This window comes from Onychostoma macrolepis, chromosome 11 (genome assembly GCF_012432095.1).
Source record: "Onychostoma macrolepis isolate SWU-2019 chromosome 11, ASM1243209v1, whole genome shotgun sequence".
Classification (NCBI taxonomy): Eukaryota; Metazoa; Chordata; class Actinopteri; order Cypriniformes; family Cyprinidae; genus Onychostoma; species Onychostoma macrolepis.
The window spans coordinates 11,773,278-11,845,366 of NC_081165.1; the positions used below are offsets into that span (position 1 = coordinate 11,773,278).

Below are 72,089 nucleotides of genomic sequence, written 5' to 3' on the forward strand. Positions count from 1 at the left end.
GCATCAGAACAAGAAAATGTGTTGCATAGTAGGAATGACTAGCTACAGTATTACAGAGCCTATTTGAAATGAGAACCTGCAGTGATTTCAACATGCTAGTCAATAACAACCATTGATTTACAAAGCGCTGTGTCTCTGAAATCACCCATCAATGTTAGACAGTTAAATGCAAAATGTGGTGGTTTATCTTTAGATTTAATAACCTATGTTATACATTAGCTTGAATAATAAGAAATTCTGTTTAACATCTGTTTAACATTGAGAGTTAATGCCATCATGCATCACCAATGGCATCTTAAACAGTTAATGATCAGTATGATGAGGCTACCTAAATAATGCATGTTTTTATACACGAGAGTGTACGCTGCTTGCGTCCAGTGGATATTCTCCAAAATGGAGCTACGCTGAACCAGAGGAGACGAATTGTTGAATAAAGTCGTTGCTTTGTTTTCTTTGCACAGAAAAAGTGTTCTTGTCGCTTCATTAAATTCAGATTGAACCACTGATGGCAGATGGACTATTCTGACGAAGCTTTTCATACTTTTATGGACCTTGACAGTGCAATTTACTATGCAGTCAATGGGACAGTCACAAGCCTCCCAGTTTTCATCCAAACTGTCTTAAATTGTGTTCCGAAGACGAACGAAGCTTTTACGGGTTTGGAACGATATGGGGGACTATATCGTGATTAATGACGAAATTTTCATTTTGGGGTGGAGTATCATTTTAAAGCACACTAAAAGCGTTATTCGAGGCTTAGTGTATCCCATCATGCATCATGTTTTGGAATAAATAGTGAGATTTTTGCCAAGATCTCGCGAGAGGTCACGGAAACCTTTCCAATGTAAGTTAAATATAAATATAATAATTATGTATCATTACATATAATTTGGTAGAAAAACAAAGTGTTGCACGTTTTATTGGTTTAGTGGGGAGTATTTATTTTGTATGACATTTGCCACTGCTTTTCATCACCTAATTAGAAGCACCGCAAATTAAATTGTGTCATGTTATAGGGACTAGGTCATGGACGGCACCTTTTTCTGCCCGAAACCGATTTGGTGCCTCCTCCTTCCTCACTACCCTCGATGGTGGGGTGGCCAGGGGATACGCGGGGTTGTGTCCGAGGAGCGCTTCCACCTGGAGGGGTAACCTGCGTCTGCCATCCAAGGCCTGTAAGTTATTGTCTGTTCTTACAGCCAAGGCTTAAGGAGCCGCTGGACAGGCTGCCTCCGCCCTGCACATCATGGCACTCCTGCAGGCATACCAGGGCAAGGCACTAAAGGAGTTGCACGAGGGTAATTCTGACCCAGGGCTGATGCAGGAGCTGTGCACAGCGACAGACCTCACCCTGAGAGCGACGAAAGTCATTGCGTTCCCTGGGTCAGGCGATGGTCTCGGATATGTGGGAGACTGACAAATATCGTTTTCTGGACTCCCCTATCTCCCAGGTCGGCTTATTCGGCAATGCAGTCGAGAGCTTTTCCCAACAGTTCTCGACAGCCCAGAAGCAGACGGGGGCTATTAAGCACGTCTTGCCCCGGCAGCCCGCTGCTGCTTTCACCCCGCCGCCGGCTGCAGCTGCACCACGGAGGGTGCAGCTTCCTCCGCCCCTGCTCAGCCTCAGCAGCAGCGTCCACCGAGGTCACAGCGGGGAGCTGGCCGCAGGGGTGCGGCACCGCCCCTCCAGGCCCCTGCCAAACCAGGTGGTAAGCATAAATGCAAGCGGCCCTGAGACGGGCAACCCAGAGATGGGCAACCCAGAGATGGAGGGGACAGCAGTCTTGCTGGTGAAGGACGCGATAGAGCCGGTCCCTCCAGCCGATATGAGGTTGGGGTTTTACAGCCCTTACTTCATTGTACCCAAGAAGGCAGTGGGTTACGACCAATCTTGGACCTGCAAGTTTTGAACCGGACCCTTCACAAGCTGCCGTTCAAAATGATGACTCAGAAATGCATTTTCGAATGCATCCGTCCCCAAGATTGGTTTGCGGCAATCGACCTGAAGGATGCATACTTTCATGTCTCAATTCTCCCTCGGCACAGGCCGTTTCTTCGCTTCGTGTTCGAGGGACAGGCACATCAGTACAAAGTCCTGCCCTTCGGGCTGTTCCTGTCGCCCTGCATATTTACGAAGATGGCGGAGGCATCCCTTGTTCCCATGAGTGAACAGGGCGTTCACATTCTCAACTATCTCAATGACTGGCTCATTTTGGCTCAGTCCCGGGAGCAGTTGTGCGAACACAGGGACATGGTGCTCAGTCATTGGAACTGCATTGGCGCATCAATTGCCTCGAGTTGCTTACAGTACATCTTGCGCTGAACCCGTTTCTCCAGACACGTCCCATTGCCAGCTGTTCCATTCCCTGACCGGGGGAACCCTCGGCACGGATGCACTGGCGCACAGCTGTACCCTCTTGGGATCTCCCTCTGGTGCTTACGGTATTGCAGAGGGCTCCCTTTGAGCCGTTGAAGTCTGCAGAGCTGAGAACTCTGTCGATAAAGACAGTGCTCTTAACTGCGCTGGCTTCCATCAAGAGGGTAGGGGACCTGCATACATTTTCGGTGAATCGTGCCTGGAATTCGTGCCGGCTAACTCTCACGTTATGTGCCCAAGGTTCCCACCACACCTTTCAGGGATCAGGTGGTGAACCTGCAAGTGCTCCCTTCGGAGGAGGCAGACCCAGCCCTAGCTTTGCTCTGTCCCGTTCGCACTTTGCACATATATGTGGACCGTATGCAGAGCTTTAGGACCTCAGAGCAGCTCTTCGTCTGTTATGGAGGCCAGCAGAAGGGAAAGGCTGTCTCCAAGCAGAGGTTGGCCCACTGGAAAGTGGATGCCATCGCCTTGACGTATCAAACCCAAGGCGTGCCTTGCCCCCTCGAGTTGAGAGCACACTCGACAAAGAGCGTTGCTTCCTCCTGGGCGTTGGCGCAAGGCGCCTCGCTGACAGATATATGTAGAGCTGTGGGCTGGGCGACACCAAACACGTTTGCTAGGTTCTATAGCCTTTATATAGATCCAGTGTCCTCTCGTGTACTTGCCTCGAGTAGCCAGTAAGGCCAGAGGAACTGCTTGGTGTCTCGCTTGCTGCGCCAGTCCCCTCCACGGACCGGATACGTGCACTTATTCTGCTTTTCAGTTCAGTTCCCCACAAGGCGAACTCTGTGGAGTTCCTCCATCAATAAGTTTATCTTGGTCTCATCAGACCACAGGACATGGTTCCAGTAATCCATGTCCTTAGTCTGCTTGCCTTCAGCAAACTGTTTGCGGGCTTTCTTGTGCATCATCTTTAGAAGAGGCTTCCTTCTGGGACAACAGCCATGCAGGCCAATTTGATGCAGTGTGCGGCGTATGGTCTGAGCACTGACAGGCTGACCCCCCACCCCTTCAACCTCTGCAGCAATGCTAGCAGCACTCATACATCTATTTCCCAAACACAACCTCTGGATATGACGCTGAGCACGTGCACTCAACTTCTTTGGTCGACCATGGCGAGTCCTGTTCTGAGTGGAACCTGTCCTGTTAAACCACTGTATGGTCTTGGCCACCGTGGTGCAGCTCAGTTTCAGGGTCTTGGCAATCTTCTTATAGCCTACGCCATCTTTATGTAGAGTAACAATTCTTTTATTCAGATCCTCAGAGAGTTCTTTGCCATGAGGTGCCATGTTGAACTTCCAGTGACCAGTATGAGAAGGTGAGAGCGATAACACCAAATTTAACACACCTGCTCCCCATTCACACCTGAGACCTTGTAACACTAACGAGTCACATGACACCGGGGAGAGAAAATGGCTAATTGGGCCCAATTTGGACATTTTCACTTAGGGGTGTACACACTTTTGTGGCCAGCAGTTTAGACATTAATGGCTGTGTGTTGAGTTATTTTGAGGGGACAGCAAATTTACACTGTTATACAAGCTGTACACTCACTACTTTACAGTGTAGCAAAGTGTCATTTCTTCAGTGTTGTCACATGAAAAGATATAATAAAATATTTACAAAAATGTGAGGGGTGTACTTGTGACGCGGTGGTCAAACTAAAGGTTGTCTTTTTTTTTAAGATAAAACCAATAACGATAACAAATAGCCGACTACACCACCTGGGTATCTACTGAGACCCAGGACTCAATTTAACTCAACTTTCACCCACTCACTTTTCCCTTGAGGGCTAGACATTCACAACATTGACACTCAAGGAGTATATCGAATTACAAAAGATTTTATTTTCATAAGAATGGACTAAAATATTATGAATGTCAAGGATGCAGCAAGATTGTTCAGTCTATAGGAGAACGTAGTAGGAAGCTTTATTTGGATGATAAATACAGCAAGAAATGGTCCTTGGGAGCAGTCCAATTCCCTTTGGGTCAGAGCAACAATCTTGTTTCAGTCCTGCAGTGCCAGGGCCATCCACAGAATCGTGTCAGCAGTAGACTAGAAACAGATAAGAAACAACTGCCAGTATCTCCAGTCCAATGTAAGCAATCCTGTCACCCAGTTACAATTCTCACTCATACACACGATAACCCCATCACAACACCACCACACAAACTCAATATCACAGCACTAACAAAAAGTAAATATAAATAAACAAAGAAGGGAAGTGCTTATTGGCTAGCACACTGGCAATTCATCATTTCAGTCTCTACGAGTAAAAATGGATAAAATGGCCCGCAATAGCGTTGGTTCAGTAATCTCAACCAATACAGCAGTTGCCGAAGTGTTACTCACAATATGACCGGGTAGCGATTTTCACTACCCAGTCCAGATGAATTCCAGCGTTGTAAATGGAATACTCTGCGAAGCCGTTGTGTTCACTGCACCTCGAATCACTCGCGTTCTCTGCACAGTCGTGAATGAAGTTACTCTGCGTCACCGTTGTGTTCACTGCACCTCGAATCACTCGCGCTCTCTCCAACGTCAGCACCGGCGTACCCCAGCTCTACCACCAAACGGACTGTTTCCGCCGTACCAGCACGTGACTGAGCGTCTTCCAATAGGACAACCACCCCATTACCATTTCCAAGCGTGCTCTTAAAGGGCAACAGTCTCCACCCTTTCCTTAATCAGCCTATCAGACTGGCATATGGAACAGTCTATCAAAAGAATGTCAAAAGAGCAAAATATGGCGATACACAAATACTGATAAATAAACCAAAACAGAAAATATCTACATCATAACACCTTCATATAAAACATTTCATCATCATAATACATACATATAAAACTTCAATAGTACTTTAAAACCCATCACATACTCACTTCTGTGAGATACTGTATGTTGTGATCCCCAAGGTGATCCTATGTGTTTATTTTTCCACGGTACAGTTCCCCTCTTGGTGAACCCGTGTCTTTCCCTTGGCAGACTCCACTCTGCTGTCCCTGCTGGTGTTGACTCCCTCCTAGCTGGGCCGGAGCCACCTCAGAGGCATTCCATATGTTGTACTGCCCTTGACGCCAGTCCGTATGTGTAATCTCCACATGATACCTCCCTGCGGGCAGGATGTGGATTCTGCAGCGTCCCTGGAAAGGGCATGCTTTCCCAGTGTTATCCGATAGTCTTACTGTATGGATAAAGAGGAGTAACAGTAATAGACTCTCTCCGCGTAAGCCCTGTCCTATCTTCCGCCCCAGTAGCTGCGGAGGGAATCATATGGCTTACTAGGGGCGCTGGAAGGGGCAGCATCCGTGGTGCTTTGGTAGGGTTACTACGTTACTCTGACTGAAAGGGAACTTCTCGGTTACGTATGTAACCCTCATTGCCTGAAAGGAGGGAACGGAGACGTCACGTTCCACTGTGTTTAGCTGTTGTGCAGTGTTTCTGTTTAATTTGTAAAAAAAAAAATTTAATTATAATAAAAAAGAAACATGAGTAAGTCACATTATTATAATTCTTTTTATTTGTATTAATAATTATTTATAATGTATGTACTTATGCAGGGGTGGTGGGGGGTCTCTCCCGGATTTTGGTACCCAAATGTTGACAGGTATGTTGGCATACCTACTGCAATAATGCAATAAACAGCTAGAAGTAACATGGCTGAGAGTGAGAGAACCGGTGTTGTCGCACATATTGGAAGCCAAACAAGTGGTACGAAACAGTGCAATGTTACAGAGCTCAATGGACCAAGCCACGTGACCGACTGGACAGGCGCGAGCTAATCACACCAACGTGGCACTAATCAATTAAAATACTAAAATACTAGCCAAGCACTATAATGACATGATATTCACAAAGCAGTCTGGAGTGAAACGGCAATTTGCTCAAAAATCATAAAATAAAAATATGACACTCACTTCTCCTGGAGGTGAAGCTGGATCACGAACAGTTGTCAAAGATCCATCTTTCAGGAACAACTTTTTAGCAAACCTGCCTTGAATTGTCCCTCATTCAGAAAACAGTCTGGAGTAAAATGATTTGTGCAAACAAACGCATTTAGGTAGATCGGGAGGCGCATTCCCTTTAAAACAAAAGTAATCCACTGCGTCTTCAGCGGCTCAGATGTCGGGAGTAAATGACAACTGCTAGATTTCATTATTACATCCAACAACAAAACACCTCAATTGCTTATTACACCCAAACATTAAATTCCTCCATCTTGTAAAAACACTGCCAAGTTTACCCTTGTTTTACCCTGTTGTCTGTCTCTGTGTATTTTGGCAAGTCTTCGAATTTCACTTGCAATTCTGTATCAGAATCTTCTGAATTTCTTTTCCACACCGGATAAACCCTCTTGCTCAGCCTGCTACAGTAGCCATGCCCCAAACTCTTGCTATTGGCTGCATGAATGTATGCAAATAAGTTAACAGGCAGGTAGGCTATCCTATCATTACATTAGGACTGAAAATGTTTCTGGAAAAAAATGCCAAAGCCTGGATTATTGTCGTTCATAGTTCTAAACCGAGCTTTCAACCCTGGTTAGAGGAACGTTTCACACATTAGAAGTGGGGTTAGCATCATTTTTTACCGAGGTATGAAACCCTGCTCCAGAGCAAATTTAGCACCGCTTTTGTGAAACGATGCTATGAGTGTTATAGCTAGATGCATAGCTTAGCAACAGACATCCAATGGCATGCATCGGAATCATGTTTGGTCATTTGGAGGAAAAATACATGAATTAAAGTGAAGATTAGACCTTTACAGTCCACCGATAAGAACATACTCACAATGCAATAATATAGGTGTTCTTAATGCTGCGTTTATCTAATTAATGACATTTACACAGCAAATATGCCAATAGTAACATTAACCAGGGGTTTAGGAATGTACAGTGTGAAACGTGATGCAAGATAACCCAGTAGCTATTCCGTTTGTATGGGGTTAACTATTTCAGCTGTGCAAGGCTTGGGAGAATGCAGCAAAATATCACTAAGCTAAAACACACTGTTTATATTTTCTCTCTTTCCTCCACTGCTCATAAGAGACCTCTTCAATCAAAAAATATTCTCTCCAGCATCTGATATGTAATTGAATTTTGGAGGTAAAAGATAAACTACGTGAGATTATGTTTTTGAAGGTGCACAGCTTGTTCATTCCTGGAAATAGTAATCTATGAAGTATATTTAAAAAACAAAAACAAAAAAAAAACATTGACGTCATTACAGAACTCATGCATAAAAGTATTCATGCTTATGAGAAGCATGCTGACGGGTTTATGTAATATAATTCTTGACTAGTACAGAACCAATAGTACCCATACAACTCTTCCAGCTTCAGTTTGATGCCCACAAGAGCCCTTATCTCCCTCTGCAAACCCACAGGGGTCAGGTGTGTGTGTGTGTTAGGGGTACTTGACAGGTGGCAGCGCAGCCAGCTCCCCATATTAAATATGGATGTGAATGTGAAGAGCGAACTTCTTGGTGTGATATTGCAGCAAACCCATCACATAGGCAAGAGTACCGCTGTTGTTTTCCCAGCAGTCATAGACTGTGTCAGTGGGGTCGAGAGAGAATATTGTTTATTGGAGCTTAAAAACAGCATGGCCTGTTTGAGGAAGGAACAACACTGACTTATTTTAAGATGATTAGAGCACACAGTAAACATCACACTATTCATAATCACATGTTTTTATGAGATTGTGCAGATTGTATTTGCAAAAGACAGTGGCTTCTTTAGATCTGTATAAACAAACACATTTTGGAAGAAAAAGAAAAGGCATTTTTTAGATATGACATTATTAAGTGAATAGTTCTAACGTCCCCATCCATTGCATGGAATTTAGACATAGACGTATATAGAATTTTCACATTTCTTCTTTTGTGTTCTGTGTTCTTGTGTTCTGGAATTACATTAAAATCAGTTGCTTGGACTCTCATTCCAACGGCACCCATTCACTGCAGAGGATCCATGGGTGAACAAGTGATGTAATACTACATTTCTCCAAATCTGTTGGCGATGAAGAAACAAAGTCATCTACATGGATGGCCTGAGGGTGAGTACATTTTCAGCAAATTTTCTTTATGGGCCCAACTATTCCTTTATGTTAGAGAATATCTGCTTGTCTAATGTCATTAGTTAATTGTCTAAACAAAGTGCTTTTGTGTTTAAAACTAAACCTTTAAAATTTATACAGCTGCTTTTTGTTTTATACTACTGTTTCCTGAAGAAAATTCAATAAACAGTTGTTAACAAAAAAACTAAACCTTTAAGACCTCTGTAGGTGTTGACATTGGAAGTTTGGTATTGGTAATGGTCAGAGGAAGTTTATCAGTTTGCAGCTATTTATATAGGCAACTGGAATGACTGGAATTCTGTTTTTAAGAACAGTAAAAACCCAGTTCTTTTAACCTTTCTAAGATGTTGAAGATTGGACAGATTACATAAACCTCAAGCCAGAAAACATATTTTCGGCCAGGTGGTTGTGCTGTACGCCCTTGTCTTATGTCCTTGTATTTATAACGCGATCCAGTGAATGGCTGCAGAATTAATTTGGCACAAATTATCAAGCCAAGCTGCATCTGCGAATAATTGATGATCGTGCTTTTCTCAGAACTTAACACTAATTAAATAAATAAATACATGGCAAAGAAATTTTGATTTGCTTTCAAATTATTTTTACAATCTTGCCTGTATATTATCTTAAACACTAATATGAATTAGTGTTATTCTCAGGTCATTTGTAGCCTACTTGCAGTGTTGCCATAGATGGTGGTGAATTGGAAATATCTCTCTGCTGGTTTCCTCTGCTCTCCCTTTTGACCTATACGAATCAAGTATTCCAGGGAACTGATTTAAGCAGAAATGTTGTATAAAAAGAAATAGAAATCATACAAACCGTAAAATATGCAGAAAATTGATAAGCATCCATAAAATATATTATATAACATTCTCGTGTATGTAAGTACAGTATTTACAGTGGGGCAAAAAAGTATTTAGTCAGCCACCAATTGTGCAAGTTCTCCCACTTAAAAAGATGAGAGAGGCCTGTAATTTTCATCATAGGTATACCTCAACTATGAGAGACAAAATTAGAAAAAAAAATCCAGAAAATCACATTGTAGGATTTTTAAAGAATTAATTGGTAAATTCCTCAGTAAAATAAGTATTTGGTCACCTACAAACAAGCAAGATTTCTGGCTCTCACAGACCTGTAACTTCTTCTTTAAGAGGCTCCTCTGTCCTCCACTCGTTACCTGTATTAATGGCATCTGTTTGAACTCGTTATCAGTATAAAAGACACCTGTCCACAACCTCAAACAGTCCAACTCCAAACTCCACCATGGCCAAGACCAAAGAGCTGTCAAAGGACACCAGAAACAAAATTGTAGACCTGCACCAGGCTGGGAAGACTGAATCTGCAATAGGTAAGCAGCTTGGTGTGAAGAAATCAACTGTGGGAGCAATTATTAGAAAATGGAAGACATACAAGACCACTGATAATCTCCCTCGATCTGGGGCTCCACGCAAGATCTCACCCCGTGGGGTCAAAATGATCCCAAAAATCCCAGAACCACACGGGGGGACCTAGTGAATGACCTGCAGAGAGATGGGACCAAAGTAACAAAGGCTACCATCAGTAACACACTCCGCCGCCAGGGACTCAAATCCTGCAGTGCCAGACGTGTCCCCCTGCTTAAGCCAGTACATGTCCGGGCCCGTCTGAAGTTTGCTAGAGAGCATTTGGATGATCCAGAAGAGGATTGGGAGAATGTCATATGGTCAGATGAAACCAAAATAGAACTTTTTGGTAAAAACTCAACTTGTCGTGTTTGGAGGAGAAAGAATGCTGAGTTGCATCCAAAGAACACCATACCTACTGTGAAGCATGGGGGTGGAAACATCATGCTTTGGGGCTGTTTTTCTGCAAAGGGACCAGGATGACTGATCCATGTAAACGAAAGAATGAATGGGGCCATGTATCGTGAGATTTTGAGTGAAAACCTCTTTCCATCAGCAAGGGCATTGAAGATGAAACGTGGCTGGGTCTTTCAGCATGACAATGATCCCAAACACACCGCCCGGGCAACGAAGGAGTGGCTTCGTAAGAAGCATTTCAAGGTCCTGGAGTGGCCTAGCCAGTCTCCAGATCTCAACCCCATCGAAAATCTTTGGAGTCCGTGTTGCCCAGCGACAGCCCCAAAACATTACTGCTCTAGAGGAGATCTGCATGGAGGAATGGGCCAAAATACCAGCAACAGTGTGTGAAGACTTACAGAAAACGTTTGACCTCTGTCATTGCCAACAAAGGGTATATAACAAAGTATTGAGATGAAATTTTGTTATTGACCAAATACTTATTTTACACCATAATTTGCAAATAAATTCTTTAAAAATCCTACAATGTGATTTTCTGGATTTTGTTTTTCTCATTTTGTCTCTCATAGTTGAGGTGAAAATGTATGATGAAAATTACAGGCCTCTCTCATCTTTTTAAGTGGGAGAACTTGCACAATTGGTGGCTGACTAAATACTTTTTTGCCCCACTGTATATTTATACAAATGTACTGAACAATGTGCACATCTATATGTCTAAGTCTTCTACTTGTCTACATCTATGACTAAGTCTTCTGCTTCTAGATATATACTACTTTTTGTCTTTTTTTCAATTCTACTCATTTAATTTTCTTCTTTTTTTTCTTGGATTGTATATGTATGTAAGCTACTGTAAACCATAACAAATTCCTTGTATGTTTGTGCAATAAAGTCAATTTGGCATATGGTTCTGATTCTGTAGGAAGAAACAAAAAGGAACAGACTGAATATGAATGTATGAGTGAATGACAACTTGATTTTATAAATGCATTGAGGAGACATCTCTTGAGATGTTTTAACCAGTTTAACCATGTTTATATTGTGTACTCGTTATATAGCATCACAAAACAATTATTTCCTTTGTATATTTACTGAAGCCAGATCTGTCAGATTTCAATCTGAAAAGAACCGAACTGCACTGATGACAGTGACAACAACTACAGTACCTGCGATATTTCACATTTCTATGTTATAAACACCCACACAAACACACATTAAAATTAAGACTCTTATTCCAAAACAACCCTTAGTAACCTCGAGAGATCTCCCCCTTTCCATCCACTGACACCAGATCCAGCAGACTGGCCAAGACAATGATTTCCTGTCACTCCAGCTCTTCATCACACCCTAAGAGAGGTGCTAATGCCCCTCTAGATACTGATAAATCTGAGACTGTGATGAGCTCTAATGTCTTATTTCATCTCCAGCAATGACTGCCAGCCAAAAGCTTAAAGACGCAGGATTTACCATATTTAAACTGATGGAAGCGAGTGCCTTATCTGGTGTTCCAAGACATTTTACGTTTTTTCTAATGTCTCTGCATTAAGAATGATATACAGTAGGGTTCAAAAGTCCACCAGATACTAAGAAATACAGAAATTCCTTACATAATATATGAAAATTACATACCCGTGTGAATAAATAATTTCACCATTTGCTACTAAATATTCATTGAGATTGATTTTGCCGATTAGATTTTGTTCCATTAATGCATTCATGTAATATTCAGTAGTCATGACAAGCTACATCAGTCATATTGCTGCTTGGTGGTTGTCTACCAAATTCATGAATGTAATGTCAGACTTGGTGCCCAGAATTGTTCAGAAATGCCTGTCAATTGTCTTGCTATATTTGGTTTTGGAGAGAAGAAAAAATGTTGTAAAATGATTATTTTAGGATTGAGAATAATAAGTTTATTTCTGCAATTCAAATGTGTGTAGATTCAAATTAGATTCTCTGTAGATGCGCTTTGGGAGGTCATGCCAATCACTCTCACACAACAGGGCTTGACAATCAGATTGTCTTCTCTATAGTGTCCTCATGCATTGCCAATACAATAACTGCTACCAATCTGTTTCTGAATCAGTTTTGTAATGTGATTAGCTGATGAATTTGACCATGTATGAGGTATGTTGAGCTATATGAATGTGCTCTAAATATTAATATTCAAAAAAGCACACTACCATACTATTATTATTTCTGTATTTGTCACGAATCCGGTCTATGAACTTCTGTTCACTCACAACCAGAGGTCATCCATTGCACTGATGACACACACACAGCTGATTGCACTGATTACACAGGTGATTCCCATCACATGCCTTACTTAAGCCATGGACTTCCTCAGTCAGATTGCCGAGTATTGTAAGCGCATATTGCTACCCTAGCTGATAGCTACTTTTCGGAGCCTATCTTAGTTGTCATAGTCATAGTCATAGTCATAGTCATAGTCATAGTCATAGTCATAGTTTTGCCTTGCCTTGCCTGTTTTCCTGTGTTTTGATTCTAGCCTGTGTACCTTGGATTAACAACTTGCTTGCTGTTTCGGACTGTGTTTGCTCCTCGTCTGGATTTTTGTTCGTGTTTAGGATTACCTCTTTTGTCAAGCCCTCTGGATATTGTTAGCCGTCGATCGACCACGCCCATTTTGGATTTTTCTCTTGCCTAGCCCTCATTATACCTGTTTGCCACTGTCAGTACCTTGCCTGTATTACGACCGTGTCTCTGAATAAAGCTCTGCAGATGGATTCGCACGCTTCCTCTGTTCCTCCCGTAACAGTATTATTTCTATTATTATTCTGTATACTGGGTAGAATATGACAGATTTTAAGTACCATGTCTCATAATTCAGTGTGTTTAACTTGACACTCTAATTTCAGTGGGCAGAATAAACATAGATAGATATATAGATAGATATACACTGAACAAAATTATAAACGCAACACTTTTGTTTTTGCGCCCAATTTTCATGAGCTGAACTCAATGATGTTCACAAAAGGCCTATTTCTCTCAAATATTGTTCACAAATCTGTCTAAATCTGTGTTAGTGAGCACTTCTCCTTTGCCGAGATACTCCGTCCACCTCACAGGTGTGGCATATCAAGATGCTGATTAGACAGCATGATTATTGCACAGGTGTGCCTTAGGCTGGCCACAATAAAAGGCCACTCTAAAATGTGCAGTTTTATCACACAGCCTCACAACCGCAGATCACGTGTAACCACACCAGCCCAGGACCTCCACATCCAGCATCTTCACCTCCAAGATCGTCTGAGACCAGCTACCCGGGCCGCTGCTGCAACAATCGGTTTGCATAACCAAAGAATTTCTGCACAAACTGTCAGAAACCATCTCAGGGAAGCTCATCTGCATGCTCGTCGTCCTCATCGGGGTCTCGACCTGACTGCAGTTCGTCATCTTAACCGACTTGAGTGGGCAAATGCTCACTTTCGATGGCGTCTGGCACTTTGGAGAGGTGTTCTCTTCATGGATGAATCCGGTTTTCACAGTACAGGGCAGATGGCAGACAGCGTGTATGGCGTCGTGTGGGTGAGCGGTTTGCTGATGTCAATGTTGTGGATCAAGTGGCCCATGTTGTCGGTGGGGTTATTGTATGGGCAGACGTATGTTATGGACAACGAACACAGGTGCATTTTATTGATGGCATTTTGAATGCACAGAGATACCGTGACGAGATCCTGACGCCCATTGTTGTGCCATTCTTCCACGACCATCACCTCATGTTGCAGCATGATGATGCACGGCCCCATGTTGCAAGGATCTGTACACAATTCCTGGAATCTGAAAACATCCCAGTTCATGTATGGCCAGCATACTCACCGTACATGTCACCCATTGAGCATGTTTGGGATGCTCTGGATCGGCGTATACGACAGCATGTTCCAGTTCCTGCCAATATCCAGCAACTTCGCACAGCCATTGAAGAGGAGTGGACCAACATTCCACAGGCCACAATCAACAACCTGATCAACTCTATGCGAAGGAGATGTGTTGCACTGCGTGAGGCAAATGGTGGTCACACCAGATACTGACTGGTTTTCGGACCCCCTCCCTAACATGAATAAGCAATGAACAACTGCATTTTCATTAACTAACATTAACAATAAATGCATTGCTCATTGTTTGTTCATGTTAGTTAATACATGAACTAATGTTAGCAAATGACACATTATTATATATATTCCCCTTCTATCTCCTCTAAGAGAAAAAATGTAATTATTGATAGCTTCCATTAAACATGCAGCATGCATCTACAGGAGGGAAGGTATTTATTTATTTTTTTTACTGGAGAGCTGACAGAAGCTCCAGCAGAGTGAGTCTTGGTTTTTTTCAGCCTTTACTTCTCCCAGCACCTGTAGAACTTTTGTTTTGGAGTTCAGTAATGAGTGAGTCAGAGCAACACTGCTGGAACGGATCCCTACGGATCATAACCCAAACCTGGACTTGTTTTCAAGCTCTCACACATGCCGGAACGTCTTTGATTCTCTCCTCCTGCCTCTCTGTCTTTCTCAGTTTGCTCTGGAGCTGTCTTTCTCTCGAACACAACAACCAAAACCAAATTTCTCTCTCTCCTCTTGTTTTTGACTCACTAGCCTCATCGATCTCTCTTTCTAACTCCAGAAACATAAATCTATCACGTCAGCTAATTTAATCAGAGTTGATTTCAATCTTGTACAATTAAAATTCATCATTAGAATGAAGTATGTATCATCACAGAAGCAAAGCATGTGACATTAATGACTCAAATTATGAGCTCTGTTACAAAACCTAGTGAGCTGCCTATCTAGAAAGTATTTTAAGGAGCTTACAACACTGCAAATAACATCACATTCTTAACTGAAATGAAGATTTACTCACCCTTATGCCATCCAAGATAGATTTGGAGAAATTTAGATTTACATCATTTGCTTACCAATGGTTCCAAACAGCTGTTAAAAACATCACAATAATCTGCATGACGCCAGTCGATTAATTAAAGTCTTGTAAAAGTGAAAAGCTGCATGATTGTAACAAACAAATCCATCATTATGTCATTATTATCATGTCTTTAGCTTCCAGATAAAATATGAGTCCTCTATCAATAATACTGCTTTCTCCAGTGAAATAATCTCATCTCTTGGATAGCCTGAGGGTAAATAAATTGTCTTCTTTTTTTTATTTTCTCTCAGTAAAAAGAGCAAAAATTCTTAATTTTTCAGAATGTTTTCAGAACAATATGTTAATGTTTGCAACGTTTAATGTCTGCATTTCCAAGAAAAACAAGGTTTTAAAACAGTTACATAACATTCAGAAATTTCAAAGCCAAATGGGAACATTCTTAGAATATTTTTGTTAACTGGGCAATTTTAATAGCAGTGGGCAATGCTAAAAGCATTCATTCAAAAAAAAAGAAAAGTAAGAAAAGAAAATAGGCAGCAACATTATATCAGTCTTTAATGCCACCTTAAAAGGTAAATAGCAAGGCAGTTCACTGGTTTTTGGAACAGAGCTGAAGTATGTGATTTGAATGTTGGTATCTCAGTAATTGACTATGTGTGTGTAGATCTAAATCTGAGCTGTTAGAACATGATGAAAGGGTTCAAGGCTGCAGGTTGTGACTATGCGGCGAGAGCAGCCTGTGTCTACAGCTCACTATTCATCTCTGCTCACCCAGTAGGAAATTCTCTTTCTCTCTCCCTCACTCACACACGCACACACACACACTTTTGACACTGGTGCAGATATGAGCTCACAATCAAAGGCTGCATCTTCTGGGAATTTACTTTGGTTCTTTTATCTTGTAACAGAGGAAGTGAGCGAGGGACATGGGAGGGAAAAACAACGTTATGTTTGTTTCCTCCTGTTTTATTTGTATTGGTTTCTGTTGTTGGAATAAGACTCACTACCTCTGAATACCCTTACAGTATAGTTCTTTGTGGCTTTTGTTGACTTGGATCTCTCTTTCTTTCTCTGCACGTCTCTGTCAGACAGACATTGTCGGCCAACGAGTTTTGTAATTCCACAGTCATTTCAGTATTGCAGGTTTTATAGTCTAAATATTCATAACATAAAATAATGAATGCATAGTGACTAGGAGTCATTTATTAAAACTGTCATACAGTAATAAGACATGAACACACTCAAAAAAAATCCATTTTACTTTAAAAACAAATACTGGAATTTAAATGCATAATTACATAAAGGAATCTTCTTTTTTTTCTCTCTTTTTTCCCCCCTATTTTCCATTTTGCAGCAAACAGTAAGAAAAAGTATCTCATTTAATATTTGCTCAATTATAAAAGGGCTTTTACTGACCCCTGGTGTTCATCTTCAGCTCAAGCTCAAAGGTACAGTTTGTGTTTTTATGATGTTAAAATCCTTATTTCTATCCCAGTTTAATATGCAGGGACAAATATAATGTCAATCACATCAGAGGTATATTTTACTTCAAAAAATCCTGCCCAAAAAAATTATGTACAATTTTAATATTTCAATAAAATGTCTTATATATATATATATATATATATATATATATATATATATATATATATATATACCTGTTGTCATTACATTAGAACAAAAACTGATTTTAATATTTTAATTTCCAAAAGTCCACCAAATACTAAAAAATACAGAACTTACATACATAATATATGAAAATGACATACCCATGTGAATAAATAATTTCATTACTTGCAACTAAATATTCATTGAGATTGATTTTGCTGATGATAATATGTTCCGTTAATGCATTCATGTATTATTCAGTATAATAAGCTACATCTTTCATATTGCTGGTTGGTGGTATTACCCAAGAATATTCAAGCACAGTAAAAGTAGTACCTTTGGCAAAATCTGATTTTATTTAGGGATGTGCGTCACAGATATCAAATTCTCACTCATTTCCACAGGCTCTATAACTGCAGCACAGTGATATATTCAGCTCAACACCTTTCAGCGCTGAGTCATCCCAAACATTATGCACTGAATCCCTTTTCTGTACAAGCATCTGATATAATCACAATACCAAGTATAGGCTCACTGATTACAAATATCTTGAAGTGGTGCAGACCAGGATTTTTCTGTATTTGATATTTATAATATATATATATAATAAAATACATAAATAAAATATACAACCTCTACAACTGAAATATATTCTAATGAGGGTAGTGCTTAAATGTGAAACATAAATGTGTGTTAACGCTCTCAGTGCTGTCACTGTTGACTTGATTTCAAAGTTATGCACAGGTATCTCACAAAACAGAAAACTTCATGAACAGTAGATTTCTACTGGGAGTTTAATGCTTTGTGTTGGAAAATACTGCACATACAGTACAAGGCCAGAAGTATAGTAACTAAAAGCGCAGCCATGAGACTCTATGGCAAGTATTGTGTCTGTTGTATGCAATATATAAAATGTCATATGAACTACATATGAATAACTCAACTCAAAAATGTTAGATTTGTATGTGGCATTCTGCCACATAATGGACTATGGACTTTGGAATGGAATGCTTGCTGAAAATTTGCTTACCCTTAAGACATCCAAGGTGCTGATGAGTTTATTTCTTCATCAGAATAGATTTGGAAAAATTAAGCAATCACTTGCTCACCAATGGATCCTCTACAGTGAATGGGTGCCGTCAGAATGAGAGCCCTAACAGCTGATAAAAACATCATAATAATCCACAAGTAATCCACATGACTCCAGTCCATGTTAACATCTTGTGAAGTGAAAAGCTGCATGCTTGTAAGAAATCTACCATTGTGTTTACAGTAGATGGTTGAGATGTTTTTATCAGCTGTTTTGTCTCATCTAAAACAGATGATAAAACAATCTCATCTACATCTTGAATGTCCTAAGGGTGAGTAAAGGGTAAACTATTTATTATAAAATAGTACTGTTGAAATAGCATTCTAGCATTTCAAACCTAGTCACTGTCGTGTCAACAAGGCCCCCATTTTAGTAAATATCGAAACTGTTGGCCAATCAGCTCGAGACTGAGCCTTCATCAGCGGCATCTGACGAATCAAATTCATCGGCAGAGTCTGTTAGGGCGGGGTAGGGGCGGGGCTGGTCCAGATTGACATACGTGACCTTCAGGCTGATGTAGTGCTCCCCCTCCAGGCTGGACAGAATACTCATCACAGCGGACACTAGTGTGGAGAAAGTTGGTCTCTTTTCAGGGTCAGGGTCCCAACACTGTAACATAATGGCGAATCTGCAGATACAGAGGTAATGGTCAGTCATCTCTCAGTTGGGTATAATCTCTATTGAAAAGTGACTGGCAGTGTCATACTGTGTTCATAAATCAGACATCAATCAGGCGTATGAACTTGAGTCATACACATTCACAGTTTCCATTGCTGAACCTCACCACCGGTCATGATTCCACATCCTGTTGCTACACTCTGAGTCACTATGCAATTTTTTTTGTTTTTAATGTATTCCAGAGTTTCTAAAGCTTTACAAAGAAGAAATGTGGAGGTGTCATGATTTATGTTCAAAACAACAACCTGTGATATCCTGTGATGCATGGTATGAGTTACTGCATTATTATTTTGTATATGACACCTGTCGTTTACACTATTCTGGCGTTTTCGAGACTTTTGTTCCCGTTTTAGTTTGAAAACTCCGGAGGTTGTGTTTCAGTGTAAATGGACCAAAATGGAGACTTTTGAAAAAGATTGCACGGCTGCCCACATTCGTTCTGCGTGTCCTTGACAACCGTATAAACAGTAACATCATGCTCATTGTACATATTTATGGTTGTACCTGCATGAATGGTCATGTGACATGCGTTTTCAATTATCATTTCTGAAGCGCAGTAAAAATGCCAATTTTAAAACGCCGTTTTAGTGTAAACAGGGCCTAATATGCTGATTTGGTGCTCAAGAAACATTCCTGTTGTTATTAACAGTTGTGCTGCTTAATAGTTTTTTTAAACCGTCATATATTTTTCCAGGATTCTTTGATGAACAGAAAGTTCAAAAGAACAGCATTTTTGAAATAGAAATGTTGTAACATTATAAAAGTCTTTACTGTCAACATTGATCAATTTAATCCAGTCTTATTGAGTAAAAGTGATTTCTTAAAAAAATTTTTTAAAACTATAGAAATAAATAAATCTCTTTGGAAACATTCCACAAGATATTTTTCATAGCAACAACTCTGGCTAAAAGCTAAAGGTTTGGTTAGTGATTGCTGGAAGTTTCTTAAGGTTTACAAAGTTTTGCAGTGTCACTATGTTGCTTTTTAAATATTTCCGTCTGTCTGAAAGTGAATGATGATTAACTCTCTAGGCAGTGTTTGAGGTGTTGGATAATTGAAGGGACATTCACAATAACCTTTCAGTTGACCTTTTCCACTGCTTTGAATACTGAGTAAGCTCTAAACCCTCTGAACCTCAAATGGTGGAAAAACACTAAACTTACAGACAGCTACTTAAAACCATTGCATTTTCAAAAGGCCATGTCACTCTCTCTGTTCTGCTGTGGAACAATTTCCAAAAACAAATGAAAGGAAACCTTCTAAAGAACTGAACCACCCTCTGTAATCCAACCAAATGTTCTACTTTAGACCAACAATTTTGATTAACTGAGAAGAGTAAGTTGGAGCATAGATACATATTGCAAAAAAATGGAAAAACTTACGGTAACACTTTATTTCGATAGTCCACTTTAGACATTCTACTAACAGTAAGTAACTTTGCAACTACATGTCAACTAGCAGTCATTAGAGTATTAGTAGACTATCTGCTTAATATCTTCTAACAGTTTATTTTGATGGGTCCACAACATACAACATACTGAGTATGAGAAACTTTGCAAGTATATGTCAACTTATTCTACTAACCCTAAATCTACCCTACTGAGAGTTAGTAGACATGTAGTTGCAAATGAATGAGAATTAGTTGATATGTAGTTGACATGTAGTTACAAAGTTACTTATAGTTAGTAGAATGTCTAAAGTGGACTATCGAAATAAAATTTAACCAAACTTACAATGGATCTGGACAATACTGTGGCTGAGGCAGCCGTCGGCCCTTTAGAAGGTAATGTGTTATGTCATATGGGTCAACTTCAGGATACGGACTGGCTCCTCGTGTGAGCATCTCCCACATTAAAACCCCAAAAGACCACTACAGTAAAAGACAAAATAAAAGAGTGTTGAGAAGATCATATGAAAATTCCTAAATTTAATCTATTGGTTGAAGTAAACATGTTGCTCACCACATCTGATTTGGTTGTGAACTTCTGCGTCTGCAGGCTCTCAATGGCCATCCATTTGACGGGTAATTTGGCTTTCCTGTGGTCCTGGACACTGTAGTACTCCTTCTCCAGCACATCTCGAGCCATTCCAAAGTCTGCCACCTTTACAGTGTAGGATTCATCAAGCCTGGGAGAATATTGGTTCAGTCAGTCCCAAATTCACAATTGTCTGTTGAGCTTCAATGTGCATTTACATACATAAGCAAAGAACAGTTGGTAGGTCAATTTAAATAATTAATTAATTCATGTTCTGACATTCTGGTCTGGAGCCATAAAGGCCCCCGATATAGGAGAAGTAGAAAGATGTTTGAAACACCTGAGCAGCGTTATACTATTTTTTCCTCTCAATGACATAATAATTACTACCAAAATGACAGCGGTGAAAAAACAGCAGTTAAGAAAGCATCTGATCATAGCAATGTGGATATGTTGGCATGAGCTCTGCAATTCAGCACTCCAGCCAAATCAAATCACATCTCATTTATTTAAATCAGCTGAATCCTTACCCATCTTCAAGAAACAGCTAAAAACTCATCTCTTCCATCTCTATTTGACCCTCTAACTCTAGCACTCTCTATTCTAATTTTATTTTATCTATCTGTCTTCTTTTTATTTAAAAAAACAACAAAAAAAACACACATTTGACCCTCTATCAATTGCATATTTGTGACCCTGGACCACAAAACCAGTCTTAAGTCGTATATTTGTAGCAATAGCCAAAAATACATAGTATGGGTCAAAATTATAGATTTTTCTTTTATGGCAAAAATCATTAGGATATTAAGTAAAGATCATGTTCCATGAAGATATTTTGTAAATTTCCTTCTGTAAATATATCAAAACTTAATTTTAGATTAGTAATATGCATTGCTAAGAACTTCATTTGGACAACTTTAAAAGCAATTTTCTCAATATTTTGATTTTTTTGCACCCTCAGATTCCAGATTTTCAAATAATCGTATCTCGGCCAAATATCGTCCTACCCTAACAAAATAAATCCTTATTTATTCAGCTTTCAGATAATGTATAAATCTCAATTTTGAAAAAATTTACACTTATGACTGGTTTTGTGGTCCAGGCTTTCTTTTTTCTATTCTATCTACTTGTTTCTTATAAAAATAAAAAAAAAACACTAGGTTTCTTTTTTCTATATTCTATCTACTCGTCTTTTTATGAAAACCTTTTTATGTGTACTGCGTTAGGCTAACCAAGACTTGGTTTTGATTGCTTCTAATGTCCTCATTTGTAAGTCGCTTTGGATAAAAGCGTCTGCTAAATGACTAAATGTAAATGTACTATTAACAGCTCTCCAGTGTTTTCACATGTGTACTTACGTCTGACCTTGATGGACTAAACAGAGAAATGAATCAGAGAAGGTTTCCACATCAAAAATGTAACTGCCACAGACCAGCGGTAGTTCGAAGGTGTTTACCAGTTGAACTTTTCTGGAAAGTTCGCTTTGGCAAGCTGTTTTGAACTGTCTGAAACTAACTCCAAACAAACTAATTTTGGCTTGATTTTGTTTGAAATTATGTCACTCTAGTTCACTTATACACGTATTTCAGGCCCTTAAAGCCAAATCATTGTGCATGCAACACTCACATGCAATTGCGTGCTGCCAGATCCCGGTGTACAAATTTCTTTTGTGCTAGATACTCCATTCCTTTAGCAACCTGGAGACCGAAGCCAATCAAATCCTTAACGGTGGGATTCTAGGGTAAGACGACAAAACTACATAAGATTCATATATAACAGGCACACATTGAGTTTGTGTAATTTTTGGAAACATCATTACTAGAGCTTCTGCAAAGGTCATGAACTTGATTCTGAGCTGTGCAGGAGGTTATGTTGTGAAATCCATCCACAAATACAAACCTATTGTGCAAGGCAAAGGTAAAAGGCTAAATACATAACATATTTGATATGTTAAGAGTTTAAGTTCTAGCAACTGACCCTCTTCTCACAGCGAATGAAGTGACGCAAGTCTCCGTGTTTCATGTAAGGTAAGACCACCAAGGGAAGTCCCTCTTCGGGAAGCAGAATGCCCAGCAGAGAGAGAACATTACTGTGATGAAATCCCTTCATCAGAATACCCTCTTTCAGAAACTGCTCCACTTCTTCCACATCTGTTATTCCTACCAGAGAGACAGAATGTGAGAAAATACAGTTGCAAGTACATATTTATATTATTTAAGCCATTGAAGTCAATCTACATTTAGAGATCGGTATTTTGTTTTTTAATTACCTGTTTCAAAATATTGTTTAAAACTTTTGCATAAACCACTGCTACATTTAGGCTTTTGGCAGACCCTTTTATCTGAAGAAACTTATATTGCATTCAAGGTACAATACACATTTAATCAGTTCATGCATTCCCTGAGAATTGAACCCATGACCTAGTGTTGCTAAAACCACAATCTGATGTTTAAGCAACAGGAGCACTACTGCTGCTACAGCTAACAGCTACCCAATTTTCAAGGCAGCTCATCGTGAGAAATAACTGTTTTTTAATCAGGCAGGTAATCCTGAGGGTAGTTCGGTTCTTCATGAGTGTCTTTATGAGCTCTTTTAATTGAGGAGTTTCTTACTGTTAAGAGATTTCACAGCACAATGGATTTCTCTGTTGTTGTGGTCAGTGAGGTAACCATGGTAAACTGTCCCAAAGTGTCCTACAAAAAAACAAAACATGTTTATTAATAGCGGCAATAATCTTCATGTTCATAATATGACCTTATTCCCTTTTCCAATAACTCTTTGTTTTGTTTTTTTGAGAAATGAAGCAATATCTTGTTCTAAACCCTGGAGTTTGGGGTCAGTATGATTCAGGTAATTTTATTTTTTCTTTTAAAAAATGAATACTTTTATACTGCAAAGACTTTTGAATGAATCAAAATACATTTTTAATGTTATAAAAAAATATTAAGTAGCACAACTGTTTTCAACATTGATAATAATAAGACATTTTTCTTGAGCAGCAAATCAGCATATTCTGAAGGATCGTGTGGCACTGAAGACTGGAGTAATGATGCTGAAAATTCAGCGTTGAATCACAGGAGTAAATTATATTTTAAAATATATTTAAACAGAAAACAGTTATTTTAAATTGTAAAAACATTTTTACAATATTACTGTATTTTAATCAAATAAATACAGCAATGGTGAGAAGATACTTTAAAAATCTTACAGATCTGTAAACTTTTGAGAGGTAGTGTATTAAACTTATTTTCAGCATACAGTATATTTTATTAATAAACACACCTTTTCCAATGATCTGGTGGTGGTGAACCTTGAGCATGGAGGCTGGGATCAGCACGTCTTTCACCTCCTCCAGCAGCTCAGGGCGGAAACTGTTGATGGAGATCTTCTCTGGGGGCATGAGAGGGGTCAGGGTTGTGTCCAGGGAGCCTGTGTAGGCCAGGCCGGGGAACGCTACGGCCCCAGTAGGTGCAGTGATGTTTGTGAGGGGCAGTTCTGCAAACAACAAACAACGTAATGTTTCTAAAGTTTCATGAAAAATATACATAATTTAAAATGTGTTGCCGATGTGAAGATGTTGTCTCACCACGTCTGTAGTCTCCTAAGGGACATAAATCCACACTATTATTACGTGAACGACTATGCGAAAAGTAAGACAGGCGATTTTCTGCCAGTGAAGCTGTGGGTAAAGAAGGATAAAACTGTGATAAAACTGCCTTTTTTCATAACACCTGTGCTTGTTAAGATAAGACATTTAGGAATGACTGCAAAGGATTTGCATTAGTGAGACGTGGCATAATTTGTGCTCACCTTTTTTCTGTTTCCTCAGGTGTTTCAGCACGATAAAGGCCATAACCGCACCCGTGACAAGAGCTGCCAGTATGCCAAGCACAATGCCCACCATATAGTGGTTACTGACCAAGATTACGGTCCCAACATTATGTGTGTACCCATTAACTGTTACCTGGTACAGGAAAATACTGACATTAGTGTGAGGTTGTATTATGCAACTAATTTGCTTTGGCTAACGACGAGGTATTTTACTGCATTTATAGATCTACACACACTTTCAAACACTCACCTTCACAGGTAAACCCTCACTGGGAATGGTGAGATTATTAGGGATCCTGCATGTGATCTCATTATCTAAAACTTTAGCACCACAGTCAACATCTCCAACCGTCATCGTGATTGACATGCAGGAGCTCACAAGGTTCAACTTCTGGTGCTGCGTCATGAGGAAGAAAGATTTTGAATCCTAGATTTTAAATGTTTTCTCAGAAAGATTATTAAAAGTGAAAAAGTGCAGCAATGCAATAATGGGAATGTACTCATGGATGTATCTACATACATGCAAGGACACTTCATCAAACCCGGGGTAGAGTCTCAGTATGTGACCTTCAGTCTCAAACGGGATGGGTCTGCCATAGGGGTGGTAGGAGAAGTCTTGTTTCCACAGGCCGAGCACTCCGTCCATGTCAAATGAGAGCTCGCCCTCTTCTGTCTCATCTCGATGGAAGACAGGGGTGATGCACTCCATACGGGTGGGTTTTGCTTTCCCTCTGCATTCCTTCAGGGAACAACAGTATGAAGCAAATGTGAAAGAAGAAAAATGTTACGTGCTCACAAATCTATATCTGTTTGCTTTGATCTAGAAACCGGCAAACGCTAATGTTGCGCTGCTAAGGTATAGATTTAAAACACTTTCATCTTTAATTCATGATCACAGCTCTCAGTGGAAGAACTGAGACAAGTCTGTTGTGAAGTTATAAAAACCTATGTAGTGTTGTTGTGGTCATTAAAGAGAGTAGACAGAATCACCCAACACTAAATATATGACCTTAAACACAAAAAATAAGGTACGACGCTTTGAAAACATGCCGATCAAACTGAGATCAGACTGAAATGTATAAGCCACTCTTCTAACATTTAGATCTGCAGAGCTGTAGGTGCTACACAGCCAGAAGCTGCACAACATTTGACTAATTCTAGTAGTGAATATTGTCTATCCTGCTACCTTCTTATTACATTACCATGGGTTGGGCTAAACCTCTGTTAAAGGGGTGGTTTACTGCGATTTCACTTTTTTCATTTTAAATAGTGTGTAATGTTGCTGTTGGTGCATGAACATTATCTGCAAAGTTGCTGCGCTGAAAGTTCAACATAAGCGGAGATATCGTCTTTTAAAAATCAGGAAGTTTAATGCCTACAAAAATGACTCCTATGGGACTACAACGAGATACTTCCCGGGTTGCATACGTAAAAAACCCATCAAACCCCTCCCTCCGGAACATGCAAAAGAGGGGGCAAGGCCATGTTCTGCGGCTTTGTCGAAGAGGAAGAGTTATAGTGGAGAGTTGTAGCCATGCCGTCGAAACGGTGTTATTTTCACCCAGCTGTCAGGTCTTCTGTGTTCGGGCTTCCTACGGATGCTGCAGTTCGTCAACAATGGTTAAAATTAATGTTTGATTATGTTCCTGACAATTACAATCGTAATTCAGCTCTCTGTGCTGCGCATTTTACTGAAGACAGCTTCCAGAATCAAGAGAGTTCAGAGTTCAATGCCGGATTCACACAGAAACTATTACTAAAACATGGAGCAGTTCCAACTTTAAAACCAGAGGCAGCAGTTGTTGGGCCACAACCTGTAAGTAAGATTTCATCATTTTAAATGTATTTGCATGTATAATTTCAGACGTAATGTTTTAGTTTTATCAAGGACGTAAACAAATGCCAACGCTGGCTTTAGTAGCCAGTTAGTTAAATGATGTTTCGTGTGTCTTTGACAAACGCGTACAAACATTTTGGACCCGAATTTGTAATTATGTACTAATTTTGTAAATGTATTTTCCATGTATACTTTATGACGTAATTTTTCGATTTGATCAAGAACGTAAACGCAAGCCAACGCTGTTTGGTTTTAGTAGCCAGTTAGTTCAATGCTATTTTGTGTGTATAAGACAAACGTGTACAAACTTCAAAAATTGATATGTAATCACAACAGCAAACTTCATTCAGAAACGTTTTGTAACGTTTGCTTGACTCTCTTCACCGCTTTCTGGGTCTGATTCTGGCTCTAACTGATACGGCAATATTGACACCATTATTTACATTTGACCGGAGCACATGCAGCTGTCGCCCATGAAGGTGATGGGCGTGAAGTTTCCGGACAATGTGCAGTACGCAGTTTAGCCAATCACAACACACCGGCCCAACTAACCAATCTGAGCCCATCGCCTGTTTCTGAGGGAGTGGTTTCATAGAATCAGGAAGTCAACCGGTCGTTCAAATGACAGAGAAGAAAGCGGCTTACAATAAAGGTGAAATATATTAAAAATAAGGCGTTTTTTAACAAACGAAACATGAAGACATGTTATATTGCACCCCATAAACACAATCAAGCAAAGAAAAAAAGCAGTAAACCACCCCTTTAATGTTCTGGAGGATTTCAGAACAAACCATTTTTTCATCTAACTTTAGTTTCAATATATCTATTTGCACTCTGGAAGTTCTGAAACTGTTACAAAGAACTTATATTTTAAAATATTAAGCAATATTTGATTCCTCACTGGTGATATGACCACTTTAAAAAAACAAAAACAAGGCAGTAGATCAATACAGGAGTGAAAGTTTACAGTTCATACAGTGGAAACAGGTTTGAGGTGGCTTTCTTTGGGTTTGAAGTAGACGACAGTTCTGTAGACAGAGTCCAGATTTCGGCCTTCAATGATGATTCTTGACCCACTGCAATTTGAAATAAAATATTAGACATTCTATTACTTTTCTGAAAGGCTGTTTTCTGAACTGCCAAAAAGTAAACAACTTCTGACTGTCTGAATCTACCTGTCAAAGCTGCAATCAGGCAGCACAGCAAGAATCTCAGGGGTCTTCTTGTAGCGGAAGACTTTAGTGGTCACCACACGGGACTTATCGATGTAGACACGGAGCACCACATCTTTCACCTCCGTCACAGGCTGAGAGAGACATATGATGGAGGACAGGTTTCCTCTTACCACAGATACACTGTAGGTCAAACAACATTCACTTTAGAACATGAAAACTATATATAGAGAAAAATAATAGACAGAGCTGAAAATTTAAACAGGGGTCTCTATATACATTTTTGAAATTTATTTTCCCCCAAATAAATGCAGCCTGAGCATAAGAGACTTCTTTCAAAAACATAAACAATCTAACCAGCCACAAACTTTTAAACAATATTGTGCATAATTTTAATTCAATGACATTGAAATGTTTTGATACAATTAGCAGACCCTCTGCAGTTCCATCACAGGCCCCCCATTTGAAGAGCCCTGATATAATGAATACACACACACCTTTGGATTGGACATGTTTCTCCATCAAGTGTAACTTTCCTGTTCTTCCCAGAGTCCAGATAAGGACCTGTGATAGTGATGAGGGTTCCTCCGTTCACAGGCCCATAGTCAGGCTGGACCTCAGTGATGTTTGGAACCTGGTGTAAAAAATATGTTAAGCAAAGTTATCTAGTATCAACAAGCTTACTAATGACTATTGTTAAAAATCAGGAGGAGGATTTTTGTTTGATGTTTTGTTTGTGTAACGAATAAATTAATTACCACAAAGGTGAATCCAGGCATCTCTGCACTTCCTTCAATGGAATATCGTCCCTCCACTCGGCCCTCATGCACTTTAGCTGTGATGTTCACTGTTTTAAAAAGTGGCTCTGTCGCCCCAGAACGGATCTTACACAACAAGCTGAGCATAAAAATGTCCAGACTTAAACAGTTTCCTTTGTACAAACATATAAAAAGTAACCAAAACTGTTATGTTCTGTTAGAAATCTGTTATGCATCTATTATGCATGATTGCTTAATGAATATAAAGTTCAAAAGAACAGCAATTATTCAAATAGTATTTTTAGTCCCACTGTATATTAAGTGGCCTTAACTACTGTGTACTTACAACAAAAAATAAGTACAATGTACTTATTGTGTTGCAAAACACTTTTGCTGCTATTGAAGTTGGGGACAGGTTTGGTGGTATGGGTAGGTTTAAGAGTACATTGTACAAAGAGTACAAATGTAAGTACATAGTAGTTAAGGCCACTTACTATAAAGTCGGACCGTATTTTTTTCTAACAATGTAAAGTTTTTCACTTTTACTATTGATCAATTTAATGTATCCTTTCTGAATAAAGTATTTGTATATTTTTAAAACGAAAAATAAAATTTTTTAATAGTATACTGTAAGTTTTAGCTTGAATTATTTTAGAACATCAAGTTAAACTAAATTAAAATGAGAACTGTTGCTTTGGCAAGTAGTATTTTAGGTCAAGTTACAATTTTTCTTTTTCTTTTTTTAATTTAGTTTCAGATTTAGTTTTAGTCAACTAATAACCCTGCATGAAATCAGTAATACTTACTGTGTGCTGTTGCTTTTGTGAGGCTGAACCACACAGGCGGTTTCTCCCAGCTTCACCTCATGGGTTCTGGTCGTGATGGCGGGTCGCAGGGGCGACTGAAACTCCCATCCACACAGAGTCATCTCACTCTGACCATCAGGGGGTGCTGTTTTAGGGAAAAACTACACAGAACACTTCCATATGCATTTGCTATATGCCTGCTCGCACTGCGTATAAACATAAATGATATACAGTATATATATATAAATATTTACATATATCAATACGAGCACTTATCTAATATTTAAAATAATATAAATATATTTTTACAAATGAATATCTAATATTTAAAATATTGTCCAGACTATTAAACATGTGAAAAGTATTAATCTAGTTTTATAGACTGTACAATAAATTTGTACAAACAAGTCACTGATGGATAAACATTGTTAACAAATAATAATGCTTAATATCTCACCTCTGTGATGCCGGGCGGACAGGACTCATTTCCCCAGTGTTCCCTGCACTCAGAAGCCCAGGTGCACTGACCGGAGCACCAGCCACATCCCATGAACTTTGGTGCGATCAGACACATGGCGCATGTGAGGAAGTGACGACAACCCGGACCCCTCTGAGGCACCTGAATCAGCTGCCAGTTTTAATTATATAACCATCATTATCCCAAATAAGGAATACAGCCTTCTGCAATCTTAGCCATATCCAACTGGAATACTAGCATACTTCATACTGCATACGACTTAAAAAAAAATGTAAGACAAATCATGGTTGGTATTCATTCCTTTAATTATTTTATGCTACACACCTTATCTCCAACCACAAACAGTAGATGGTCCGGGGAGAGAACCGCTGCGGTAGATGACACTTTCTGGTTCTCTAAAAGGGAGTAATTAGCAAAGATGATGGGGCTGGACCTTCTCAGTACAAGCTGTGGCATAAAAAACAACAGAGGTTAATGTAATGATTAATGAAACTGGCATAGTCTTCTTTATAATCCATACCTGCAGGAGTCTCCCGTCTGACGTGCCTATATGAGCCACTGTCTTGTTCTCGATGCTGGTGACCAGCAGTGAGGTGAGCAGAACACCTCTCATCTGTCTGTTGAAGAGGTCGACTCTGTAGTACGGCTGGGATACCAGAGTGGGCTGATCTCTGCAGGTCATATTGTGCTCCATGCTCTAATCACACATACGCAATAAAATAATCAACATTGCACTGCTTTATTAAAGTTATGTGTTGTTCATTTTTATTTTTAGACAGATAGATAGATAGATATTATACCGTGTATTTAAAAAAAATACGGTTTCAGCATGTTGTTTTCTAGAGCTAAGAAGAAAATACATTTTAGTGAAATACGTAAACAATGTTTTGTATATTTTGGATATTCCAGTAATCTACACCACCAATTAAGATTCTCACCACAAGAATTCCAAACATAACACAAAAGAACTCAATCTCTTGTTTGGGTACTTCTATTTTGCAGTGATCTGCGGTTCTACGCTGATCTGCTGTAAACTATCACATGTCGCTCTCTCCAATTTCTGTATTGTCTGGGAGTCTGATATTCCAAACAAAAAACTGAAACTCCCAACATCAGACAAAAGACAACCACACAATCCTTGACTAAGCAAATCATGGCCCTTGACAACTGTGAAGTGGCTGTGAACTTTCCTTATAAAGTGGTGCTAGCTAGTCACAACTGACATACTTGCCTGAAAAAGACAGTCATGATCATTTTCACAAATGTATTTTCAGTGTGGAAATGCATTAATAATAATCTAATAATCTTTTTTACTGCATGTACAGTAGACTGATTTAACACAAATTAGAGAAGTTCTAGTTTGCAGATTATGTTTTTTAATAATAATAATAATAATAGTAAACACACCAGCGCTTCTATCTGTTCAAATGTGTGTAAATCATACTTTTTAACAAGTGCATCCAAAATGAGTGATCTGGCGAGTGTCTCTCACTGGAATCTCAAAAACGACACTGTCATTTCCTCCTTTTTCCACACATTTATAAACATTGACCTCAGTGGAAAACCCTATTCTTTTAACTGCACAAACACACACTCATACACACATGCATCTGTAAACTGCTTTTATAGCAGCAAACTCGCAAAATCACACCCTGAGATTTCCGAGACATTCTCCCACATGCTGTTTAGATTGCGAAAGTGGCTAATTCTCATCTGAACACTAAAATGACGGACTTCGCAGCTTTTAAGAAATCTGAGCCACATTTGTCACTCGTTTCAATTGTACATTAGCATTATAGGCAAACAAAAAAAAAATTGACAGATATGTTATAAATTAGTTCTTTTTTTGTTTTGATGAAAGTTTTAAAAAGAGTATTTTGTAAGTATGCAGTGGCCATAAAAAATAATTTAGACATGTAAAAATGAATCACTGCATTAGACATTAAAATGCAAAAATGCAAAAAAATGCAAACTGCAAATGGCTAGGAAAAAAGAGTTAATTTAAAGAAAAGATTTAGCATACTTACGTAATACACATATTCACTGTAGTTTAAGAACACATACTACAAGCATGAACTCTGTGTTCTGCTTTCTTTCAAGTTTCTTTGACTTCCTCAGTGGAGCCAAAAAGTGATCTAGCTGCTGCATGGCAGAAAATGTTCCTCTAGACCACTTTGCCTTGCAAGTGCATCATTTTTCCATTTTCCATTCTTTTTTTAATGTTCAAATATCTTCCTGTATATTCACAAAACTCAAAATCAGACTTCTTAATACTTGTGGTAATGAAAGAAAACTCCTGTAAGTGGCTGAGATTGTTTTCTGAGAATCCTGCTGTAGTACAGAGTAGGGGAACATTAGATTTAAGCTGTTTAGATAATCTCACAGAACTACTGCAAGCTTGAATATGAAATTCATAACAGAGATGATACGGCAAAAGCTTCAAAGCTGTTAAAAACACACAAAAACAACAAAAGCACAACTTGTTTTGAACATTGTGCTAAAACTCAAAATGATGGAAGTTAGAAATTTGGGTTTTAATGTTGGTGTGCTGGGGTCAAGCATGGGTCGTTCTTGTGCAAGTCTGAGTCAAGTTTTAAATCATTTCCTAGTCATGAGTAAAGTCTAAGGCAATCAGACTCAGAACAAGCACAGCCTGAGGAAAACACTTTCAACAGCGAGAATAAAACAAAAGCAGCCTCATATACCTAAACCTGAATGATAATCACAGACTTATATTAAGCAATTCATATACTTTTAAGGCCTTTTAAGCATTACAAGAACTTAGAACTCCGCATAACCTCTTTTTTGGGTCAAAGTGGTTAGAGTTTCCTACAGGGACCAGGGAACTGTTTTGCAACTTTGTTATTCCCAGTTATTCTATTGGACTACAATAGCTGCTCTTATTTCCTGCATAAATGTTTTGGTATTTTGTGTGCGTGTGCCACAGGCAAGAACATAAGAAAAAGCAAAAAAAACATACTAAGTTTCTGAAAATGAACAACTTCAGTCTCAGCGTCTCAGTGTTAATGGTTACAAAAGGTTTTTAAATGGTTTCTTCAATCAGACATACAGTTTTTGATGAAGTGTAGTGCCTTCAGTGCCAGGAGTTGAAGTCCTATACACAAGGACATGAGACAGAATACACAAGGCTTATGACCCACATTGTGATCACTCAAACCATTTTACAACAAATGAACAAAAAAGAAAGAAGCAAGCCAATTAAAATACCTTTAAGCTTTTCTTAAGAGGGCATGGCACCACAATGCCCACTAGAAAGCTTGGTAAGTCTCAATGTAAAACAATACCATGCCACATGAGAGAGTGAGAAGGGACCAGACAGAAGAGTCAAACAATAAGGCCAACATACAAAGCGATGATGGACGAGAAATGCAATCCACCAGCCATTTCTTCTAAACCACACGTAATGTCATTTGTTAAAGTTAGACATTCTAAACAGTGTGGAATTTATATATTTTAAATGTTTATTTGTGGCGTTTAATGGCAGTTTTCCTTTGGAGCAAGTCAAGGATCTTTTTTGTGGTAGACAACAGTAAACTTTCAGTTGTTTTTAACCAGGAAAATAATCTGCAAATGGTTCAAAAGCATACAGAATATGAATAGATGATTGCGAACAAAAATAAATAAATAAACTGAGAAAATGCACCAACCTCATGTGGGCAGCTCTCACAGGGCTGAAAATGGCAAAGGCCTCTGGAAAGCTGCTCTGGTCCTGACTTGCAACAGTCCTCCACTCCATCGTCTATTGCCGTGTTTACTGTATCCATGGGAAATGCACAAAGTGCTGAATCATGTTCAGGAACGCCCGAGTCATCGGTTACAGCAAATACGCCATATAAGATATCATCCTCTTCTTCAGCACCCAGCTCATCAGCGAGCTCCCGTCCGGCCTTGCCAAAGTGGGCCGCTTGAACCACGTTGTAGACCACATCTTTGAAAGGTTCGCTGCCATTGCTTCTCCTTCGCCTTTTGGGCTCAAAGCGACATTCTAAAACAATTTCACGGTAGCGTCGCATCTCCCACTCGTGGCGTGGCAGACGGCCTAGTCTTGTCTGAAAGGGCGACGAGTCCAAGTCAGTTTTCTCTCGTTGGACAGACAAGAAGTATACAAAGTCCTGCGTGTAGAAGCTGTAGATGTATTCAATGCTGTATGTCTGCCGTAGAGCAGGCAACACCGTCAACCCTCTGACATCGGTGTAAAAACCATCCTCGGTCGCAACCGGTCGCCGTACGGAAATGGACATGCGACCGTATTTTTGAGTCACGCTGTTGTTCACTGTCGCCGCGACAAAGAAGTACACCGTTTGGCCCTCTTCCACCATGGAGACTTTCGTTCCCAAAGGACTGGCAATGCAATCCGGACAGAACTGCGGAGAGTTGAACTTCTTCCGGAATAAACACTTTGAAGGTCCAGGAGGCTTTCCATTTTCATGGAGTTGATGGAAATAGCAAACTCCATACTGGGAGCTTCCACACGAGTACAAGTACATCAAGAACGTATCTAGGAGCAACACCTCATTGTCTGTGTCCTCATGGAAAGGATCTCTTGTGATATCACATAAATTGCACATCTCACACTCCGGACTGCCCACGGGTCCCGTACGGAGTTCCCAAAGTTTATCTAGAGTGATGTTCACCGCCTCAATGACGTTCTGAGAGGCCACATAGACCTCTTGGAAAAGGGAGTTGGTAACTATGTTCTGGATGGGATTGCGGGTCTGGAAGTAAGGTGTGGGGTACGGCACTGAGAAGTCCACAGCAATGGGAGCCGCTGGAGGACAAGTGTCTAATGCAGAAGACATCAGAGCCTGTATCCAGACACATGTCACCAGATGAGTGGCCCAGTGGACCATGTCCTCTCCAGGGTGAAGAAAATGGCTGTAGAGTGTTGTGGTTACCTCCAGTTGGCGTCTGTCAGTGAAGACATCCTGAGAACAGGAAGCCCTGAGACAACAACCACAAAAGAAGCTTAATTTTAAAATGGTTAATGAATAGACACACACACAAAAAAAAGATTTTGATTTTGATTCTGTCATCATTTAGTCAAAACCCAAAACACACCAGCCCGACTTACAGGAGACAGGCAAGTGTCTATTTTATTACTATTAATAGTAATACTATTATAAAACAAAGGTTTAGAATTCCAAATTATGTGAATCAGTGATGACATAAAGAATGTTTTAATGCAACTGAGGGGGGAAATGATGTTTTGATTTGTCTTAAATGGCAAAAGGAAACGTTTCAAGTCTGTAAACACTAAAAAAGGTTTTGCTTATTCATGTCTGTCTGCACATGCAGCTTTAAGTCATGTATCTGCAAGAGAGAAAGTCATTAAAAGGTAAAAATAGATATTTCACACAACTCTGAGTTATTTGCAAGTGTTTTAAGCAAAATATGAAGGCCTTTGGGAAAGTATGGCTGGCTTCCAACCACAATGTTCTATGAAATATTGCTTGGTTCTCATCTGAGTTATTTATTAACAGAGCTCATCACCATGTTCTACACTGAGGGCCTCTCAAATTGGCATTCTTGTCACAACCTAGACGTGCTTTTTTGTGCAAAAGTTGCAAACGGACTGTTGTGCTTTTCAGTCAAGAGCTTTTTTTAACTAACAAGCGAGCTAATTACTGTTCAAAATCATGCCACAGCATCTGCACCTCTGCACTGAATGCATTCGGCAGACTATGCATAAGCATTTATACATCTTCAGGGAAACAGTGGAAAGTAGTATGTGTTTCTTGACTGCTTGGTAGTGACAAAAAATAATCACAGGTCTCTTCTGATAGAAGAAGAAAGCTAAATGCAAATAATTAAATTAACCTCACTAGGCCAATACTTGTTATCTTATATTAGTTTAAAATATTCAGTAACTTGGATTCCAGGCTTGCATACTTGCACTTGTTTTAGGGAGAGTCTAAAAGTATGCAAGTGTTATGGTAACGTACTAGTCTTATTTACCTGTTGTTTTGATTCATTTTATTTGCATTGATCATAGTCACAAAACTTGTAGAATAGCTTAAATACAGGCTGCTTATTCTAAGTAATGGCAGCACCAGTGGAGGCTATTTGTACCATGGATATAGAGAATGGTTAATTTTGACATTTGAAGGTTGTTTAGTCTTTGAACAGAGGATTCGACTTTTGTCGATATTACTGACCAATCATTTTCATGATTATTCGATTAGTTTAATAATTTTTTATTTTTTTTTAAACGTATTTGGAATGCACCGTATCTATGGAACTAACAGAGCTGATGCCATTTATAAAGTCTGTTTATTGTATTTATTAGCCTAATTATTAGTGACAAAACTACAATAATGATCGAAAATGTACAATGTACAAGAAAAAAAAATGTAGGCTAATCTTGTAAATATCTAATTTCGTATTTTATGAAAAAAATAGGCAGTAAGAACACACTCACCTGTTAGTGATGGCAAGCCGGTGAAGTACAAATCTCAGGATGGATCAATAACTGCATTTCCAACTCTGAACATGTAGACGTGGTAGTAAAAAACAATGAAAGAAGGAAAACAACTTTCAGTTTATATTACCACACTATATTCAATTTAATTTAGGCACAAAACCAGATACGAAACTTCTGAAACATATTTAAAGAGACGTCTTGGAGCTTCAGGCGACTGCTTGTTTCGTTTGAAGCATTGACTGGTGTTGACAGGCCCCGCCCACCAGCATAAGGGAATAATTGCTACTATGGTGACACCATTGCTCGTAAATATTACTTAAGCTATGAAGACATCCCTTGGCAGCCTACCAGTCACGAACACAATAATATTCATGAAAAAAGCCTTCGCCAAGGTAGGAATATAATTTTATTAAGGGATAAATTCCCTTTAATCTAATTCAAAGCCTTCAAATGGCTAATAAAGTCATCGGAAATACACAGATACACAATGTTCTCATTACAAACCGATTTCTTACTTGTTGAGCGAGGTTTTTCGGAGCAATTTCGAAATGTATTAACACTATTGTAAACGAGTTTAGTGGCTACTTAATGCCAAACTTGGTCTTAAATCCTAAATCCAAAGTTAAATGTAAGTTGAAGTTGTTTTTGTGAACACTAGGTCACATTGTCAATACGTTTCTAGATAATAAAAAGCTGTTTGACAAGAATTAGACAACGCTAATGACGGAGTAAATGTTATGTATCTAACACATATGGAAAACATATGGGATAATGTTGATTAATGTTTGTGGTTGTATTTAAATGCATCTACTTTTATAAAACATGTACAGTAGACAAAAATGCTGAGGTCATTCTGGGCTTGATAACAAATTCTTAAAAGATTGTTAGTCAGCGTGCACTTAACCATCAAATTATCCCAATTCTCTTTTCAATAATATTGTTGAACCAAAGATGCAAACAGCAACATCAACATTTCCTTTATCTTTCTGAAAATTGAATCTAAATATAAATAGTTGTTTATCATTTAACAATGCAATTAAAGAAATAAAAATAATAATAATTTAATGTGGTCTTTTGCTCTGTCCACAAAATGCAATCCATTTGTAGAAAATATATATTAATAATTCTACTTTTCAAACATACATGGCACACCTAAAGTATATGCTCGTGTGACAGTGAAAGTGTGCTGTAACTCAACTTTTGTCAATAAAACAAATTATTATTCAATGTTACTCCACAGTTTCTCATATTTTTGCACATAACAAGAACATGGCAGGAGATTTTGGTCATAGAAATGTTAGTGTTTAATAAGACTACTAATAAAGCCATTTCATTTTTATTGTACATGATTAGATTCATGATTAGAAATACAAAAGCACACTTTATAGCTGACAGGTAGTCATTTGAAAGAAATCAATGACCCTCAATTAATCATAAAAGGTGTTGCTTGAAACTGCTTTACATTTACATAAAAAAGAGCATACTAATAAAACCATAACAAAACCTCCTAAAATAGATCTCAGATGGAAAAAAGGATGGGAAGTATTGGTACCAGCAGCAGCACAGCTCCCTGTGTCAGACTCTGGGCACTGTTACGCAGGCCTGTGTCATTACATGAAACATTAAACAGCCATCCATTTTTGTATACATTATAATTTTCACAGAAGGCATTGCTTGCACATCCTTTTACAGTGGCATTGGTGCCGTTTAATGCAGCTGCAAGAAAAGAGAAGACATGAGATTTGTTAAAAAGTTAAGCAGAAAAGAACTGTCATTTATTTACATTAGGAAACAGCAATTCTGTCTCTGCATAACAGATCATTACTTTAGATTTCAAGAAGCAGTTATCCATGATTTGGGGTTGGGGACACTCAGTTGGGGACACTTAATTTCTAGCAATTATCGCCGATTTGATTGCACAGATACTATTTAAACTAAACTGAGCTAGACAATGACATCTCTGAATTCAATAATGAAATGCCTTTAACTGAAAATTGAGTGTTTAATCTTACCATTATACATTACTGACACTCTATCGTCCAATTTGATACTGTTAAGTGCTTTGACACAATCTGTATTGTTGAAAGCGCTATATGAATAAAGGTGACTTGACTTGACTTGATTTACCAGTTCCATTGATGCACTTGTCCTCAGTACCTTTACAATCCAATGTTCTTTTGGTTGAACAGTTTGTGTCAGTGCAGGTGTAACACACCTTTCCATTAGATGAGTCTGAACAGGTAAAGAAAAGCAGAGACTGGAGCCATACCTCAAAAACAAAAAAACCCTTACAGCAATTGTCATCATCTGACACATTATTAGACAATACTAAACCTTTCAAGCTTCAAAAAGGACACAGAAGACCACAAGTATCATACAAGTGGCATTATTAATCTTATGAATCTATACAACAGCTTTTCATGAGGAACAGAGTGATTATTTAAACAGTTATTCGTTAAAAATTGACATATGGCTCATTCTTTGAGCAATTTTTTTTTTTTTTTTTCATTGAAATCTGGTTCAAAAAAGCTGTCAGAATGACCTGGTTCTCAGCTTCAAATCTCTGTCTCACCAGAGAGGAAGCTTATCAGTGAATAATGACATAAAAGTTGTATGGGTCAATTTTATGGGGCTTTTGGTGTCCTTTTTAAAGCTTGAAACCTCTATTAACTGCATAGAGAGAGGGAGAAATAAAAACAATCAATTAGTATATTCTGCAAAAGAAGTCGGTAAATATGGCAAGCCGTTTTGACTTTTATTCATTCTCAGGATATGACTTCTTGATATCAACAATTCAATTTTCACTAGTTAAAATGTTCATTCTTGTTATCAGGAATTAGATTTCCACTAGTAACAATGGTTATTTTTGATATCAGCAATTAGATTTTCACTAGTTAAAATGCTAATTGTTGATATCAAGAATTAAATTGTTGATATCAAGAATTAAATTGTTGATATCAAGAATTAAATTGTTGATATCAAGAATTAAATTGTTGATATCTGTAATTGTATTTTCACTAGTTAAATGTCACCATAGGCTGCCATTCAAAAACAATTGTTGATATCAAGAATTAATTTCTTACTAGTAACAATTTAATTCTTGATATCAGAAATACAATTCTTACTAGTAAAAATGTCTATTCTTGATATCAGAAATTAAATTGTTGATATCAGAAATTAAATTCTTGATATCAATAATTAAATTGTTGATATCAAGAATAGACATTTTTACTAGTAAGAATTGTATTTCTGATATCAAGAATTAAATTGTTACTAGTAAGAAATTAATTCTTGATATCAACAATTGTTTTTGAATGGCAGCCTATGGTGACATTTAACTAGTGAAAATACAATTACAGATATCAACAATTTAATTCTTGATATCAACAATTTAATTCTTGATATCAACAATTAGCATTTTAACTAGTGAAAATCTAATTGTTGATATCAAGATTTAACATTGTTACTAGTGGAAATCTAATTGTTGATATCAAGATTTAACATTTTAACTAGTGAAAATTGAATTGTTGATATCAAGAAGTCATATCCTGAGAATGAATAAAAGTTAAAACGGCTTGCCATACTAGTGACAATTAAATTGTTGATATCAAGAATTAAATTGTTGATCAAGAATAAACATTTTTACTAGTAAGAATTGTATTTCTGATATGTGAAATTGGAATTTCAACTAGTAAGAAGTTAATTCTTGATATCAACAATTGATTTTGAATGGCAGCCTATGGTGACATTTAACTAGTGACAATACAATTGTTGATATCAAGAATTAAATTGTTGATATCTGTAATTTAATTCTTGATATCAACAATTAGCATTTTAACTAGTGAAAATGTAATTGTTGATATCAAGAATTAACATTGTTACTAGTGGAAATGCAATTGCTGATATCAAAAATAACCATTGTTACTAGTGGAAATCTAATTCCTGATATCAAGAATGAACATTTTAACTAGTAAAAACTGAATTGTTGATATCAAGAAGTCATATCCTGAGAATGAATAAAAGTCAAAACGGCTTGCCATAGGTAAACAATGTCTGAATTTTAATTCTGGGGAGAACAAAACCCTTTAATTCACGTTTACAGCAATTCAAATCATGGTAACAAAAACGTTCACAGTACAGTGGTATGTTAAGAATAGATAGTCAATTTAAAATAAAACTGGTCTTTTTAAAAAATGTAATGTTTGTTAGTGTAACATAGTTAGAGTTTAAAGTAGGAACATCACAGTTCTTTACTCTCACATGTTTGTAGTACCTGCAGTATTGTTGCAGAGATCTGAAGCACAGCATTGAAAGGTATAATTAATCCATCCAACATTTATGCTCTGATTAGCACACGAGACAGTGCAATCCTTAATGCTATTACCAGTGCCATCTACAAAGAATAATTTTTTAAATAATTAAGATTTACAAGGAGAACAAGTCAGTAACATGTTTCTTACCAGTTATTTCATATTCATGTTATTCTTACTGGACGTGGTAATGGGGCGGCACTGTGCATGCTCAAAAGTACAGTTTGTAGTCTGTGTGCACGTTCCATGTGGAACTGTTGTGGTACAGTTGTAACACATCAGTGTCAGAGCTGAAAGTCAATGAGAAGATAGTGAAGGACATTCATATTGTGCATATAAAGCCTTTTTCTAATCTAATTAATTCTAAAAGTTTTTTTAAACAAAATGAAAATAAAGTGACAAACTTATTAACTGCCTAAGCCTCACATTAATCATCCAATAAAAGTGCATTTATCAGCAAGTTAAATGATATGCCTATGAAAGCAATGGAGAGAGTGAAATGAATCCTGCATGCCATACCTTCGGAGAAAAAGACAGTGAAAAGAACCACAGAGATGATTCGCAGTGCCATGATCCAGCTGAAGGGTGTTAGATGGACAGTGTCAGATCATTATATACCTGATAACGGAGGTGTGGTTTGTTGTATGTGCAGCATGAAGCTTGAGTATTCAGCTACATTATTTAAATAACCCAACATGATTACGTCAAACTCAGAATAGGTTTTGATGCATTAAGTGGAATATATATATATCCTAAAGCAACTACTGAAATATAAATTATAAAGTATAAATTATAAAGTATTTATCAACGTATTACCTCATAAGAACAATAAAACTTTGTGTACTGAAGGTATTGATACTGAAAATGGCTGTTCATTCTCTTGAGAATATGTGGTGAAAATATATTCAACATTGTAACAATGATTCAGTAACACTGACTTGTGATTATTGATTCAAAATACTGATTCATGTCATTTTACCTTCTTGAAATGAACTATTTCCTATTTATTTTACCTTATTATTACCAAAATCCTCAGTGCTTTGCTTCAAATTTCCCTGCTGAGATTTTCCTACAGGCTATAGCTGAAATCATAGAACCCAGGGAAGTAAAGAAAATCTTACTCCCAAGTAAGTTAGTGATTTGGAATTGAGGACTGGATCTTTTTAAATGTTTTTGTGAATTGTATCAACTGATTCAGTGAAAAGATTTTGCTGAATCTATATAAGCTACCCGCATATACAACTAAACTGTGCTTTGCTTTTGTGTGTTTGCTGCTGTGGTTTTTCCCTATTCAAATCATTCAGGAATTTTATTTCCCAAATGTATTTCATTTCAATTTATTTGCATACATGTTACATAGTTACATTATTTTTCTCTATACAGCTGAATGCAAATACCATCCTATACTGTATGTGGCCAATAAAATAAAATAATAAATAAAACGGTAATAATAAAAGTAAATAAAATCAATGACCAGAACAAAATGGGAAACTGCAAGCATCTCTGACTTCTGTAACCAATGGCAAAACCCCCTATTCAGTCTGCTGTGAAAAATGATAGGGGCTAGTAAACTATATATTTTATTGCGTATTTATTGATATTTTCAAAACAAATTTTCCTCTTTTAAAAACAGACTTGTCAGTTGTTCAAGGAATACAGTGGAAAAATACTTTCCTTTGCCCTTTGATGGACAACAAAAAGCGTGCTTCAATTTGTCTAGTAAAATATTTGATCTCTTTGGGATCCCATTAGTATTCTTTCCCTTTTAGAATGATTTATTCATTTTTAGAATGATGTATTCAGTATAAAATGAGTTCTTGACAGCAGAGGAGGCCGTTTATTGTCAACCAGTAACTAAACCAAATTTCTTTATCTAATCATCAGTTTGCATTTCTCTCTAGACACACGCCTGAGCAAATGTTTAAAAGTTTGGGGTCATTAAGATTTAACATTTTTATTAACTTAATTTTTGTTTTGAGCAAGGATGAATTACATTGATCAAAAGTAACAGTTAATACATTTATAATAATTTTGCCATTTCAAATAAATGCTGTTCTTTTTAACATTATATTTATTATTATTATCTGAAAAAAAAGTATCAAGGTTTCCACAAAAATATTAAGAACAACTGTGAATGAGAAAAAATGTTATGTATTACAAAATATATATTAGAATGATTTCTGAAGCATCATGTGACTGAAGACTGGCCTAATGATGCTGAAAATTTACAGGAATAAATTACATTTTAAATTTACTTTACAATATTTTTATCAAACAAATGCAGCCTTGGTGAGCATAAGAGCACAATGTTTCTTTTCAAAAATCTTACTGTATCCAAACTTTTGAACCGTACAGGACATAAAAATTCCAAGATTCATATAGAGAGAGAGAGAGAGAGAAGCAAAAGGGTAATGTAGCAAATGATATACGTCTTCATAAGGGTTTAATTTCATTTGATTGTTTTTAACATGATTCCCAGTGTCAAAATAGCTTTAGACAGAAAATAAACATGAGTGCCTCCACCACCACCAATATATTTGAAACATGAGATGTGCAAATTTCAACCTAGTTTCCTCTACGTCATCTATCCCATGATTTCCCATAAGACAAGAATAACGAGACCGTAAATGAGCAGTGAGTACATTAGAAGTCCTCCTGACACAAAGTGTCATATCCTATTCATTCAAATTAAAGCATTAGTAACACATTAACAGTCAAGTACATCTATGAAACATACAAGAGAATGTATCTTTGATTGGTCCTTTAGGGATTTGGGGAAGCCCTCAGTAGCAACACATGGTGGGTCATTGAAACATTTGACACAACAACACTGATCAGTTCATTTGTGGATTCCTCTTCAAATCGAGCTATGCTTCGGGTATTTTGCACTATTTGCACCTACTCAGTCACATCTCTAAGATGAAAGCCTGTTATACATATATATATATATATATATATAAAGTCAGTTTTGTTAGCAAGGAAATACTTTTAGTCCCACCAAACCACACCTACAGTATTTGCATGTCACCAGGATGGAAACATAAAATTCAAAGTATGATATGAATAGTTTATCTTCTCATGGAAACAAGGAAATGTGAAGGCCACAGCTCAATAATCTATTTAAGCAATCAGTAATATTGTTATACATTGTTGGCTCATTTAAAACCATAGATGTTAAGTTGAAACAGTGACTGGTCTAGTAAAAAGCACAGGCCTAGATGTTTAGTTTCCAGCAGTTGTGAGCATTTATTAGATTGTTAGTGCTAATCTACTGCCTGCTAGTTACAGGGCCACGTTTAAAAGCAATTATCTCGAAATATCATATTTTAACTGCTCATAGGAATGGTTTCAAACCTTCCCAATTACACCAACTGTACTTCACCAGCATGAGTAGCATTCAAAATAGCAATCAGGCCCTTAATATCTGACAGCATCCATTTACATCCTTAATCATTCAAGTAGGGTCACAGATGCTGCTCTTTCAGCAGACGGGGGTCAGACGTTCACTAGTGTTTCTGGTGTTCAGAGCTGCCTGAACTGGCTCAGTATGTTAATGGACTGAGTATGAACAGACGATCCTCCTCCTTCCTGATCCACTTCAGGAGTTTGTTGACGGCAGACACAGCCAGACCCTTTGTTCCCAGAGGACTAAAACAGAGGTAGAGCTCGAAACCACTTGTTACCTACAGAGGAGGATGCATTACATTGATCAAAAGTGACAGTAAAGACATTAACACTGTTATAAACTAATTCTATTTCAAATAACTCCTAACCCTGTTCAATGGTAGTGCATGACTATATAGCACAAAACTGTAAACCAAGATAACACAGAAATCATAATGCTATAAATCTATCATATGCAAATGTGAAATTAGCGGTATACTTTCTCGAGCATGCATACACACATCATAATCTCTGAATGGAATCTAATATTGCACTTTATGGCAGCCTCACCAAGGCATAAAGGTTCTCGGTCTCTGTGCAGCGGTAAATATAGCGTAGGGGACGTGTGGGGTGATGCAGGCAGCTGTGCAGGTGCTGGTACAATCCCATCAGCCTCTCATGCTCCTCTTCTGCCTGGTACGGTGCTGGAAAGTCAGGACTGACAGGAAAAAAACAGGACGTTACATAAAAACATGAAGTTTCAATGTGTCTATCTATCTAAAAGTCATTATTTTCATGATGATCACTAAACTTGTTTTACCTTGTATAGAGTCCAGAGCTTTTGGACTTGTACACAAAGTGTCGCAGCTCAGGTATGCCAACCTGTGAGACTGAATAACTTGGCGTGTTCAGTGCTTCCTGCAGGGATTGATATGCACTGCGTCTGCGCAAGCGCTCTAGGAACCGCTTCTTACAGTCGGAGAGGTTAAAGAAATCCTCACGGTCTGTGGACACCAGGATAAGACACAGATCCGAGGCCGGTTCCAGGTAAGAAATATGCGCGTGGAAAAATCCAGCTGGGTTAAACTTAGGCAGACATATGGGCGTCCATCCTTCGCCTTCGCGGAAGGAGGACGAAGAGCCGACCAAGTTGAAGAGCAAGTGCAGGTCCATGTGGTGCAGAAACTGGTCTTTTTTGCGCACCAGCGTCACCAGCCTGTTTCCTGCTAGCAGGATGGAGAACACCAGGTTCTTGGCTTTAGCAGCCTGCAAGCTGGAGGAGACCATGTCACGGGCCGAGCTGGCCAGAGGCAGGCACATGACGGCGCTCAGCAGCAGGCCTGGATCTCGGTCGAGGAGCCGCAGAAGGTTGTCGGTGAGGTGCTCTGAGCCAGCCAGCAGGCGGCGCAGGTCGTAGCTCTGCCGGTGCTGGAAGACGTGGTTCAGCTGCGTGAGGGTGAGCAGGCTAACGATCTGGTAGTAGACGTACTGAAGCTCTCGCGTCAATTCCCGGTCGGAGCAGTTAGTTCGAGAGACTCCCACCAGGATGAGAGGGCTTTTCCGCAGGAACACCACCCTGTAGCCATCTGAAAGATGTGTTTACACACAAAAATGTCTATACTGTTGTTGCAGTAGTTTTGTAGAATCAAATGAAAGAGATGTGATTTATCGCTTGTTTTGTCGTCTTGTTGCATTTAGTCGGAACATAATTTAAAGCCAAAAAGCATGACATAAATACTCTAAATTAATAAAAACATTTGGTCAAAAAAATGCACACACACTACTAAAACTGCATCTATCAAAAATACAGTAAAATAGTAATATTGTGAAATGTTATTTCAAATATAAAATTAATAATTTTATTACATTATAAATAAGTATTGTCTATTTTAATATGTAATTTATTCCTGTTTTGGAAAAGCAGACTTTTTAGCAGAATAAAAGTATTTATTTAAAAAAATATATTGTACTGACCACAGACTTTCAAAAGGTAGTGTGTATATATGCGTATATCAAGATCAGCTATTTTCATTTTGCATTCTTTCTAGATATCCCTTACCTGCATGGATGGAGCGTATGATGTTCTTCTTATCCTCTACGAATGACATGAGTAACATCATGACTCCCATGATGCTGGAGAGCGCTTCCTCTGTTCCATAGCGTGTATAGATGGGCTTCCCCGCCTCACTCAAGACAAACATATGCTTCCTGTGACTCCGCCATGTTTCACTTGTCACATCCTCCTCTTTTGCCTTGTTGCTTTTCCGAACCTCCTCTTTCCCTTCTTCCACCTGTTCAACCACTAAACCTCCCTCCTGCGCCTCCTCCTCACCTCCTTCCAGAACCTTTTCTTGAGCATTCCCTAGATTCGAGTCGCCCACCTCTGCAGCTTTGTCATCGGTGGTGGGCTCGCCGTCAGCAGTCAGGTCCTCAAACGACTGGGCGTGAACAAACATGGCGCCCTCCTGTACAGCGCCTGATAAGAAGTGACACATTGCTTAGAAAAGTAACAGCACACCTCTGCTCAACAAACTACATGACTTGAGGTATCATTCATGTAATCATCAATTATATGAGTGTTACCACACCTTGTGTGAATTAAAAAAATAAATAAATACAATAGCCTTGTCAATGGATAGTAATTAATAAGAAAAATAAGTTTATTTAAGTATTTTTCTGTGCATTTGAGATAACTGTAAGAAATAGAGTTAAATTTCAGCAATTTCATGTGCATCTCTTTTTGCTGTTTTAAAACTGTTTTATGTTTATATATTGTTTTATTTATTAAGCATAAAATGTATCCCAAAGTGAAGACATTTACAATATTACAAAAGATTTCTATTTCAAATTAATACTGTTCGTTTGAATCTTGAAAAAAAAGAAAAAAAAATGTAATATGGTTTTCACAAAAATATTAAGCAACTGTTTTCAAAATAATTACATGTTAATTATAAGAAATGTTTCTTTAGCACCAAATCAGCATATTAGAATGATGTATGATCATGTGACAAGGAAAACTGCTGAAAATTCTGAAAATACATTACATTTTAAAATATATGAAAATAAAAAAGTTACGTTACATAGCAATAAAGTTTGACTGCATTTTAGATCAAATAAATACAGTCTTAGTGAGCATTAGAGACTTTTTACAAAAACATGAAAAATCTTACTGATCCCAAACTTTTAAATTAGAGTTTATATCTGTAATATTCTTAATGATGTTAAAAACTCAACTAATATTAATCAGAATCAAAATTTCAGGTTGAGACTGGACAGTAAATGGGTCAAAAATCACTTATTTAGGATCAAAAATTCCCACAAAAAACAAATATATACCTAAATACAATACAGGTACACTCCTTAACTTTCCAGTTTCAGGAAACAGCCCTCACATACTCCCAAGGGCTTCTGGGAAATCTTCCAGGAGATTTAGTTGAAACTTTCATATCATTATGAAACTGCCTGTTGTGACAAACTTCAACTTCTCTAAAGAATCATTTACGCGGCTAAACTAATTCTGAGATTCTAGTCATCCATCACATACAAACATACGAGTTACTTGATCACTCACAATGGGAAATATTACGCATGACTGAGAAATATGGTGTGGTTTGTTTATAGAGACCCACCCTGTAATAAGCTTAAGAACCATATAGGTCTGTTTAATAACTTTGTTAAAGCATCATAAAAACTTTGGCAGCAAAAAATGTCTTCAAGGACAATAAAGATTACAATCCCGGAGAAAAGCAGAACATATTTGCATCTAATCATTACACAGTTAGGTAAAAAATTGTGAAACTAGCCTGGCTCTGTCCCCTCCACCAGCCCTGGGGTCGGACTGTCCGATCGGTCCAGCCGGAGTCGATCTGGTGGCACCAAGTTGCCATTTTTAACCTCCCAGAGTGCACCCTTATTGTGGACGTCTGCCGCCATCCTGGCATCGGACACGAGAAAGAGCCAGCAGAAGAGAGGACGCAGTGTCCTGAACCACCAGTCAGTGCCAGGAGCAATTCACTGCATGATCCCAATAGCTCTGAAGGTCTGGAAGTGAAATTACAGAAAGACACATTAAAAGAGGAACAAGAAGAAGATTTTAAACTTCATTCTTCTTTTGCTGCATTTCATAATATTCTATTCTATAATGGATTTAGATCCAGTTTTATGCAATTTAAGTTATTAAAATGCTGTTAGAATAAAAATGTTCCCATAAAGGGGGCCAAATATCACTGCCTTAATTTAAAAAAGATATTTCCCTACACTAATGTGGTTTTAACAATTATTTACAAACACACGACAAAAGAAATTAGACTATTTATATTTATAATGACGATAATAATGCAAGCAAATTTTAATTTAAAATTCAATGCAAATTGTATTAAAAACCTTCTCTGTTTAAAACTGTAAAACACAGTGCCAAACTTGAGATATTCTTGGAACTGAACGTATATGGAAGATTTGTGGATTTGCTCATTTGTGTATAAATCCACTGAACGGCTAACGCACTAGCCACGGAGCTAAACCTTTAAAAACTGTTGAATGTCACTAGAAGACATCTTACTGAATCTGAATCAAGTCGAACAGATGTTGTTAACATACTTTAGACTCCTCATAACACAATTTATCGTTACTGTACCTTACACAGTTTTTATCCAAATCAGTGTCTGTTGACTTCTCTCGGGTCAAAAATCAACTCGGACTGTCAGAGACGTCCTCACGGAAGAGTTGAACTATGGGAAATGTAGTTTTTAATTCGAGAACATATAGTTTTTTTTTAAGTATTGCTACTGTGCTACAGTGCTACTGTCCACGCTTTTATGTCAAATTAAATTAAACACTTTTATAAATCTCGCTTAACATTTATACCGATACGCTTTCCGTTAATTTCTCAGGCAGCAGGGAGTCGTATATTGATGACGCGACCAAAAAGGAGGAGTCATTACGTTTGAACTAAGCGCGCCGCTTCACTGTTTTCACGAGCTCAAAACTAAACCAAAAACAAGCCATATAAACATAATTATGGAGTTTAATTGAACAAATACTTGTGAATAAGACCTCTCGATTGTCTCGACGTTATCTGGGTGAGTAAATATAGCACATGAAGTAATAAACACGTAGCACAGAGTATCACAACAGATCAGTAATGAACAAAACACATAGGAAACGTGTTATCGACATAGAGATCTTGACCTTGTTGTGTTTAATATTTTAGATCAACAATGCCCATTCGAGCATACTGCACCATCTGCTCAGATTTCTTTGATAATTCCAGAGATGTGGCTGCAATTCACTGTGGTCACACTTTTCATTATACCTGGTAAGTGTCTCCTTTTACCCTACTGCATGTTTGTTTTGATTTTATAATATTATGAAATTAAACAATTATTATGCCATTTTTGCATGTTTATTAACACAGGATATATATTGCACTTTTATGCAATGTCTATAAAACTATTGTTATTTAAGTTGTTAAAAAAAGGCCTGATAATGTTATGAAAATTCATTGGTTAGAATGTGTGGAAACCTGACCAATTATTAATGTATGTACATTCAAATATTTAGAAATGTCAATGTTTGAATGTTAAACAAAAAATAATATTTCTCAATGACTTTCTATGTCTCTTTTACTTTCAACAAAGTCTTCTCCAGTGGTTTCAGTCCGCCCCGTGCAAAACCTGTCCACAATGCAGGAAACAGGTAAACCATTGGCTTAACCTGTGAACTGACTTATTCTTCTGATTAATAAAACTAATTGAAGGTATGGACTGAAGTTAAGCTTCACTCTTTCTGTTTTAGGTCAGTACGCGGCACATTATCAACAAGCTGTTCTTTGATGTAGCACCAGAGGATGATGGGACGCCAGTGGATCCTGAAAGTTTACAGGTGATAAAGCATGCTGTTGAATTTATTCAGTGCCCAGAGTTTTTAAACACGGTAAACTGACAGAATTTCCCGACTTTATTGTTCCAATTTCAGAATGATCTTGATCGCATGAAAGCAGTGTTGTCTGAAAAAGGTAAGACTGAAATCATTTCCTCAAGTTCTTGATTGATCCTTAAAACATACATGCATTCATATTATGGGGATATTCTAAAACGCTTAACGTGAAAAACGCTTAACGTACCTAAACATCAACCAGGGAAACCCAAATTTATGTCAAACCTTACTTGTAATAAACACTTTCTGCTGTCAAAAGAACGAGCTCTTATTCAGCGTCTAAAGTGAATAACTTCATGTTAAGCGTTCTCCACCATAGAAGTCCATTATAAGGAAACCGCTTAACGTGATCTTATTCACTTTATACAATGAATAAGAGCTCTTTTTTTGACAGCAGAAAGTGTTTATTATAAGTACAATTTGACAGAAGTTTGTTTTTCCCCGGTCATTGTTAAGGTATGTTACGTTAAGCTGTTTCCTTATAATAGACTTCTATGGGGGAGAACGCTTAACATGAAGTTATTCACTTTATACGCTGAATAAGAGCTTCGTTTGACAGCAGAAAGTGTTTATTATAAGTAAAATTTGACAGAAATTTGGTTTTCCCTGGTCGTTGTTAAGGTACGTTAAGCCACGTTAAGCTGTTTCCTTATAATGGACTTCTATGGGGGAGAAAACGCTTAACGTGAAATTATTCACTTTTTCTGTGGAATAAGGGCTTGTTCTTTTGACAGTAGTTAGTGTTTACATGTGTGGTGCATTCCAGAGAAAGAATGGAGGGGCAAGCAGAAGTCAGTGGACTCTCTAAAAGACACAATTGAGAGGCAGAAGAAGGACCTGGAGAGACTCCACAAGGAAGTCGGAGACAAAGAGATGTTGTGTTCTGTCCTCCGGGTACATTTATTTTAGTGAAAAACTGTTGTGTTTGTTAGTCCAGCATGCTTTCTGCATTGTATTTTAATGCTGGTGTTGATTTTGCTGTGCATGAAATTCTCAGAAACAGATGAATTTCTTGGAGAGTCAGAAAAATGAAGGGCAGGCAGCCAAAGAGGAAGCCAAGCGACTCCGAGTCAAAATGAAAACCTATGAGAGGTAGTAATTCATTTGTCAGACAGTATTTTGTTCTTAAGTGTATGTGAGAGTGTTTACTGAAATTTGTCATCTTCCAATATCAATAATTGAGTGTTCAAAACTCAATAGCGAACCACACTCAAAACTAAAAAAGTTTATTATTTTTATCGATCACATCAGGAGATATGACATAAACACTCTGAAGAAGGCCTGAGAACTGAAAAATTTGTGTCCATCTCCCCATGTGAACAATAAAATTCAATAAATTAACTTTTTGATTAGTTATAAGGTTAAAAAATATTTAGTGGGCTTTCTTGTTTGTTCATGTGCTCTCTTGTGTATGTTTCTGTCCTTTAGTTTAGATGTGGTCCTACAGGGTCAAAGGTCAGAGGTAGAGGCCATGATCACTGATATGGGTGTTGGTCAGTCTGCTGTTGAACAGCTGTCCATATACTGCATCTCACTTAAAAAGTAAGTTTTACTTTCCTGCAAATACACACACTCTCACTGCTGGATACCTGTAGCCATATAGTCTAAAACTTAAAACCTCAGTACTTTCACTTCCTCAAACCTTTTACGATGTCAGTACGCCAGTTGTGCTTCCTCATATGCTATATTTGAGTGTTATATCCATAGAACAAATATTACAGCTTGAACAACCCTCTTTTATTTCTTCTCAGGGAATACGACAATCTGAAAGGAAGCCTTAAGTCATCAAATGAGATGTGTGAGAAGCTAAAAAGGGAACTGATCTCTTCTAACAGCAAGGTTCATTTCTTGTCTCTTAGACTATCTGTCAAAAATATCATTATTTGAAATTTATAATTGCTTATTGTTCTTTTTTTAATAGTTTTCTTATTTATAATTTGTTATTATTACTGCAGTTGCAAAAGGCTACTACAGAGACAAACAGGACAAAGGAGGACATAAAGGCACTTCAGAATGACCTGTCCAACGCAGACAAAGAGATCACTGTTAGAAATTCAATTTTATCTGTTTTATTACACTTTATCTATTTGCTTTTGTTTGTTTCACTTACAATGTTTATATTTAAAGGCCATTAATCCTATCTATATTCCGAAGGCTTTTACAGAGGGGTTTGTTCATATAACATTCACCTGGATTCTAAAATATTTTATTCCTATTTTTTTTTTCTGACAGTTGACAGTATTTTCTGAATTATGGAGTGACTGAAAAAGCTTTTTTGTGGAAAGGATTTTGGATCTTTAGTTTGTTAACTAAACGAAACAAAAATTTTCAGTGTTCAAATTTCTCTTCTGGACATGTATGCAAATTAGTGCATTTTTTATTAGTTAATGCCTAATTTGAATATTTAAACATACAAATGTAATGTCTTTATGTATTTTGAGTAATTAACTGGGGAAGTGTGGTGACATCAATTTTACACAGTTCACCTGTAGTGTCTTGCCTTAAGGTTAAAAATTACATATGTACACAAATGAAATTGTAGGGAAAGATGAACTGAGAACTTCCATAAAAATCCTATAATTCATATATTTACAAGAGACCATTCAAATCAGCCACAAGGGGGTGCAATTTTTACAAACTGACTCTGATTCTCTGCTGTGTTTCTGGACTCTTGTTCTGACGTCTCCTGTTCCACAGAGCTTGAAGAAGAAGGTGGAAATTCTTCAGCGGACGTTAAGCACTCCAACTCGCACTAATGAAGCCATCAGCAGACTGGTCTTCGAAAGGTCAGAAATCAGTTTGTATTTTGAGCAATACTTTTGGCTATTCGATAGATCTGCTGAAAAAGACGTGGATTTTTGTGTTTCCAGCCCTGCTCCTCTGGAGCTCAAGCCTCCTGGTCATGGTCCGATGACAGACTCTCAGGAAATTGACCTCAACCTGACCTTCGACATTAACACACCTGAACAGGTGGAGAAGAAACCCGTTCAGGTTCCATCTAAGAAGATGCGTCTGGACCCTTCATCGTGAGTTTTCAATCCAAACAATACAGTTTAGTTACACACACTGCTCATATGATTTCTACTGATATCCATTTGTTTTTATTTTTCCACAGGTCCTCGTTCAAAAACACGGAAAATGCGCTTGGACGTAGTGTATGTGTCTTGGTGTTGAAGAATCTGACATTGGATTAGATGGAGAGTGTAATGTTTGCATTTGTGTGTTTTTTCTCTCAGAACGCTCGTGTTAAAGAAGATGATATCATGATGGGGCCCATGTTAAGGAACTCGCTGCTCTTCAGAAAGAACGCATTTGGGAGCATGCTGGACCCATGCAAATTTGGCACTGTGAGACTTTTATATGTTTTTTGCAACTAATTGTTAAAACTCTTCATGGTTTTCATGCACACATTTACTACCATTCAAAAGTTTAAGACTTTCTTATGTTTCTGAATACACAAAGGCTGCAATATAATTGTGATTATATAATAAATGTATTCACTGTCACTTTTGATTAATTTAATGCAATTTTTGCTGAATAGAAGTATTCAATTCTTTCAATAACAACAAAAAATCTAACTTTTAGAAATCTAACATAAAAAAAAAAACATTTGAACAGCTTGTGCAGTTTGCCTTAATGCATCTTTTTTTTATTCCAGGTAAGATCTGGCTATGATGGACTTGGAGGAAGAGCCAAATTTATCCAACCTGTATCCTTATCCAATGAAAACACTTATATTGCTACCATTACGCATATACATAATTTATTTTTTCCGTAATGTTTCCTTAACTCTAGTATGTCCACCAGTCTCCTTTATCTGAGATTCGACCCCTCGCCATGAAGTCCAAGAGGAAGAAGGTCTCCAGGCCTGTTACAAGCAAGCCCACCTCCAGCCTGACCACTCTGGATGGTTTCTTGGAATAAAACATCTCCCTTTTGAGGCCTGCAAGAGACATTTTTCCCATGATGCCAGCCAAAACTGCAACAAGGGAAGCAACTATTTACAGCAGCTTTAATAAGGGATGTGGTCCTAGAGGTCTATTGCTAAGAACATTTTCTTATGCGAGTCTGACCGGTTTCAGGGCCATCTGCATCCACAGGGAGCTGGTGATAAACGGAGAACACTTCATACCACTTGCTTTTGGAAATTTTCAGTAGAGACTGAAAATGAAGTTTAGTGCTAGACGTGTTTTTGGAAATCTCATTGGCCACTCTGAGCTGATCTATATGTTTATCTATGTGTGTTTTTAGGCTCTTCCTTGTACAGACTGCATCGTGCCACTGGGTGGTGGGTGCCTCATATTACACTGAAATGAATTTGTGTCTCATGAGATAGAAAACAGGCCGGCATTTGAAGCATCTTTAGGTCAGAATTTATGTCCAGTTTCTGTATCTATATTTGTCTGATCTGTCTTTGCCTTTATGAATGAATTTTGGTAGAAATTTGACACTTTTTTTTTTTGGAATCCTTTTTTTTTTTTCTTTTCTTTTACTTAATTCTGTACAGATGAATATAATTTGAAACAATAAACTAGCTTTTTATTAATATATACATACCCATTGACAATATCTATCATGATTCATGACAGAAAAGGTGCCTTGTAATATATCAAACTCTAAAATATATAAGCCAGACAAAAACTTCACTTGGTCTTCAGCCTTCTGATAACATTTGTATGTAATGTAGATAAATAGCAACAAGCTGAATTAGAAATGCTTTGGCTGCGATGAAACATTTTTGTGAATCTTGCACAAAATTGAATGTAATAAATAAGGTGTTAGTCTGTACAGTCAGCAGGGGGTGCTAAAGGATTGAGTATTTCAGGATATTCAGTAATCTTCCAAGAATCCTGAAAAAAGCATGATTTGCACAAAATTATTAAGCAGCACAGCAATATGAAATGTTTCATGAGCACTAAATCTGCATGTTAGAATGATTTCTGAATGATCATATGACACATTCAGCTTTGCATCACAGTAATAAATTACATGTTAAAATATATTAAACATAGAAAGCACTTATTCTAAATTGTAATGACATTTAACGATTTTACTGTAATTTTGATCAAATAAATGCACCATTGAGGAAACAATTGCATTATTCACATGCAATTTGCAACAATTGCTTTAAGTATTTTTACAATTATTTTTTTTATATCTATATTTGGTCACACTTTATATTAGGTGGCCTTAACTACTATGTACTTACATAAATAAGTACAGTGTACTTATTGTGTTCATATTGTATTGCAAAACACTTTTGCTGCTATTGAGGTGGGATATGGGTAAGGTTAGGGGCAGGTTTGGTGGTATGGGTAGGTTTAAGGGTGGGTTAAGGTGTAAGGGATGGGTCAACAGTGTAACTATAAATGTAATTACAGAAATTTATAAAGTGGTATCCTATCTTTTTATAATTAATTTTTTATTTCTAAGAAATGCCACCCAAGCTGCTGTCAATCCAAAACATGAACAACCTTATCCAATGTGACCATTGCCAGATGGCACATCTTTAAAATGCAAGAATTCAGTGAATTATTTTAATCCTGATCATAACGTTCACAAAAAATGACTAGAACTCCCTAAGCAGAATCCCACTGAAGTGCAGACAACCACAAAACCCATCATTTTTTTAATCTCAGACAGCTAAAATCAGAGCTTACAGATCACAGTAAAGGTCTTGTGATGTCCTGTGGTGAATAATTTTGATCTTATCATCAGCTCTGGCACTTCATTACACGCCTGTAAGCCTCTTGTGCATCAGGCCTCTCGTTTCCAATTTTGTCCCATATTTTTCCTTTATGAGGTGTGTGGACTACCTGCTGAATGCTGTTCATACTCTGGAAGGCTTCCATCAGGCTGAGGAGCCTGGGATTTATTCAGCGAGCACAAAGGGAATCTGTTTTTGATGGGATGATTACTGATCTTGAAAGCCTCTCAGGTAATTGTGTCGTAGAGGTTATTATTTTGCCACAGTCTCCCAGTGCTCCCAGAGTACCCATAATTCTATTTGAGGTACACTGAGTGACGCAATTTTCACTTAGTGTCTACAAATCTCAGTGCAAAATAAACACATATTTCTGTTGGGAAGACTTTCTTTGGGAACATTGTTTTTCCTACACACTTAAAAATAAAGGTTCTTTATTAGCATCTATGACAACTTTTAACATGCTTGAAACATTGTTATTGCCCAAAATGTTCTTTATATGGGAAAATGGGAAAAACATTTTTATTTTTAAAATATTCCTCAAACTGGTTCTTTTGAAGGAATAGTTCATCCAAAACTGGGAAAAAGAAAAAAAAGAGTATTTTCTGTGTATATTTCTCTCCTGATTCAGATGAGATGACTTTTCTCCTGTCTTTTCATTCTGACGGCACCCATTCACTGCAGAGGATCCATTGGTGAGCAAGTGAGGTAATGTTAAATTCTGCATAAATATGACCCAAAACATCATCAGATTATCATAGAAGTCCTGAAAGCAGACAAAGAGATCCGAATCAAACAAGTGAGAGAAAAATATTTTCTTTGTCATTTATTTATTGAGAATAATGATCCAGTCTTACATATCTGTGCGTTGCAAAAGTATGTGAATCTTTTCTTTCAGTATCTGGTGTGACCCCTTTTGCTGCAGTAACTGAAGGTAAAGTTTCTTGTAAATGCTGATCACTCCTGCACAATAACATGTAGGAGTTTTATCCCATTCCTTAGTGCAGAACCACTTAAACTCTGTGATGTTGGTGGGTTTCCTCCTATGAACTGCTTGCTTCCACAACATTTTAATTGGATTAAGGTCTGGACTTTGACTCAGCCATTCCAAAACATTCATTTTGTTTCTTTAACCATTCTTTGGTAGAATGACTTGAGTGCTTGGGGTTGTCTTGCTGCATGACTCACGTTGTCTTGAGACTCTGTTTTTAAACAGATGTCCTGACGTATTCCTTTAGAAGTCAGGTCAAGTCAACTTTATTTATATAGCGCTTTTAACAATACAGATTGTGTCAAAGCAACTTTCCAATATCAAAATAGGAAAATAGTGTGTCAATAATGTAAAATGACAAGATTAAACACTTGATTTTCAGTTAAAGGCATTTCATTATTGAATTCAATGATCTCATCGTCCAGCTCAGTTCAGTTTAAATAGTATTTGTGCAATCAAGTCGACGATATCGCTGGAAAATAAGTGTCCCCAACTAAGCAAGCCAAAGACGACAGCGGCAAGGAACCAAAACTCCATCGGTGACAGGATGGAGAAAAAAACCTTGGGAGAAACCAGGCTCAGTCGGGGGGTCAGTTCTCCTCTGGCCAGACGAACCAGCAGTTCAATTCCAACTGCAGCAAAGTCAGATTGTGTAAAGGACTCATCTGGTTCCCGAGGTCTTGTCCCGATGGCCGTCTAGGTGACAAGATCTTCACTGGGGATCTGTCTCTGGGGCTCATCTGGGTGTCCTGATCTCTGCTGACGTTCAGGGCTGTAGAGGTTATCTCTAGGTGCTGATCCACCATCTGATCTGGATACGGACTGGATCGGGTGGCTACGGTGATCTCGGAATAAGAAAGAAACAGACTAATATTAGCGTAGATGCCATTCTTCTTACGATGTAACAAGTACATTGGCTCTTATGGGAAGTGTTCCCGGTTCTGGTTGACCTAATTAATGCAGCCTAACAATCCTTTAACGGATTTGAATATTAGAAGTGTATTAGTGTGTTATGTTTAAACTGATGGTTTTGTCTGGCCAGAGGAGAATGACACTATTTCAGCAAACTATTTCCCCGTCTAAATACTGTAAAGCTGATATAAAGCCAACCAGCTTTATATCAAGCTGATGTAAAGCTGCTTTGACACAATTTGCATTGATAAAAGTGCTATACAAATAATAGTGACTTGACTTGACTTGACTTATGTGTACGCCAGGTTAAAGAGATGTGTCTTTAATCTAGATTTAAACTGACAGAGTGTGTCTGCCTCCTGAACAGTGTTCCAGAGTTTGGGCGCTAAATAGGAAAAGGATCTGCCGCCCACAGATATTCTAGGTATTATCAAACGGCCAGAGTTTTGAGAACGCAGTGGATGTGGAGGACTATAATGCGATAAAAGCTCACTCAAGTACTGAGGAGCTAAACCATGCAGGGCTTTATAAGTAATTAACAATATTTTAAAATCTCAATCAGATACCATTTTTCTCTAAGAAGGAATATAATTGTGAGGATACTACCTTTTCTAGTATCTTTGACAGAAAAGGGAGATTCGAGATCGGTCTGTATTTAACTAGATCTTAGTTGTTTTAATGAGAGGCTTAATAACAGCCAATTTGAAGGTTTTGGGGACATATCCTAATGACAGTGACGAATTAATAATAGCCAAAAGAGGATCTATGACTTCTGGAAGCAGCTCTTTTAGTAGTTTAGATATAATAGAGTCTAACATACATGTTGTTGGTTTAGACAATTCTTCCTCTCCTATAGTAGAGAATGAGTGGAATTGTTCCTCAGGGGGTCTATAGTGCGCTATCTGATGTGATACTATAGCTGACGGCTGCATGGTTACAATTTTATCTCTAATAGTATCGATCTTGGATGTAAAGTAGTTCATAAAGTCATTACTGCTGTGCTGTTGGGAAATGTCAACACCTGCTGATGCTTTATTTTTTGTTAATTTAGCCACTGTATTGAATAAATACGTGGGGTTATGTTTGTTTTATTCTAAAAAGAGACGAAAAGTGATCAGATCTAGCAGTTTTTAATGCTTTTCTGTAGGATAGGGTACTTTCCCGCCAAGTTAAACGACATACCTCTAGTTTAGTTTTCCTCCAGCTGCGCTCCATTTTCCGGGCTGCTCTCTTTAGGGTGCGAGTGTGCTCATTATACCACGGTGTTGGACTCTTATCCTTAATCTTCCTTAAGCGTAAAGGAGCGACCGTATCTAAAGTGCTAGAAAAGAGAGAGTCCATAGTTTCTGTTACATCATCAAGTTTTTCTATGCTGTTGGATATGCTGAGTAATTGAGATACATCAGGAAGATTATTTACAAAGCAGTCTTTTGTGGCAGAAGTGATGGTTCTACCATACTTGTAACAAGGAGTAGAATTTACAGTTTTAGCTACATGGAGTTTACACAAGACTAGATAAAGATCTGAGATATCATCACTTTGCTGCAGAATTTCAATACCATTAACATCAATTCCATGTGATAGTATTAAATCTAGAGTATGATTTCGACAATGAGTAGGTCCTGAGACATGTTGTCTAACCCCAATAGAGTTCAGAATGTCTATGAATGCTGATCCTAATGCATCTTTTTCATTATCAACGTGGATATTAAAATCACCAACGATTAAGACCTTATCTGCAGCCAGCACTAACTCTGATAGAAAATCAGCAAATTCTTTAATAAAGTCTGTATGGTGCCCTGGTGGCCTATATACAGTAGCCAGTACAAACATCACAGTGGATTTATCATTAACACTTGTTTCTCTGGATAATGTTATATGAAGCACCATTACTTCAAAGGAGTTATACTTAAAGCCCTCTGAGAAATACTGAGAATATTGCTAGCAACACCTCCCCCTTTGTCTTTTGGACGCAGTTCATTTTTATAACAGTAATCTTGGGGGGTAGACTCGTTTAAAATAATGTAATCATCTTATTTTAGCCAGGTTTCTGTCAAACAGAGCACATCTAGGTTATGATCAGTGATCATATCATTTACAAAAAAGCGCTTTTGTAGAAAGGGACTTGATATTCAGTAAGCCAAGCTTTATCATTTGTTTCTCTGTATTATATACATTTTTTATTTGTTGAATGTCAATTAAATTGGTTTGGACATTTTTTTGGTATTTTCTAGTTCGGGGAACAGACACAGTCTCTATAGTGTGATATCTAGATGAAAGAGTCTCTATGTGCTGAGAATTAACTGTCTTTTGTGACGTGAGGCGGCTAGCAGACGGTCGGTTTAGCCAGTCTGTCTGCTTCCTGACCTGGGCCCCAGTTAGTCAAGTACGAACTCTAAGACTATGTGCCATATTTCTAGAGAGAAGAGCGGCACCACCCCAGGAGGGATGAACACCATCTCTTTTCAACAGGTCAGGTCTGCCCCAAAAACACGTCCAATTGCTGGTATAATTCAGAACTCATTGTTCCATCAATGATGGCAGGCTGTCCTGGCCAAGATGCAGCAAAACAGGCCCTAGCCATGATACAACCATGTTTCACAGATGAGATAAGATTCTTAAGCTGGAATGCAGTGTGTTCTTTTCTCTGAGCATAATAGCTTTTCTTTTAAACCAATAAGTTCTATTTTGGTTTCATCCATCCATTAAATCTTTCTCCAATACTCCTCTGGCTTGTCCACATGATCTATAGCAAGCAATTTTCTTTTTGGAGAACAGTGGCTTTCTTCTTGCAACTCTGCCATGCACACTCAGCGTTCTCCTGATGGTGCGCTCATGAACATTAACATTAGCCATTGTGAGAAAGGCCTTTAGTTGCTTAGAAGTTACCCTGGGAACTTTTGCAACCTCGTAGAATATTACACGTTCTGCTTTGGAATGATATTTGTTGGTCGACCACTTCTCAGGAAGGTAACAGTTGTCTTGAATTTTCTCCATTTGTACACAATCTGTCTGACGGTGGATTTGTGGAGTCCAAACTCTTTAGAGATGGTTTTGTAACCTTTTCTAGCCTGATGAGCAACATCAACTCTTTTTCCGAGGTCCTCAGTAATAATCTCCTTTGTTTGTGACATGATTCACTTCCACAAACATGATCATTGATAGATCCCTGTTCTTTGAATAAAACAGGTCACGTACTGACATTTGATAGTCATTGCACTGACGGACTCTTAATTTCACCTTTAAATTAACTGCTAATCCAAGAGATTCACATACTTTTGCCACTCAATATTGGATCATTTTCCTGAATAAATAAATGACAAAGAAAATATTTTTGTCTCATTTGTTTGATTGGGTTCTCTTTCTCTACTTTCAGGACTTGTGCAAAAATCTGATTATGTGTTGGGTCATATTTATGCAGAAATATAAAAAAAACTAAAGGGTTGACAAACTTTCCAGCAGCACTGAATGTGTAGATGTGAATGTCTTTGTCTCCATGTATCCCCAAACAAAAGTTCCCTTCTCGGATTTCTCTGAATGTTTCTCAGAGCGTGTTTTTGTCAGATCAGTGCTCTGTCTTTATAAGAACCATCTGGGCTGACTCGTGATCCGTAATTGTTTTCATTAAGTTAATGAAGCTATGGAAGATAAGATACGAGGTCTTTTATGGACCATGAGGCTCATGGGAAAGCAGAACTGACAGGAAGCTGTGCACGCAACACAGTCCAACTGACCTCTCACTCTCTTTCCAGTGCCTTGAACTTCCTTCAAGACTTGGAACAAGGTTTCAGAAGAAATTAGTGAGGCTTTTCTCATGTTCCCTAAACAGAAAATATTTACTGCCACATTTAGCAATGAGTTAAGTTGCTCTGGCCACGGCAACTTCCTGTTCAGGGCAGCAGCTGGGGCAGCAGTATAAACATCTGTGGCTGATTTGGTCGTTCTGCTCCTCTGGGCTGTTTTAAAGCAGATCCTGGAGTGTTTACATAGAGCCTGTGGGGGAACGGGCAGCCAGACAAGCATGTGAACCAAAGCGAGTGGGCAGAGCTAAAGCAGCAGAGGGTCTCTGCTGGGTCTCCATTTCCTTTATTTTATGTCTATACAGATCTGGAAAGGAATCATAGATCACGTAGATTTGTGTTGAGATCTTCGTACAAATGCTTTATCACTCCTAAACTCCAGTGGGGACACTTGACAAGTGGTATAAGCAAGTGAGAAGTGCTCATACACAGTTCCCCATTTTAAATAACAGGGTTTCCTGCCCCTAGCTAAAATTGCACCATTTTCAGGTATACAACACCAAAAATATGTGGGTAGGCATGTGCATATTTACATTCCTCTATCCTGGATGCACAAACATCTTCTCAAGAAAAAAAGTGAAGAAACATCCTAAGAATGTTCAAAAGTGCAATTTTTGAAAAATTCTTAGGAAGTTCTTAGCTATTGTCTTAAGAACATCTTATGTATTTGAAGTTATCTGATTATATAGCGATTCTTGCCAAAGCCTTTCTGATCAAGTCAATGAAAAACACCTCAATAGCCATCTTTTTGCTCTGCCTTCCGATTACTGTAATATTTATAAACATGCACACTATTCACTGTTTTCACACATATGTACTATTTTCATCGATACCGATTTAACAGGAGTTCAGAATTTCACGTTTAATCATCTGTGTATTTTAAATATTTATTTTGTGCTGAATGCTGCTTGTAATTATAAAAACAAGGTCTTACTGAATTTCCAATCTATTAAAAAGTCACTTTGTGCATAATCTAACTGATCAATTGGTGTCACATCAGTACTCATCCACATCACTTGTAATAGTAATATGCATTATAGTATATCTAGGCTGTATTTGTTTGTAATGTTTAATATTTGAAACAACCCAATAAATTCATTAAACATCTTGCCTATATATGGGCATTGAAAGTTGAAAGTAAACAACTCTTAAAAACAATTCTTATGAACATTCTTTTCAGGAATTCCAATTCTTCTTAAATTTTGTCTTTAGAACAATTCTAAGAACAAAGATCGGAACATTCTTAAATGTTTTTGGAAATACAAAATATACTTCATTTTATTATTAATGTTTTGTGAAATCGGCCCCTGGAATAAATTATTATGGAATTACAGGAAAAGACTGGCTTAATTAGAATAGCATACTACTCTTAACCTTCCTATGGAAATTAGGCATTTTGCACTCATTGGGTTTTTGTGTGCACTGTAAAAAAAAAAAAAAAGTTGAGCCAACTTAAAATTTTAAGGCAACCAGCTTCAGCAGATTTTTAAGTTTTCTCAACTTGTCGTTTTAAGTTTATACAACAAAAATGTGTGAATCTCCCACAAAAATAAGCTGAGCAAACTCAAAAATCTGCTGAAGCTGGTAAAAAGAATTTTTTCAAGTTCACTCGACTGTTTTTTTTTTTTTACAGTGTGTGTTTTTGTTCAAATGGCTGAAATAATGTCTAACATTTTATTCTACGCCATAAAATACGTCAGTAATATCACATTCATGATTTTTTTAAACTTTCATTTGTCTTGAACAAGCTAAGAAGTGGCCAAATTGAGACTTTGAAGTTGTTGGGGACGTTAAATATCATCACAGTGAGCATTTACTCACTAGTACGCAGTTACAGCCTCATCGCACTTTTGCAAACTATTCAAACTGATGTCATTGGTCTGTCATTAAACAAACTCTGTGGTCTTTAGGGGGCAGTATGAGATTGATGGCATCATAAAACAAACATCTTTTTAATATATAATAGTTTCACAACAATGAAAAGTAAAAGCAGATGGCTAGATATGAATACCCTGCAGTCATATCTGAAACACTTACACTATCCTCTGGGAGGCATTATACATATAAAATGATAAAATAATATCAAGAGTGTTTTTCTTTGTTCAGAAAGTCCTACAAGAAACCATCTCCATCAATATTCTAGTGTGTCTGTATTAAAAATAAACTGGACTTTCTCACGAGATAAAACCTCTGTATGGGGGGGACTGGAAGAAAAGAACCATACGGGAAAAAAAGAAAGAAAGAAAAGGACAGTATGAAAATCTGACTGCTGCTTTTCATGGATGGTCAACACATCAGTCAGAAGCTCACATCCTGTGTCAGAGTTTATTTTTATCATGGGAAGAGAGAATAAACTCTATTAAGAACGACGAGCCATAAACAGGAAAGACTCCCATTGAGCCACTGACATTAACATCACATGGTGCATGTGCACGGGACTGTCTTTTATTGTTGCGTTAACATTCTGTATTTATATTTTCTTTTAATTACTGATAAAAACTTCATCAGTCCCGGAGAGAAAAGTTAGTTTTGAGGGTACAGAATGAATCATAAAGACACTAAAATATGGAGAAAAAGAAAATAGGAAACAATAAATAAATAAAATATTCTAAGAAATATGCCTTGTCATTTGAAATTAAATGTGTGTTGTGTGACAATAAAGATACCAACTACAACCAGAATAAAATATGCTATGAAATACACAGTTTGATGTAAATTAAATATATTACTATGTTAATATTAATTAATATTCATATAATATACAAAATATAATATTAATATACAAAATAAATGAATAAAAATGTTGAATGAAACATATTGAAGCCATGACATAATAAATTAGAGAGCTTTCTAAGTATGTCTTTTTTTTTTTTTTTGATCACATAAAGTGGCATTTTTATTGTGTTGTTTCGTTTCACCTGAAGTCACAAGGCAGGATGACTTTACTGTAAATGTCACAGTCAGGCAGTTATCTTACACCCTGATCTAGGAACAGCCTCTCCTGTGATTCCAAGGGATCAGCTAAGCTGGTCTCAGATCAGTGTATTGACTATTAAATGTCAGAGTTCACATGTGAGCTGGGCTGACCGTGACTCATCCGCTGCTGATAACATGGTTTTGTCTGGAGGCCTGGCGACAGTTTCTTTAATTCTTTGACCTTTACCTGAGACAGTGCTGATGTTTATTTAACTGATCTCAGACTTTTTCAAAAGGTCACAACAAAGAATACAATAAAAAGACCGTAAGAGTTCAGACCGAAGATAAGGTGTATATTCCATCACATAGACTAAACAGTGATCAGATATTATCTTTATAGCCTATTTTATTATACTTTATAAAGTATAATAATGTGATCTGATGTAATTGTTGATTTTAATTGTATTAATGTATTTAAAAATTAATCATGCATTAGAATTCATTGCATTTCCTTCATGAAATTGCTTGTCATAAACTGAATGAAGGAAATTGAATCAAAACAGGTTAGTCAATCAGTAAAGCAGTTTACAAGAAACCAAGTTGACCCTCCCAGCCAACACAACACAACGGCGGTTACTCCAGTCTGCAGCTGATTATACTGGCCTTTTGGGTTGTTGCACCCTTCCTCTCACCTGACCAGATCATGTCTGAGCCTGTCCGCTCGGTGACATAACAGCCTGTTTTGCAATTAAGTAAAACACAGAGACAAAGGTTTGCAGGAAATCATGTGACTCATACCTATACGCATACAAAATAGAATCAAACCCAGTCTGGATACTCACGTTTTTGTCATTATGTAGAGCGTGGCTGGAGGTGTTAGAGAGGAAATGAGGTAAGAGCTGATTAAAGGATGCTCCTCTAGTTCCTCAGAGCTTGACATAGTATCAGAATTGCACACTACTATGTTACTCATATTTCTGCTGTATATAGTATTTACTATACCATTGAAAAGTTTGGGGTTCTATTCTAAATATTCTATTTTCATAAATCTTTTAGTTTTTACTATACTGACTCCAGTCCTCATTGTCATATGATCCTTCAGAAATCATTGATTTGCTGTGTCTTTACTGTCACTACTGATCAATTTATTGCATTCTTGCTGAATGAAAGTATTCATTTATTTTACAAGCAAATATTACTGATATTAACTAATATTAATATTATTGAATGCAAATCTTCAATTCAGTCATTAACTCAAACATACAATAATTCTAATTATTTGAATGAACCAAAACTACTGGACTATAAACTAATATGAATTATTGAAACATGTACCATTGTATAAATAAAAAATAATAATAATAATGAATACATTTTTCCATTTTTAGAGTATTTTAGGCTAGTATCCCAAACAGCTAAAGACTCTCCTGACATGTAACAAATTGTTTATGAGCAGGATAAGGTTTCTGGCCATCTGTTTCTCTGTATTTTTCGATCAATCACGTATTTTATCTTCTCTATAAAAAACAAAAACAAGGTTTTTGGCAAGGTTTCTTTCTCTTATTCCCTCTATTCCAGTCCATTACGATGCCCCACTGTAAAAGCTCTTGAAGATGTGTTTTTTTCTCATTATGTAAGTGAAAAATGAATAGAATAACAGAATAAAGCATATGAGGTAAGAGCAGGGGGCGTCCAATAAAATATCACGCACACATTTGTGAAAAGCCTCTTGAAAACAGTCTTGGCCCTACGGTTAGATGACACCACAGTCTTTCCATTCTTTAAAGCATCACACACACACACACTCCCTCCAGCAGGAGTTTGGTTTGAGTGGCATTCCTATTGTTCCGAGCTCTGCTGTTTTTCCCCGCACTGAAGCTGAGACGTGGATCTGGGGATGAGCAGACGGAGCGGGAGATGACGGAGTGCATAATGGACACATGACTTCAGAGCGGAGGTGTTAGCTTGAAGCATGCATCACTGACCTCAGTACCTGTGCAGGTAGCCAACCGATGAACAGAACGGCCACTTTGGGATTCCAGAGGTGTTGGATTTCCCAAAACAAACGACGAAAGCCCACAAATATCCCTCTGGCTCTAGCAGTCACTTCACCAAATCCTTTCTACACACTCAAACGCACACGCAAAGAGAGTGACCTCATGTCGACAATATTTAAGTCATCATTAAATCAGTCTGTATGAAAATGATACTGCTTTTGTTTGCTTACATGTTGCTTTCAGCAAGTTCTCAAAGCCATTTCAAACAAGTTGCAGGCTTTCATTGCTGAAAAAAAAAGTTCTATGGAAAAAATAGATGTGTTTTTAGCCACTTGAATGAATCAGAAAATGAATTTCAAAAATGAAAATTTAGTCATGCTCATGTTGTTACAAACTAGTATGATTTTTATTCTTTTAACTAATTTTAACTATTTAAAAATGCAAGTTAAAGGGTGCTGTTTAAAGTCTGAAACAGTGTTATTTTAATATTTAATTTAGTATTTTTAGTATGTTTATATAATACTATAGTATTTAATAATATTTTGAAATAGCTTTATGGTTGTACTTTTGGTTTTTAAGTTTTATGTTTTAATTTTATTATGTGATGTTGTCTTTTTGTAAAAATGTACATTTAGCTTATTTTATTTTAGTACCAAAATACTGAAAACATTTATATATATATATATATATATATATATATATATATATATATATATATATATAGTTTTAGTTGAGTTTTTTAATAGTAATAGTTTTAGCAATAACAACACCTATCCAAAAATGACAACAAAAGCACGATAAAATTAGTCCACATGACTCAAGCACTATATTCCAAGTTTGCTGAAATCATACAATATGTGAGAATTAGACAAAAAAGGTCTCGACAAAAACCTCTCATCCACAGAAGCTTTTAAATCAAATTGATGAAATCTATCACACTGAGTTACAAGGAATGTTGCAACCAATGGTGTTTGTAAGTAAACGGCCTAAACCAAAAGAGCAGAGTGAAATATGAGTGAAAAGGGACTTGAATTTGAGTGTTTACTTTGTATGGCTTCAGAATACTTAATACAGCACTTAGTCATATGGACTTCAATTATGTTGCCTTTTTGGTGTTTTACAGCTTATCTTCATTCACATTCATAACTGTTTTATGAAAAAAGTAGTGTGAACATCATTTGAAATATCTCCTTTTGTGTAACATGGAAGAAAGAAAATCCTACAGGCTAATTTGAATTTTTTTTAATGCACTATTCCTTGAAATTACTGGTGAAATCTGTTTGTTTTGCAAGTTTTATGTCTGCGTGTGCACCCGTATAGCAAAATTTGTAGCCAAAGGCAATTCAACTAATAAAGGCAAAAACATGTGAACAGACACACACACACGCATAAACACCTTCTGCCCACTCAGGGTAGAAAAGACAGGTGAGAAAAGAAACTCCCTCCCTCTACACTAATTACACTTTAATATGAGTGTGTGTGTGTGTGTGCACACCTGCCCTGCAGGCATGAATTGTCTTGAATGAGGTTTGGCACTGGGCCCCTCAGATTTCCATGCAGTGTGAATCAGAATGTGTGTGTTGTTCACGCAGGCTCGCGTGTTACAAGGAGCAGAAGTGCTGACTGAACCCGCTGCGGTGCGTCAGTTTCAGTGAAGCTGTCTGAACATGCTGAAGAGAAACCACCCACCCATGTCTTCCTCCTTTCTACGTGCAGCATACGAGCCATATACTTTTATTCTGTCACAAGTTTCATCCTAAGTGGGGGCGACCTGTGAACTTGAGAGTCATTGAAAGAACCCTATCACCACTTTGCCATTAGCAGGGCACTTAACCTCAAATTGACCCATATCATCTATATTTTTGCATTTTCAGAAGAACTTTAATGGCCTTTGCGACACTCCAAGCCATAGTGAAAAAATACACAAAAGAAAAGACACAATGAATTTATTGATTCCAGTTCCAATTACTATAAAAAATATAAATATTTGGGAGAAAAGATATGCAAGATGTGTTTACTTAATGATTTTCCCAGTATTTTTAGAAGCAGCATAACCACAGACCAATAATTGGCCTCAACTATATATTAAACAACAATACTAAACAAAAGAGTGATAACACATTTCATTAATATTTACTTATTAAAAGCAATACTGACAGAATGCATGATGTATATGTTTGTTTCGGTCTCATAAGAATTATTAATTCAAGAATGAGACATGCATTGGGTGAAATGTATGATGAACCAGCTCATAAAAGTAATTTATTTTGGGAACCAGACAGCACTGGTTGTATTGTAAGCTTGTGATTCACTTAAAAGAACCGTTTCATAAGAGTCATTCATTTATGAATCAGACTACACTAGGTGCAATGTGTGATTCTGATTCACTGAAACAAACTTGTTTATAAGATTTATTTATTCTGGAAATTAATTACACTGGGTGTAATGCATGTTGTTTATTCACTTAAATTACTTTGTTCAGGAACTGGACTACATGAGGTGTTATGTCTGATTAAGAGTCAGTCATAAGGGTATCACAATACACCGGTTGTGCTCTAAGCTATTGATTCACTAAAAAGTGGTTCACATGTGTCATTAGTTCACAAATCAGACTAAACTGGGAACAATGTATGTTTTTTTTTGTTTTTTTTCCCAGCACACAAGAGTCATTTGTTCAGGATTCAGACTACACTGGGTGTAATGTATGATTCTGATTCACTAAAACAAACCAGCTCATAAAAAACATTAATTCTAGAATTGGACTACACTATTTGTGTTGTATGTTTTCGAGTAAAAGGATAGTTCACCCAAAAATGAAAATTAATTATTTACCCTCATGTTGTTCCAATTCCAAACCCGCAAGACCTTCATTCAACTTCAGAACACAAATACGATATTTTTGATGAAATCCGAGAGCTTTCTAAACCTGCATAGACAGCAATGTAACTACCAAGTTCAAGTATTCTTTTTTCTCTTTGTGCACAAAAAGTATTCTCATAACATCACAGTTGAACCACTGACGTCATATGGACTATTTTAAAGATGTCCTTACTACCTTTCTGTGCCTTGAAAGTGTCAGTTGCATTGCTGTCTATGGAGGGACAGAAAGCTATCGGATTTCATCAAAAATATCTTAATTTGTGTTTTGAAGATGAACAAATATCTTACAGATTTGGAACGACATGAGGGTGAGTAATTAATGACATAATTTTCATTTTTGGGTGAACTATCCTTTTAATTAAAAAGAACTGGTTCATAAGAGTCACCCATTTGGGAATCAGACTACACTCAGAAGATTCTCTTAGATTCTACAAGATTCCAAAGTCTACAACCAAAAGTCAGAGATTTCAATATGAGCATCACATTCTCCCAAAATTAAATAATCTGAGGTATACACATTCATTTTTCAACTCTATAAACTTACATTTACAAAGTTGATATTTAGATATATCATCCAGAGCTATGAAGCTCTTCTCAGTTTAGCCAGCACCTTCAAAACACACGAAAAACCAAGTTCAACTCCCTGCTGCCTCCACACTAAACACTTGCTGTTTTCTCTTCCACATAGAAGTGAAAAACGAGTGTGAGGTATCAACAGATATTCTGGCATGCCAAAAAAACCCCCGTTAAAATAACTTCTGTGATTAATCAAAGAGTAAACACACGCAGGCGGCTCATTATCTCTCTCAGAGTGGGATTGTGACGACAGCCCCGCTCTGTTCCGCGGGACTCAGCTGGAAGGGTAATGAATAAAGCGGCTTCTTCGGCCGTGCAGAGATGAATGGACGTCCATTTGTATTTGGTCATTATCTACATGTCCAAACGAGAGAAAGCAAAGAAAGACAGAGGATCTTGGGTAGACTTCAGTCCTTGTGTTACAGACGGATTGTGCTTTGCTCAGATAAATCTTCAAACCCAGATCAAGAGTGATTTTAGTTGGAAAGAGATTATAGTGAGGAGAACAAGCCAAGTGAATGTATGGCAAAGAGTGAGTGTACGTAGCCTTACAGAGATGTCAGACAGTGTGTCAGCTCTGTCGGCTGGGGTTTTGGCTCGTGGTCCTCATGGGGAGGGAGCTGCGAGTGTGTGTGTGTGTGTATGAGAGAGAGAGTGTATAAGGTCCAGACCTTGTTTCCTGCATGTTTTAAAGTGGCTTTCTGTTTCCGGTGTGTGATGGGTACCAGACCTCAAGGTCAGACAGGCGGCCCAGTTCTGGAGAAAACCCAGCATTGCTATAGCCCAAACCTAACATTCATCCAAAGACCAAACCCAGTCGTTTACCGCAGTGGATCTTTTCACAAACAGCCAAGCCAGGTGGAGGGAAGTCATATGTGTGTGTGTGTGTGTGTGTGTGTGTGTGTGTGTGCATGCTTGACTCCCTCACACACTCCTCTGGCAGACATTGAAGGCCGGGCAGTCCTCCAGTAAGAGCGTGCATAAACAGATTCAAGGCAAGACACACACACATACATCACTTAAACAAAAGCATGTTGCTCATTTCTACAGTTTTTAACAAACCAGGAATGCTATAGCAACCACCTAAAACGCAACCATCCATACCCTAGTAATCCAGATTTTTTTCCAGCATTTTGCACAGGCAAACATCACTTAGTTGTTATGCAGGAAATGTAAAAATCTAGTTTGTTGTTTCTTTCCGACAGGACAGGGTTTTATTGTGACGGCGCTGCTGCCATTACAGTCATAAGCAATTTTTTTTTTCATTCTTCTATTTGTTCCTCACTCCTCATCACTAGTTTCTCTCTCTCTCCACCATCTGGTTTCCACATGTCATTCTGGTCCAAAGCTCATTCATCAGAATGTCCCCAGTCACACATCTTCATACCAGCCAAACACACTTTACATTCATCATACACACTAACTTTAACTTCACACACACTTCCAAGCTGGGGGACTCTCTCCAAAAAGGTCTGCAAGGAACTTATTCAATTTGGATTTGTTTACTAGGGCCTTTCATGCAACTTAATTCACTTCTTTCCTTAGTTTTGCATTTTATTGTTTTTACATCTATTTATTAGCATTTTTATTTTATTTTCTTGTTTTTTTTTTTGTTTGTTTGTTTGTTTTATACCAATTTAATGTGATTCCGATTCTGATTATGCATGCAATTTTTATATATATTTATGATGCTACTATACACTATCATTTAAAGCTTTGTGGCCTTTAAATATTTGACAAAATGTTTTTTGAAAGACGTTTCTTCTACTCATCAAAGTTGTGTTTATTTGGTTAAAATACAGTAAAAACAATAATGTTGTGAAAAAACATTACAATTTAAAATAACTGCTTACTATTTGAATTTATTTTTTAATTTTTATTCTAGTCTTCAGTATCACATCATCCTTCAGAAATCATTTTAATATGCTGATTTGCTGCTTTTATTATTAGTAGTATTATTATTATCAGTGTTGAAAACAGTTGTGCTGCTTAATAATTGTGATTTTTTTTTTCAGGATTCTTTGATGAATAAAATGTTCAAACAGAAAAGCATTTGCTTGAACCAGAAATCTTTAGTAACATATGAATGCCCCTGCTGTCACTTTTCATCAATTTAATGCATCCTCGCTGAATGAAAGAATGAATTTCTTTCTAAAAACTTTGGAACTGTAACATACATGTTTCCCTTTCTCCACACCAGAACAGAGCACACAGATATGCACCAACCTGGCTTAAACACTAACGAACTGCACGCATCTCTGTTCACCCTACACACTGACTGTAACCACACGCTGACATAATAGATTTTGTCAGGGGAGCGAGTCTGGGCTCAGAGCCACACTTGAGGGGCAAAGAGTTCCTCCAGCAGTTGTAACTGGGCCTCTCACAAAAACACACAATTTTTCTTAAATTCCAGAACTGTTTTGTAAGCTAAAGATCAAAAATCATGGTTCACGGTCTATCGCAAGCAAGTGTGTTTATTATTAAAATATCAGGCTAATATATGTAGATGGATTTGACAGGGCTAAAGGAATAGTTCACCCAAACATTTTAATACCGTCATCATTTATTATTGAGTGTAAGTTTATAACTTTAATTTCAGTCTTTTCTCACACAAAGCTATTGTGGAGACTTGAAATAAAGAGCAAAAGTTGGATTTTTATGGTACTTTAATGGGACTTCACTCACACTCAAGTGGTTCCAAACCTGTATCCAAAATGTTTTCTTTTATGTTCAGCTAAAGAAAGAAACTCAAACAACTTAGAGCAACTTGAGGCTGAATAAATGTTGACAGTTTAGTTTTCATTTTTGGCTGAACTAATTAAACACAGTTCTCTCTCAGGGTCAATGAATG

General features: G+C 37.5%; 3 protein-coding genes and 1 long non-coding RNA gene across 7 annotated transcripts; 1 reads left to right on the plus strand and 3 right to left on the minus strand.

Annotated features, from left to right (window-relative positions):
- Positions 1-4,263: 4,263 nt before the first annotated feature.
- On the minus strand, positions 4,264-5,128 carry LOC131548995 (uncharacterized). Its single transcript, XR_009273305.1, has 3 exons — positions 4,898-5,128; positions 4,736-4,827; positions 4,264-4,438 (listed from the first exon to the last, which is right to left on the minus strand). It is a non-coding gene; the product is annotated as an uncharacterized LOC131548995 (long non-coding RNA).
- Positions 5,129-17,087: 11,959 nt separating this feature from the next.
- mst1rb (macrophage stimulating 1 receptor b) lies at positions 17,088-36,078 on the minus strand. Its single transcript, XM_058791109.1, has 21 exons — positions 35,829-36,078; positions 33,058-34,351; positions 29,910-30,086; positions 29,714-29,836; positions 29,369-29,539; positions 28,912-29,072; positions 28,106-28,244; positions 27,845-27,981; positions 27,351-27,530; positions 27,152-27,251; positions 24,859-25,077; positions 24,589-24,735; positions 24,318-24,471; positions 24,094-24,186; positions 23,790-24,002; positions 23,120-23,200; positions 22,485-22,666; positions 22,134-22,243; positions 20,493-20,658; positions 20,265-20,401; positions 17,088-18,481 (listed from the first exon to the last, which is right to left on the minus strand). The coding sequence occupies exons 2-21, from the start codon at positions 34,258-34,260 to the stop codon at positions 18,250-18,252; spliced, it is 4,125 nt and encodes a 1,374-aa protein (XP_058647092.1). The 5' UTR covers positions 34,261-34,351; positions 35,829-36,078; the 3' UTR covers positions 17,088-18,249.
- A 1,075-nt stretch (positions 36,079-37,153) lies between these two features.
- Positions 37,154-48,305, minus strand: mon1a (MON1 secretory trafficking family member A). 2 transcript variants are annotated; one of them, XM_058791110.1, is made up of 10 exons: positions 48,159-48,305; positions 47,329-47,566; positions 45,585-46,001; positions 44,346-45,111; positions 44,096-44,243; positions 40,661-43,824; positions 40,321-40,431; positions 40,105-40,224; positions 37,959-38,063; positions 37,154-37,547 (listed from the first exon to the last, which is right to left on the minus strand). In XM_058791110.1, the coding sequence occupies exons 2-6, from the start codon at positions 47,456-47,458 to the stop codon at positions 43,684-43,686; spliced, it is 1,602 nt and encodes a 533-aa protein (XP_058647093.1). In that variant the 5' UTR covers positions 47,459-47,566; positions 48,159-48,305; the 3' UTR covers positions 37,154-37,547; positions 37,959-38,063; positions 40,105-40,224; positions 40,321-40,431; positions 40,661-43,683. The 2 variants fall into 2 exon arrangements, with proteins under 2 accessions (XP_058647093.1, XP_058647094.1); XM_058791111.1 differs by having other exon boundaries at positions 48,164-48,295.
- traip (TRAF-interacting protein) lies at positions 45,932-54,544 on the plus strand. Of its 3 annotated transcripts, none has more exons than XM_058791113.1 (16): positions 45,932-46,071; positions 48,735-48,839; positions 49,162-49,219; positions 49,319-49,405; positions 49,499-49,538; positions 50,226-50,353; positions 50,457-50,551; positions 50,888-51,001; positions 51,211-51,298; positions 51,415-51,504; positions 52,157-52,245; positions 52,330-52,485; positions 52,575-52,614; positions 52,696-52,806; positions 53,118-53,168; positions 53,267-54,544. In XM_058791113.1, the coding sequence occupies exons 2-16, from the start codon at positions 48,742-48,744 to the stop codon at positions 53,381-53,383; spliced, it is 1,362 nt and encodes a 453-aa protein (XP_058647096.1). In that variant the 5' UTR covers positions 45,932-46,071; positions 48,735-48,741; the 3' UTR covers positions 53,384-54,544. The 3 variants fall into 3 exon arrangements, with proteins under 3 accessions (XP_058647096.1, XP_058647097.1, XP_058647095.1); XM_058791112.1 differs by lacking the exon at positions 45,932-46,071 and adding an exon at positions 48,450-48,603; XM_058791114.1 differs by lacking the exons at positions 45,932-46,071; positions 51,415-51,504 and adding an exon at positions 48,449-48,603.
- Positions 54,545-72,089: the final 17,545 nt, after the last annotated feature.

Excerpts from the sequence above, each read along its gene's own strand:
- traip (XM_058791113.1), top strand. The coding sequence starts at position 48,742 with ATGCCCATTCGAGCATACTGCACCATCTGCTCAGATTTCTTTGATAAT. Across the intron at positions 48,840-49,161 it reads CACACTTTTCATTATACCTG|TCTTCTCCAGTGGTTTCAGT; the intron begins GTAAGTGTCTCC and ends CTTTCAACAAAG. Across the intron at positions 52,486-52,574 it reads ATGCGTCTGGACCCTTCATC|GTCCTCGTTCAAAAACACGG; the intron begins GTGAGTTTTCAA and ends ATTTTTCCACAG.
- mst1rb (XM_058791109.1), bottom strand. The coding sequence starts at position 34,260 with ATGGTCCACTGGGCCACTCATCTGGTGACATGTGTCTGGATACAGGCT. Across the intron at positions 24,736-24,858 it reads TTGATGAAGTGTCCTTGCAT|CACCAGAAGTTGAACCTTGT; the intron begins GTATGTAGATAC and ends CTCATGACGCAG. Across the intron at positions 23,201-23,789 it reads CCACCAGATCATTGGAAAAG|GACACTTTGGGACAGTTTAC; the intron begins GTGTGTTTATTA and ends GTTTTTTTGTAG.
- mon1a (XM_058791110.1), bottom strand. The coding sequence starts at position 47,458 with ATGGCGGCAGACGTCCACAATAAGGGTGCACTCTGGGAGGTTAAAAAT. Across the intron at positions 45,112-45,584 it reads CATACGCTCCATCCATGCAG|ATGGCTACAGGGTGGTGTTC; the intron begins GTAAGGGATATC and ends CACATCTTTCAG. Across the intron at positions 44,244-44,345 it reads AGCTCTGGACTCTATACAAG|TCCTGACTTTCCAGCACCGT; the intron begins GTAAAACAAGTT and ends TTTTCCTGTCAG.